We start from the raw sequence: 72,089 nt of genomic DNA on the forward strand, positions 1-72,089 counted from the left end.
TTGTCCCTACAGGTTTAAGAATTGCATTCCCTTGTTATTCACGACGAGGGATACATTCCGGAGATGGTCCTGAATTTATCAAATTTCGCGAATAATGATAAATAAATACATAAATAGGCTATTAAAACCATGAAATGTATCATAACACGTAAAATATTGGTTATGATAAACATAAAGTAAATAAATATTAAAGTATTAAATAATACCGTAGTTTATAAACGAACTTGCCTTCAATTATGATGCCACGCATCATCACTTTTTCTCATAACTTTCCCTCTCATCGCTTTCCCTCTCATCACGTTATTGCATCACTTCCTATCGATTGAGTAGTCGTATAGAGTTCCAGATGCGATTCTCGGAGAGCCAAAGATCGCGGATAGCCAAGTTCGTGGACAATGAGGGAACAACTGTAACGGCAGAGTGGACAGCTGGTATTGCTTATGCCAGCTTCTGGCCATGAATTGACGTGGTGTCCCCTTTATACAATTTAAGTTGTGCCCCCTTCATACAATTGAAGTGGTGCCACCTTTCCAAAAAGTCGCAGCGGCTCACCTCAACCGCCACGCATGCTGCCCTGCTCTGCCCCAGTCTCTTTATTAAAGTGGAGCCCCATAAATTAAAGTGATTCCATCCAAAATGGAAGTACCTGAGGCATTGCCCTCTAAATTGAAGTGATACCACCTTGTAAATGAGGAATGTGGTTCCCACCGTTATCGGAACAAGAAAATGGGAATGAAGCTACTGGACTACTAAAGCAGGGCTTGTTCCAAAAGTAGAGCCTGTGTGGCCTCGTTCATTACGTCAGGCTAATTGTTGTTTCGATTTAAAGCTTTCGTGACTGCAGGGATTCATCTTCTTGGTTCTTTCGGTAAAGTCACGTAGAAGGGAAATAATAAAATAATAAAAATAAAACATGACAAAATAATTCTCACGAATTATTTTATTCATTCAGACGCTGTCTTTCCGACAGACCTGTTTTTCACCTGAGGACGGCTGCATGCGTTGTGGCCGAAACTTCGTGAGAATTATGTTATTATGTTTTATTTGTATTATTTAATTATTTCCCTTCTACATGACTTTACCGAAAGATCCAAGAAGACTAATTGTCGTTGTTGCAAAAGGCAATATCTTGCTGCAGTATTTTTTTTAAACAAATATGCTTCCAAAAATGTGTTGCTGCGACAGTGGTGCTGTGCTTAGCACACGGGGTTTTGAAATCGAGAGGTGGCAGGTTCAGTGCCTTCTCGACAATCGAGTAAGCAATCGCAGCGTTACACCCGCAACTGCCAGTGACAATCGCAGGGTAGGGGCCCCCTTGAAACATTTGGAACTGTTATTAACACTGGGATATACACGTCCTGTCTAGGAACGGTAGTCTTCAACTACCTGCAGATATTCAGGCTACGGATGTTTCATAATGCATGAACGTGTATTTGGTGGTGCTTGTCCAGTAACTTTCTCCGTTTATGGACGGCGACGCTCCAAAAAGAATGCACAGACGCGGGTTAGTGTTATTTTGTGGGTCTCTATTATTTTGTGCGGTCTGCTGACTCGGCTGAAATGATCAAATCCGCTAAGCACAAGAGCCATATTCACACCAAGGAGTTATTTCAATGCTCCAAATCTCTTGCATGACATGAAGCTGCAAATCGTGACGTTACATGTCTTTATACTAGAGGAAATTCGTATTTTTTGCAGAGAATTTTTTTTTTTATAAAAGAGAGGGTTGCTATTTCAGTTGCAGTTTATTTAGTTACAGTTGATTTTGAAGTTCCCTGTGATCTAATAAACTCTTAAGTCGGGTTTGATCAATAAAAACCACACACCATTTCGTGGCAGACATAACAGAGAAAAATACATTAATGCTACAAATGAATATATTTTTTTTAAAGGTAAGAAATGTTTTATTTCAAATATCAAATGTATTTTTTTAAAGATAAGAGCTAAAGAATAAAAAAAGTGCAAGATTATTCGTAAAAAGGGCCAGTGGTAAAACACACCGTTTGGCAAGCAACACTACATTTAAATCTCTGATGAAAAAAAGTAGAAAATATAAAGGCGCCATCACCAACAACGACGTTGCACCGAGCAAAACACAGCATAGAGGAGAGCAGACAAGGCACAGAAAGCCAAAAGAGGTCACGTACAGTTAAACAATGTCCAACTCATCGTCCAGTTATTTATCGCCCCAATGTTTCGTAATAAACCTGCAACGATTCCTTTCCCTTGCGATCCACTCCATTGTCACGATTCAAGAATGCATCACAATGTATATTCTTAGGTTTTTTCGGTAAAGTCACGTAGGTAAAAAATTATAATTAATAAAAGTAAAATAAAAATAAAATAAAAATCACGACGTTTCGGAGGCAACACAAGCTTCTGCCTTCAGGTTCCACCTGAAGACCACCTGAAGACGGAAGCTTGTGTTGCCGTCTTCAGGTAGAACCTGAAGACGGAAGCTTGTGTTGCCTCCGAAACGTCGTGATGGAAGCTTGTGTTGCCTCCGAAACGTCGTGATTTTTATTTAACTTTTATAAATTTAAATTTTTTACCTACGTGACTTTACCGAAAAAACCTAAGAATATGAATCCTTGCAGTCACGAAAGCTTCAAATCTAGCATCACAATGTACTTTTCCAACGTGGTCAATGTCGTGCGTGGTCTTTAGTGGAGGCAAGGGGTCACGTGAACCCTTTACGTTGGCTTTAATTCGTCCTCTGCCCAAAGGCCAGTATTTTGTCTCTATGTATATCCGCCCGCCCCCCCCCATTCCTTCCTTCCTTCCTTCCGACAAATCGCCAAGCGAGATCGTTATTTCCCTGCCTCTTAACCCCTTTCCCAACATCCTTCCTTCCAGAGCGTGCTTCCTCGAGCTTCAACCTCTGAGCATGTGCCCAAGGGCGGAGCCGCGGTAGCGAAATGTTAACGACCTCGCCTGGTGTACAGGAGATCGTGGTTTCGATCCCGACACTGACGTCTGCTGTATATTTGGAGTTTGCGTGTTCTCCACGTGGTCGCGTGGATTTTTTTCTTCGGGTCCTCTGGTTTTCCCCTCTGCATTTAGAATCAACGTGCGTTGAGAGTATTTGGCTGCTATACTTTCCCACGCCACAAGCCCACCTCGTTGAGCCATCATTTGTGGCTTCGGGAAAATTGCTATATAGCACAGTGGGCCTTACCTGGTAAAATGAAAAGTTTAGTTTAAAAATAAAGTTTAGTTTTAATTAGACATCTTTTTCCCTTTCATAAACTGTCCTACATTTCAACATATCACTGCTAGGTCACGCGTTATCCATTGCCGGGAGACTGAAGCCACCACGCCCGGCCGCCTTTGTCTCCCTATCGGAGATGTTCGAACTCAGGTCTCGTTGCGCAGGGTGCCAAGCACTCCTCCACGGCAGCGTATACAAATCGATTTCGATACACACGATTTCGATACACACTATTCAATTAATAATATGCATATCACGAGGCAGACGGATCAATATTCACCAATGAATCGATGTAATTTGTTACACCTCCTACTAAGCAGCATAGACGCGGCATACAAAGTATCACCCGTGGACGTGCCGAGGGAAATGCATGATCAGGCAGCGCACGTCCACTTAACGCGCACGCAAAGGCAAAGACCCCCCTATATCCTCAACACTGTTGGGGCAAGTGCTGTTAGCGAGCACCTATGAAGGCCGGCACGGCACACGAGGGGGTGGGTGGCCAGCACCACGCCCGACCGCCTTTGTCTCCCCAGCAGAGATGTTTGCACGCCGCACCGGGAACTCGTTCGAGGCTGAGTCGACCCAGGACCGGTTCCAATAATCGTCACTGGCGTTTACCGTGAGCGGGAATCGAACTCGGTGTGGCCGTGTTCATAGCACAGCGGTGCTAACCACTACACCACCGCTCCCCCGGTGCTGTAGCGTAACGCACGCGCCTGCGAGACAAGTCACACTGCACGCTGGCAGCCACTGCTTTGGCGCAGCCTGGTACTTGTGATTGCAGGTAATTTGAGAATTATTGAGCCGAGCCTTTCTCCCATTACCCCTCGCGGCTGCAAAAAAAAAATCAATGGCTCGCTCGCCGGATATTGACTAACTCGCGGCGTGTGGGCGCGATGCCACCACGGAGGGTACTTATTCTTCCCCTGCTTGAATAAATAAATGAATGCGCCCTCACCAAGCGATCAGCGAAGGCACCCCCCCCCCCAACTTGCAATCATCGCGGTGAGCTCCGCACCCATGGTTGGGGCCTCGTCATCATTGCGATCGAGAAGCGGTGAGAGTTGGGCAGTTTGACGTGGTTAATGGTGGTGGTGGTGGCCAAGCGCTGTTTTATTTGCTCCAAAAACTCGCAACGCACGGGATTGGAGGTTCGCAACATTTATTTACCCGCGGAAGACTCGAGGCTTTTTTTTTTCGGCCGGCTCCGACGTTTCGCAGGAGGAGGTGATGTTGACACGTGTTTTCTCATTTGAGCAATGAGCAGGTAACATGTTTTACAAATTATTTTGATAAATACAAATTTGCCAATTTCATTACAGATCACTTTAACGTGGAGGTGGGGGCAATTTTTTTTCACTTTTAAATACCCCTTGTTGGGACACACATTAAAAGACAAATATCCCCCGTATACCCTTAACAGACTGTCGGGGCAAGTGCTGTTAGCGAGCACCTATGAAGGTCAGTACAGCACACGTGGGGGTGAGTGGCCAAACACCACACCCGGCCGCCTTTGTCTCCCAAGTGGCGATGCTTACACACTGCACCAGGTACTCATTTGAGACTGAGTCGAACCTCGGGGAGGCCCAGGACCGCTTCAGATAATCGTCACTGGTGTCGGCCGTGAACGGGAATCGAACTCTGGTTCGCCGGGTGCGTAGCACAGCGCGCTAAACCGCTACACCACACACATCAAGCACAACCTCGCCTCTCGCTGCTGTCACCTGCAAGAGGGCGCTTGACATTGACAAACTTAGTGCTGGTTAAATTTCGATTTAAAGCTTCTTTCGTGACTGCAGGGATTCATCTTCTTGGTTCTTTCGGTAAAGTCACGTAGAAGGGAAGTAATAAAATTAAAAAAATTAAACATAATAAAAATAATTCTCCCGACGTTTCGGCCACAACGCAAGCAGCCGTCCTCAGGTGAAAACCAGGTCTGTCGAGGCGACAGCGTCTTCAGACGTCGTGAGAATTATTTTTATTATGTTTTATTTTTATTATTTTATTACTCCCCTTCTACGTGACTTTACCGAAAGAACCAAGAAGATGAAACTTAGTGCTGCCAGGTCGAAAATATTCGCATCACGTGCCGCACGAGTTCGGCTAATGTGCTTGCAGCGGTGGCTACACGCGTTTGTGGGTGGTGCGTCAAAGTGGTCGGCCTTCATGTGGCTCCAGGCCCTATGCATTGAAGTCGTGGGCTGTATCCGGGCTGCAGGCCAGCAAAGTCCTCACCTCTGGTGTGAAGGTTAATGTGTGCGGTTTGGAGTGTGTTTATAAACCAAGAACAATTGTTCATGCTGCAAAAGGGGTGATTTTGTAAAATGAGTTTTGGATTCATTACAACGTGAATGAATAAGACAATATTGAGGTGTGAATTGACAGAAGGTATGAATTACAAAACCTGCACAACTGTGGGTCACTTTGGTCGCCGGTGCGTGTTCAGGTGGCACTTCGAATTCCACCTGAAGAAACCCACCAGCACGTGGAGCAAAACGTCGGACATCGTGCCAAGCTGAAGAGTACAACGGCGAAACACGATCAGCTTGCTGATTTCGTCAAGGAGTGTAAACCATCAGGCAAGCTACAGTCATCCCCGCAGCGACGGTTTCGGCTAACCATCGATCAAAGATGGTCACCGCAGCGCCCACTTTCAGATACGCTTCTGCGTCCGTCTGGAACGCTCTTCCCTGCCAGACTAACAAGCCGCTGGAGCCATGTACTTTTAAATCTAGGTTGAAAACTAATTTCTTCAGAACTGCTTCTAGCGTTGAGTTCTGGTGCGGGCGATCAGCAAAACGTGGAACCGACGTAATTGTTTCCCCACAAATACCACCGCTTAGCTAAATCTGCCATCGCCTTGTCTCTCTCGCATAGGGCAGAGCCTGAGGCGCAACTTTCATAGCCAGCTGGACCTTTCAGCTGCCAACACAAGTTTGTTCGACGCGTAAGGCGTGCTCACAATTACAAAAAAAAGAGTTTTCAAGTCGAGGATTTAACGGCGCTCTGTTAAAAGTAATTGTGAGTTGTGGAAAGGGCGAGATATCGATCGCGTAACGCGAGCCTCGACCCTGTCACAACAAGTAACGATTTCAAAAATGGAACGACATCCTCCCGGGACTTTTGTTACCTGGAAGGACGCAGAAAACTGCGGCGTAAGGCGGAGCAGCGATGATGGGATTGTCTATAAATTATTCGGCTAATATTGCTACATTATAGCTGGTTACCCAGTTGGTTTTTCACGGGACCTCGGGGGCACCTGTTAATGTGCTGTCCCGTAATCCACTCGGGTCTAAAACTGCGCAGGTCACAAAGTGATGCACTGCAGAAGACGAAAAACAAGGACGCAGGCTCGATTTTTTTTTGTTATCTCTGAAATAAAAGGATGGAGATGGATAGCAAGGGTCGATGAATTTGGTCCTTTTTTACAAAGTATATATATATTTTTTATTTACGAGTTTATTTTTTTATTTTTTGCAAGGGCCCATATAACCTTACTCCAGCGCATTGGCTGCGTGTACTGTCGTGTGCTAGGCGTTGGGCGCTGGCGCAAAGAATGAAGTTCCCCTTCCTCTTCATAGGCCAGCGCCTGGGCTCTTCTGGCCTGTGAACCCCAGAAGCAGTGACACCCCCTTGGACCAGAGGTCGCAAACGGGTTTTGATTCCTCACCCGTACCCGTACCCGGCCGCACCAGGGTCGAAAATGGGTACCCGTACCCGTACCCGGACAATTACGTCGGTTCCACGTTTTGCTGATCGCCCGCACCAGAACAGGTACGGGTACCCGTTCCCTACCCGTACCCTACCCGAAATGAGTGACAAACGGTTACTCACCAGTGACTCACGGCCTACCCGTACCCGTACCCGGCCACACCAGGGTCGCAAACGGCTACCCGTTACCCGGGTAGCCGGGTATCGGGTAGGGTACGGGTATCGGGTACCCGGTTGCGACCTCTGCCTTGGACACTTCATAGCGGGAGCCTTGGTTTGGCTCAGCGAGTCGCAGGAATTTACACTGAACCCAGTGACGCAGCGCGTTTGGTGTGAGCTCGGCTGCACAGAATTAAACTAAACTATGAACTATTATTTTTTTTCCAGGTAAGGCCCACTGAGCTGTGTGGCTCTTTTTCAGAAGCTACCTGGCCACAAATGATAGCTCAAGGAAGTGGCTTATCGTGGGGACATTTCTAGCAGCCCAATACTGGAAACGCATGTTGAGTCGAAATGTGGAGGGAAAACCCGGAGAAAATCCACGCGACCACGGGAAGAACATGCGAACTCCAAATATACCGGCGCCAGAGTTGGAATCGAACCCACGACCTCCTGTACACCAGGCGAGATAGTTAGGAGATTTTACGAGAAATTCAAATGGATCCCCTGTCCATTTCTCCCTCCCTTCCCAGCCCCCCGTATCGATGTCACCTCTGGCTTGTGGGAGCCCCGGTCCAGTAACACTGCCTGCAAACTCAACAACACTGCCACTGCTGCAGGCACTGGCTGTTGTGAGGAAGGAAGTTGGCAGGAGGGAGGGAGAGGGAGAGAGAGATAATGCCAAGTTGCCCACCCACGACAGTGTGAACCATTCCTGACCACAAGCGTGATTCCTCCTCTCTGTGTCATATTATTCCTCTGATACATCGCTGCTGCTGCTGCGGCGGCGTCGTGGCTGCCACACCGAGAGACACCTGCTAGGGAGAAATGGCTCACTTAGCAGGAGCTTGCACTCGACAACATCAGCAAAAAAACAGCACTCGAGCAAAAACACTTTGTAAAGTCAATTTGCGAGACTAACTGGGCCCGTGCCTTGGAGAATACGAGAGTGAGAACTACAAATGAAATGAGAGGCTCTCTGGCGCTGGGAGGCAGGGCGGATAAGAGTAAAAAAAAAATACAAAGTTGCCTTCGATACAGGGCCATTGCCTTGCACAGCTGGGCTGTGTTATTCTGATGCCACGGACCGCAATCTCCTTTCGCATACGCGGTGGGTCTTCTCCGCACACTTCTGTATTTCCTGCCACATGAAGCGAAGCACCCGTCAACGGAATTGGCCGAAACATTCCCATTGGTAAAAGTTCAGTGCTGGCAGTTTCTTGCTCAACGACGCCCATCGAGAGAGAGTATTTCGCCAGCTCTTCCACACTAACCAGCTTTTCATGGCATGAAGCGCGAGTAGCCACACATTGACCCCACCGAGTGCGACCTGCCGATTGACTGGATGCGGTGCGCAGAAGGGGATTCAAGATGACCACGGACCCTCTTGAAAAGCATTCCCTGAGACGCGGCGAGGCTTTTCCCGGATAAATAAGTTATTAAATATACTCCTATCTGTCTCCACACAGCACCCTGGCCACATGTCCATAATTGAATAGAAAGTATGAATAGAAATTCCAATCCGCCCCGGTGCTCGAGTCTGCACCAAGCAGCTCTGCGCATGGGGATGGAACACGCTGACAGGGTCTGTTAACAAAACATCCATCTCTGCCTTTTACCAGAGGGATGAATCGCTCACGGATAACCACACCGTATGACTTGGGCTGTCAAAGGACGCTTGTGGCAAGTGTGTTTTTATTTAATTTTATTCTACATTTATTCCCTGCGTTTTATGGGAAACGTTCTGTACACCTTTTTTTTTCACTGTGCGTGTTTTATTGTTGGGTAAAATGTTTGAATGCGTTCTTTTTCATTAATCGCAAACGCATCGGTAAGCTCCGTTTTACATTGAAATTGTGAGTATCACTCTTTTGCAATGCAGTGGTACAGCCACATGTCTGCGCGGATTCTTTTTTCAAAGGGCACACAAATTGTGTGCATACTGTAAAAAAAATAAAAAACATTTTCTTACTTGAAGGAAAAACTTTCAAATATAATAGCGTTTGATTGGAATGGAATATTTATTTTTTTAGCGTAAGAGAGATGCATTGCTATTCCGTGTGAGAAGCATCATGGTTTAAAAAAAAAACATTTACAAATTGAGCGTTTGCTCTTCGGATGTGACAAGTTTCGAAGCGTGTATTAAATTGCACATTTTTTAATTGCTGTATTTGCACGTTCGAGGTCTCCTCGACCTCGAGTCTCTACTACAGGGAACAGTGGCTGGGATATCCTTCCCTCAGCCATCAGTGCTTCCGACTCCTGCCCCCCCCCCCCCTTCAAATCCAGCCTCAGCACCTTCCACATTTCCTCTCAACGTGACCGACTGGCCCTTTATCTCCATAAAATAACGCCTCCCGTTTCCGCACCGTGTCACGAGATGCAGCCGCATCTTTACGGTGCGACCCAAAAGCAAATTGTAAAATTAACTTTTCTAAAATTTCGTATCAATTTGTATAAAACAACAACAACTGCCAAAATCTCCTAGCTCGAGCGATTCCCATCTCCTAGCGCGCTCGAGCGCGAGCTCGTCACCGAGACGGGAGGCAAGAAAATTAAAACGCTCGCCAACTTCACAGCTACACGGAGACCTACCGAGCGATCCCTTCACCAGATCTGCTTCCTCGCCGCGCAATCCCTTTATCGGCGGCGGCGGCGGTGGCGGCGGCTAGCAAAGCCGGACCCTGAAACCCCCGGCAGTAATTATCGCCGGCAAGAAGGAGGCGAGTGCAACGAGAGACACCTCACTTTTGCCGAGCGCCTCCCGCCCGACACTTCAATTAGCATGCGCGCCCCGGAGAGGTGGCAACGTACTCGGCCGTTCGCTGAAGGTGACCCCCTCGGGGGTGGGAGGGGGGGGGTAGCGGGGTGGGTTGCTGTACGATATCCATCGGCTTGCGCTGCTCGTTATTAACCCTCACACCCTGCCGGCGCGCTCTGTGCTGGTGCCGGCAGGGTGTCGGTGGCGGCGGTTGGAGAGGGAAGGCAACACAAATAAATGGGTGATGTTGTGAAGTATTCTTAGGTTTTTTTTCGGTAAAGTCACGTAGGTAAAACATAAAAATCAATAAAAGCAAAATAAAATAAAAATCACGACGTTTCGGAGGCAACACAAGCCTCCGTCGTGATTTTTATTTTATTTTGTTTTTATTGATTTTGATGTTTTTACCTACGTGACTTTACCGAAAAAAAACCTAAGAATATGAATCCTTGCAGTCACGAAAGCTTCAAATCTAGATGTTGTGAAGCTCCGCAGGGTTGCCCATGAGCCGAGGGGGATGGTCGGTACCACCATCTGGGGTGGTAAATGCTCCCAGTAGCCACCATGAGTAGTGGCTACCATGGACAGCAGTCAGCATGAGATGAGCATTTTCCAACATGGGCAGTGTCCACCATGGACCGTATCCACCGTTTACAGAAATCTTAGCGGACAGACTGTCCCTTTTATAGACACACGACACTTATATTTTCATATCCTATAGATGTTTCATATCACATTTCTTTCCCAAAACGATATTCTTGGTAAACGTGCCCTTTTTAATGACCCTGTTCTCGTGAAAAATAAGTTTAATAAAAAAAAACTACCGCGGTGACTTTGCTATCATAGATATTTGTAATCTCGACGTAAAATACTTTAAGAAAATCATTTATAGAACTTGCCACCGTCAGTGGTACCGATAAGCCAAATTTAGGCTAATGCGAGAACACCTCTCAGACGGCAAGAGATTGTTTATTTATTCAGAAGTTACCTTCTCTTGTGTTTATAGGAGGTGTGTCTTTAAGATTACTCCCCGACGTGCTTTCAAGTCGTACCGTGTGTTGCTTGGCATGATGTCCGATGTTTCCGTTAACGTGCCAAGGAGCTTCTTCAATAAAGTGGATTGAAGGAAGAAGCTCCCAGCACGCGGAGCGAAACGTCGGACATGCGTGCCCAACAGCACGCGGCGCGACCCGAGAACGCGTCGTAGAGCCGGTACGAATGCGACCGCGAGAACCTAAGGCGGCACCTTGAATATCTCTCGCCGCACAGGGTAACCGGGGTGAGTGGGCGGGCTGGGATGAAACAGAACCGTGCGTGAAAAACATACGAAACGCACGAGGCTATCGCTAACGTATTTATTGTTTACTTTGCACGGAATGGGGCCGAGGACGTAGAACGAGCCGTTTGTCTTCATTGTATCCTTGAGTCGCCGCTTAATCGTGCAAGCACTGCACGTACAAGGGGCTGAATGAGCGTGGAATTCCATATTTTCAATCCCTGTTTTTGTCTTCTTCTCGCAATTGTGGTTAATCCGCACAGCGTATCAGCTGCCTTCTGGATAACCAAGAGTCAGACTGCATACTGCTTAAGAATTTAAGCTTGTTCATTGATTGGTGACCCTTTCTCATTCACCATACTAATTTTTACGTAACGTCAAAGCTTCGATTTAAAAATGTATAATTGTGTAAAGGGATTAGCCATATCAACAATGCTCGTCCTGTGCAAACTTTCCACGGCCATAGGCGTGTGTAATTTCCTCTTCACTGGCTCAGAGTTGTAAACAGAGGAGATAAGCACCTGCCCATGCTATTTTCAGAGACTTAGCAATTTGTTATTGTTATGATTTGTGACATAGATTGATATATATTTGTAAAGTGATCATATTTGTAAATCTATATTACAATGGTATTAAGTTGAACAAAGCTTGCTTTATAACCAACCATGAAACATATTCCCGGTTCACAACTGTTATTATTCACTCCTATAACCCTAAAGCTAACTCAAAACCCCGAATTTCTAATCCTATGTCATTATACAACCGGTAATCATAACCCCAAAACATAAAACACTAACTTTAACCGCGAACCTTGAAACTCTCCCCATAAAACCAACAAAAAACATTTCTAACCATAAACGTTTAAATCCTAGCCCCTAACCTGTTCACTGGAATATTTAATGTAGAAACTGTTTATTTTACTTGCGTGCAAAGGGAAATAATGAAGAGAATGGACGGTGATCTATAAGTAATGCATGATTATTATGAATATAATTTACGTTTTAACTGTCATTTCATGAACTGTAAAAAAAAAAAAAATTCCCAGACAAATCTCGACGACAGATTTCCAAACAAACCTTGACTTTTTAATTTCCTCCGCTATTATTTTTCCCGATATAAATAAAATAGGCACTTATTTTATGAAGCGGCTGTACAAAGTGGCAGAGAGCGTTGTTGGGTTATACAGCCAAATTGAATTTGCAGCATAATTGTCAGGGCTGGCCGAGCAGATGGACAGATAAAGGCGCGTGGATGATGAAGGGGTTGTGAAATCCTGATATAATGGTCTCATAATCGCTTATTCACGGAGGCGCTGATAATTGAATGCGGCGAGCTTCAGAGGACGAGGCCGGATCGAGTGCGCTTTTAATTAGCTCGCAATCAATCGGACGTTGTGTTCCCGAGATGACTTAACGGGCGTCTGTATTGGAAAGGATCCCTGCCCGCGTGACGCTACCCCGGTGGGAGAGAGAGGCAGCCCCCAACGACCTGGCTCTCCGTTCCTGGTCTTGCACTGCAGCTGCTGCGTTTGACGGCTACCTGGACGAACACCTGTCCTGGCCCATCCCCCCCCCCTCAACCAGTATATATACGGGGTAGTATCTCTTGGAATCTCTCATTTACTTGATACAGCAAGCGTGCTGTGACGGTTCCACCTGAAGACGGAAGCTTGTGTTGCCTCCGAAACGTCGTGATTTTTATTTTATTTTTATTTTATTTTACTTTTATAAATTTAAATTTTTTACCTACGTGACTTTACCGAAAAAACCTAAGAATACGAACACCGTTGCCAATCATCGCCACGGCAGCATGTCGGGAATCTCATCGCAGATTTTTCAACGATGGGTGTGGATGGACTAGAGGGGGGAGGGGGGGCAGGGACGGGGGCACAAAGAGCATTTGTCCAGGGCCCAAAACTCCAGAGGGGGACGCACACGACAGCATTAAATGTGTTATTTGGCAATACAATATATGGCGGGTTATTCATGAATGTTGTTTTGCGGCGAACAACGTAGGCAATATTTACGTCAATAACTGACGAGTTATAAGGTTGTGTTAATGTCGTCCACTAATTGTCCCTTTTTGACGCAGACTCGCGTATCGCGGTAACTCCAAACTAGCTAGGTTATCACGAGTGCGCGTCTACTCCACATTCCGATTTAAAGCTTTCGTGACTGCAGGGATTCATCTTCTTGGTTCTTTCGGTAAAGTCACGTAGAAGGGAAGTAATAAAATAATAAAAATAAAACATAATAAAATAATTCTCACGACGTTTCGGCCACAACGCAAGCAGCCGTCCTCAGGTCGTGAGAATTATTTTATTATGTTTTATTTTTATTATTGTATCACTCCACATTCCTTCATATCCTGCTTCCACACCCAGAACCGCCCCTTTCCAGGCCTGCCTCTCAGTGTCCCAGGTCCATCCGCATTCCTACGACGTTGGGTCTTCCTCTCTCCTTGCCACGCTTTTCTCGGGTCGCATGAGTCGCCTTTTCTCTCATCTTTCTTTCGTCCGCGGTGGCTCCCACCCGCTCGCGGTGGCTTCTTCCTCGCGCCATCATTGCGGGCCCCGATCTGAGTCTCGTGATCCACGCGATCCATCTCCGTCGTCCTCATTTCTGCCGTGCGCAACCATCTGCTCCTCCTTGGCTTAATTTTTTTAGACTCCCAATTTTTTTATTTTAAAAAAACCTGCCACACCTGCGCTCCCTCCACGCTATTTGCTTTCACCAACACCTCGCGTGAACGTGGACCATCTGGCGCCTGAGGAATGGGAAAATAGTGATTCTAATAATAATTATTATCGCGAACTAAAATGGCAGTTACAAATGAAAAGTCACTTAATTGCTGAAGGGATTAACGGCAGGTACTACTCTGAGAAAAAAAAATATCTCTTTCTCTGAAACGTGTAAACTTGCCGTACGTTATCGCAAATCTTTAACATCGTAAATTGTGCAGTAATTTTCACTTCATTTACGTCTTAAATAATAATGTAATGAACGTGTAAAGTTGAGTAAATGTATACAGGCTTTTATGATCAACTTCAGTTGGGGATTCATTAAAAACAATTTCAGTGAATCCAATTATGTAGATAATGCTGAATAAAATTTAATGGATTAATTAAGCTACAATTGAAATGGCATTTCGTGTACAGTTTGCATGCACTTGCTAAATCAAGGCAGTTATAATATATATTTGGGGGACACATCCCCCCCACAATATTCAAATATGCTCAAAATGTCCCCCCCAATATATTGTTATAAAATAGATTTCTGTTTATATGATTGTGGTTATGGTTGTACTTTATTTATCCCTAATCTCTGCCATTACATACAAATGAAACAAGAAAAGGTAAAAAAGAAAAAAAACAGCAATGTAATACAATACACTATTAGACATTATTGTAAAAAATAAATAAAAAGTTCATCCCATGTGTTAGTGATTTTTTAAAATATTTTAGGCAGGAAATTCGTTTTCAAATATAGATTTTTTTTTCTGGGGGGGGGGGGGCCCAGAACCTCTCGAAGATTTGGTCCCCCCCAATGTTGACTCCATGGCTACGTCCTTGTGCTAAATATATATAGAGAGAGAAAGAGTGAGAGAGAAATTATAAAATATATGAGCACCCCTTGTTGAAAAATGAACAGTGCCTGTACTCTACATAGACCCACACCTGTCATAGGAATATGGAACTTCCACCACTGGTTCATAGCTGTAAATAGATCGGCACTGCCTCAATGTTAATTTTAGCAGGAAATTACTTTGACATTAAAAAGAAAAGTGTTTTTCATTATTTAGTGTGCAATCCGCCTAAAACAATTTATCCTTTTAAAAGTAGGGTTTACAAACAACATTCATCGTTTTGCTCCTCACACGTGACATGTGCTTTTGCTTCAACTGGTGGTTGAAGCAAAAGCACATTAAATCTGATGAACCTTGAAAAAAAGTGCTTGTTCCAAATATGCTCCAGTCGTTTTCTTTCACACACATATATTTATATACAAATATTAACTTGGTATTTGACAATGTTTAACATGCGGGGAATGCATTTTAATGTCGCCGAGTAAAATTAAATTATGGTAATCCCTTGCAGTGATACCACACGTAGATTTTTAAACGGCAAAATAAGCATTAGGGCTCACCACATCCCCGCTCTCATTATTACCAAACGGTTTACGACATTTGCATTTAATTGGCGACATTCGTCAAAATTTATGTGCAAAGTATCGTGCGTAAAAATGAACGTTAATTCTGTTGAAAAGGGGTAGGTTCCCCATTCAAAGGCTTTTGCTTCGGGTTACAAGGCTATGAATGAACATTTACCAAACATAATAAGTGTTCATAATCAACGTTTTTGGGTTTAGATCGCGTTATTTATAAATGTGTCGTAATCCTCCACCACCCGACACGGCCAATCAGTAAAAAAGTGTCACGTTGACAAAAGACAATTAGTTCACTGCTTTAGCCCACCGGTGTGTTGAAGCGTGAAACCACAACAATTTACAATTTGAGTACGACGTTTCGCTGGTAATTGCATCCAGCATCATCGGGCAATTCGCCAGAATGGTGAGGCTCTGCTGTGTCTCCCGTTCTTATATAGAGCAGCAGCAGCAGGGTGACGTCATCATTAAGTCATTACCACGACGAGTCGGGCATGTCTCAACCCATAGCAACGCAGGCTAACGAGCTGAAACATTGTGCAAAATGTCGAAATAGATGTTTTTGTACGTAGGCTTTCACAACCAATATTATGATTCGCAAATAGTTTCTTCTGGGTGAGATTCGTGTTTGCCGTATAATGTCAATTGTTAGCTTCAAACCTCCGCTGCCCGACAGAACATATCAAATCGAGTTGTCACGTGGCAAACATGCCGAGTGAGTTTGGTTTTTTTCTTTCAGAATAAGTAATATTTAAAAATACTATTTTTTAAAACACGCTTTAATGAAATGTACCGTACGAGTAATGGCAGAACTCCACGACTCCAGGAAGTGGCCCCGAGACTTGCCACAACGTAAGGGGGACCGTGGTGATTTACAGACAACGTGAGTTGAGCGTGGACAATTAGAGCCAAGCCGAAACATAACATATAAAAAAGATGGTTAAGAAATGTAAAAGATGGTTAAGAAATATATATAATATACATTTTTCCCCATCTTTTTTATATGTTATGTTTCGGCTTGGGTCTAATTGTCCACACTCAACTCACGTTGTCTGTAAATCACCACGGTGATAGAATATAGTATTGTCATCAGTATGACATAAGTATACCAAGTTTGCAGTCGATACCATATTGGGAAGTGGGTTACAATTGAGTTACAAGATTTGAGGATACGACAACAACAACAACAACAACAGACAGAGTGAGTTAAATAAAAGCAGTGACTAATCCCATATCTGCATTTTCCATAAATATGCTAAATTCCTCTGTTGATATGAAAATTCCTTTGTCAAGGCGCTCTTCCTCCCCTAACCCAGCTTAAATATACGCTGCCAAGCTTGGTGGTGTTCATTCAGACGCTGTCTTTCCGACAGACCTGTTCTTCACCTGAGGACGGCTGCTTGCGTTGTGGCCGAAACGTCGTGAGAATTGTATTCTTTTATTGTTTTGTTTTTATTATTTTATTATCTTCCTTCTACGTGACTTTACCAAAAGAACCAAGTAGATGAATCCCTGCAGTCACGAAAGCTTTAAATCGAAATTTTAATAAAAGCGTGTAATAATAAAAACCCGGAGGAATGCTGAAAAGCAAGCACAGAACTCCGTGGGAGCTGATGGCTTGGAAGTGCCTGATGATGCTGGTTGCAATCTTCGGCGAAATGTCTTACAAAATTGCCAACATTTTGCCTGCCTCAACGTTCTGGTTTTTGCTGAAAAATAAAATCAATCAGCATATTTTGCTGGCGTGACAGATTTATTTGATCGGCTGTGTCGGGTGGTGGGGGGTCATAGCTCAAATTTGGCATTCTACCTGCACGGTCAAAGTCAGAAGAAACTGATTATGAATCAAAATGCCAACATGTTCTCAGAATGAGAAGCTTTATTTATACTGGAGGCATCCAATGAGCAGGACAGCAATTTTTCACAGATGTCCCAGTAGGGGTGTGGTCAGACCGTTACAACAAACAATACAAAAACATTACAGGAGTGCAAATTGTAGGAAAGGTGAACAAAATAGACTTTAAAATATGCAAATACAACGGAACTATTTTTTTTTTTCGATTTAAAGCTTTCGTGACTGCAGGGATTCATCTTCTTGGTCCTTTCGGTAAAGAAGGGAAATAATAAAATAATAAAAATAAAACATAATAAAATAATTCTCACGACGTTTCGGCCACAACGCAAGCAGCCGTCCTCAGGTGAAGACCAGGTCTACGTGACTTTACCGAAAGAAAACAAGAAGACGGAACTATTTTTTTTAATCTCAGTATTTTATTACCATCGTCGTCAACAGCCGTGACCAATACACTGACGGATGAAGGCCTCCCCGAGCCACTGTCATCTGTGTGTCGACTCGCGTTTGGCGAGGACTTTCCGTAATCCAAATTCCTTAAGGCGCAGAGAATATCATTATTTGGAACCCTTGATGTCAGAGGGCTTCAAAACGTTACGCACCACGTCCGTGTACGTTCTGTGGTTTTGATATCGCACGGTGGCGAGATGTTCGCTCCCTCGCCTGATACGCAGGAGGTCGTGGGTTCAATCCCGAGCCTGACAATTCCTGTATATTTGGAGTGACCTCCTCTCCCCATGGTGGTTCCGTGGAATTTTCCCCTGGGTCCCTCCGGTTATGCCCTCCACGTTTAGAAATATGCGGTTAGATTATGTGGCCACAACTATAAATTCCCACGTAATGATGTGCTCTCACTATCGATGCACTATCCATGTGTGGCCAGGTCACCTCTGATGAAGAGCTAATAGCTCAATGGGCTTTACCTGGTAAATAAAGAGTTCTGGTCTTATTTTTACAAATTCCGCATTTAACTTTCTTTTTTTATAACAATAACGGGTGTATAATTGTAATATTTTATTCATAACATCAAAAATAAAAATGCGGGTTATGTGTAGCAGCCAAAAGCCTCTTTCAGAGGCGCTTCTTATCCCCTGCGTCACATCGGTGACCCCGTGACCTGTCACACAGGTATTTCTCCATCCATTGTGCGCTCGCAGACATGCAATTTTAAAACCCACCTCGTAAATTGACCCTAACCCCCACCCCCCACGCATAGCCCAACCTTTCATTAGCGTGTCCTAATAAATCCGCCCCCGATATTTAAAGAAAAATATCGCAGCTTCCTCCTCCTCCTCCTCCGTCGACGACTCCCGTTCTAATTCCGGGCACAGGAATCCAGCCAATTTAACAAATTACCTTTAGATAAAAGACAAAAATAATGACGGCGCTGTATCACTGTGTCCTGGATTGGGATTGAGCTGTGGAAAATTCAACGGTAAGAATTATTATTTGCCCATATATTTACTTTGGCTGTGCAAAGGCATACATATATACGTAAAGATACTGAAAAAATTGCCAGACCATTTAATGCAGCACAATAAAATTCGGAATAGTTATAAAAAGAGGTGCATATATGAAGCGATTAGGTTCCAGCTTTTTGAGTTTACTGGAAGATTAAAGTTTGCCCCGTCATCGTGAAGGTGAAACAGCAGTGCGTACACAGTGTGCTCTCCACTCTATAGCGATGCGAGACGCAATTTCCAGAAACACTGATACACACTGCGTATCGCTACCGCTCCGCTTTCGCGCACACGTACCAACACATTGCTTTTTCTAACCTCGTGACAGTCAATGAACAACAAAAAAACACCCAGAAATGTAATTCCACAAATTGATAAAAAAATATATTTTCAACAGGAATCGAATAAGAGACGAGAGAAGGGTGGGTGGTAAAGGTGGAGCCCTGCAATTGCTGTGCTCACTTACTGCTTCTGACTGAAGGGCCTCCAGTAGCTGCAGCTCTGGAGAACCCTTTCTAGGAGGAGGGTGTTTTTGGCCTAGTCTTCCACGCTGGCCTGACGTCTTGGGAAATAGGGCGCCGCGGTGGCGAGATGTTAACTACCTCGCCTGGTATACAGGAGATAGTGGGTTCCTGGGTTCGATCCCGACCTAAACGCCTACTGCATATTTGGAGTTTGCATGTTCTCCCCGTGGTGGCGTGGCTTTTTCTCCGGGTCCTCCGGTTTTCCCCTCCACATTTAGAACCGTGCATACAGAATATTTGGCTGCTATAAATGTCCACATGATACGCCACCCTGTTGAGCTATCATTTGTGGCCAGGTCGCTTCTGAAAAATAGAAATATAGCTCAGTGGGCCTTGCATGGTTCAAAGAAAAAAAGTTTGTTTTTAGTTTAGTTGTAGTTTCCTGGATGTGCTGAATCTCCGCTGATCTCCATACGCACTTTAATGACAACAACGACAACAACAATAAACCCAGAACATCACATGTACGCAGCACTCGGTAACCGAGAGCACAGCCTTCCCAGGTGCTCACTGCTTCCGCCGCGTGCTCTGACATCTTCAATCATGCTTAATGTCGCACCCTGATTTATTTTTCTCGTGTGTTTTCTTTTTGTAAATCAGAAAAAAGTAGTTTGCTAAACATTACATTTTTTTTCAGACCGACTCCTTTTCCTTAACACAAAATTTGTGGCTTCAGATGATTGTTTTTTGTTATTTGCTCATTAACCCCCCTCTCTCTCTCAAGGCGCTATACATTACTCTGATAGTAATTGCATTTGTTTAAAGTTGTGACAAACATCGCATCGTGTACACCTCCAGTTACGAACGCAAATTATTTGGTGTTGCTGCTTGCTGTGTTGGCAGGGGCGCACAAACACAACAAACAACACAAACCTCAACGCTTTTGTCAATAACACCGTGGCCGTGTGAATATATATATGTGTGATTGGCAATATTTCAAGTATTAACCCTTCTTCATAGCCCTTAACCAGCGCGTGCCAGAGAGATCGAGTTCATAAGGTTCGGGCACTGCACTTTACACCATGGGGCCTGATGGGAATAAAAATGTAATACATGTTTTATGATGGTCAATTATTCGGTAGGCATATTAATACTTTGCTAATAGTAGCGATTCAGTGCCAGACAATTCCTTCAATCATCAAAAAGTATTACTCCTGAATAAACTAATTTACACTAAAATAAGTCAATGTTAGCGGCGCAATGCATTGTGGGGACGTTTTGTGGAGACAAACTTCACTGAAGCACGAGGAGGTTTAAATATAATGAAATAATTTAGGTGAGTAAGAGCAATCTGCTTCAAGAAGAAAGTTTTCAATCAGTGCATTTTGCCTCCTATTACATGGATTGAAAATGTGAGCAACAAAAATTTAACAAATGCTGAGATGTAAGAAGGTTTCCTCGCTTGTTTGGGTAGTTGGGACTGTGCTCTGGCATGTGTAGAAATTATGATGTGTAGTAGTTAGTTCGGATGTGTAGTAGTTAGTTAGGATGTGTACTAGTTAGTTTGGATGTGTTGTAGTTAGTTAGGATGTGTAGTAGTTCGATCTCATGGACTCATTTCTTTGTTGTGATAACTTTTGCTGCTGTTGTTGTTTGTGCCCTTTCATTTTGGTGCCATGTATTAATTTGTTAATAATTTTTTGATTTTTCTTGATAGTAGTAGGGTTTTAATTTGCTTGGCAGTGGCTGTCTATGGCATTTGGTCCTTAGATATAATTAATGTACAGCGTTGTGGGATGCTGTTGGCATGAATGACCTTGCTATATAACATTTAATTATTATTCATTATTTTTTTGTTTTTTTAGCCAGACTAGCCAGAATTTGGTCAGAGCACAGCCCCGGCACTTTCACCCAGGCAACCTGAGAGCGCTGCCTTAGATAATCCTTGACTTATCGCTATAGCAACAAAAACACGTATATCTAAGAACACACACTACTTTATACACACACAATTAAGAAGAATAATTAAAATAACGTTTTCTTCTGCTTAAAATCGTATCAACAATTCTCATTATGTCTGGGATGCTATTCCAATTTCAAACCAGGACATTTAAATAGCATTGCTATTTAAAACACCAATACGCGTGCAAAGCAACGTAGAGAGGCGAATGTGTTGGAATTACACCGCGCACATGAAGAGCAACACACGTAACAAAAGTACATTATGGACATGATATTGACGGAAAAAATCAGAGGTGTGGACTCGAGTCATGTGACTTGGACTCGAGTCAGACTCGAGTCATGAATTTGATGACTTGCGACTCGACTTGGACTTGCATAACAATGACTTTGTCCCACCTATGAGATGTGGACTCGAGTCATGTGACTTGGACTCGAGTCAGACTCGAGTCATGAATTTGATGACTTGCGACTCGACTTGGACTTGCATAACAATGACTTTGTCCCACCTCTGGAAAAAATGTAAGTAGACTTGTGCAGGATACGTCCCGAACGAGCATAGGGGCCGGTTGCTGCGACTTATGAGAGGAATGGCGACCAACCTACGGAAAACATCCTAGCAGGAAGCCCAGCGTGGAGATGGAGAGACGAGATCGGCCCGTGTGCCAGGCAGATAGATTGTTGCATCAATAGACCGTGAGGGGTGGCCACGGTTTGAGGAAGCCTTTGTCCAGCAGTAGGGCACCACGGTGGCTAGGAGATTTTAACTCCCTCGCATGGTGTACAGGAAGCCGTGGGTTCGATTCCGACCCTGACGCCTCTGAATTTTGAGTTTGCATGTTCTCCCCGTGATTGCGTGGATTTTTTTCCAGGTCCTCGGGTTTTTCCTTCCACGTTTAGAATCAACGTGCGTTTAGAGTAGTTGGCTGCTATGTATTGCCACGTGATGAGCACACTTTGTTGAGCCATGATTTGTGGCCAAGTCGCTTCTGAAAAAGAGCTCTATAGCTCAGTGGGCCTTACCTGGTAAAATAAAAAAAAAACTGTTTTAAGTTTTTGAATAAATCATGGATGATGATGATGAATGGACTGGTTTTTTGTTGTTGTTGTTGTATAATTTCAACTTCACATAAACACAATGTCCATCCATACCACATGCAATGGAGGCAGTGCTTCTGGTGTCCTTTGCTTGTCACAGCCTCGCAGCGTGTGGACTCCCCGCAATGTGTGTGTGTGTGACACGCAGGCAGTTGGAGGTCCGCGTGGCGCGGCATTATGCATCGAATGCGCTGACCTTTATACCCTCCCGAGCGGCTACAGTGGAATGGAATCTCCGTGCGTTGTTGCCGCAGAGCAAATAGGAGGCAAAGTGCGTACGCCCTGCGTGAAGAGTGCGGCCTGTGACAGCGCCAGCAGCCACGTCTTTGATTGCTGTGTCCCTTAATTGTTCTGACAGGTACTTTCTATCCAGACAGAAACCCATATTCAATTGGCATGTAGCCGCCCTCTCCCACAACCGCCCCCACCCACCCACCCCCACCACTGACATGCAGTCCCATGGCCTAGCCATGTATCTGCATTTATATAGCACGCACCTCCGTGCCCTGACACGTGGCCCCCAGAAATCAGCCAATAGGCACTGCGCAAATAACTTTAGAAAATCCCCGCCGTGTTCGGGTCGCGTGTTCATTATTATGCAGAACCTGCAGGCTAATGGAAATTCGCAAGTGGAAACGAGACGCATTACTGTGGATATGCTTAGGTTTTTTTTCGGTAAAGTCACGTAGGTAAAAAATAAAAATTAAAATTAATGAAAGTGAAATAAAAAATAAAATGAAAATCACGACGTTTCGGAGGCAACACAAGCCTCCGTCTTCAGGTGGAACCGTCACAGCACGATAGCTGTATCAAGTAAGAGAAATTCCAAAAAACAGTCCTTGTATATATACTGGTTGAGGGTGGGAGGAGCCAAGGTAGGCCCTGGATATTATTATTGTGAGGCTGAAGCACGCTGTTAGGAATGAGCCTTTGTTGTGTAGACTGGTTGAAAAGAGTTAAGGTGAGGTTGATGTAAAGGTGCGTGTAAATGGGACTGAGCCTTTTGTTATGTAGAGGTGGTGAGGCTGAAACCTCTGCCAGGAATGAGTCTTTGTTGTGTAGACTGGTTGAACTGGGAGGTTCTAAGAGAATTACTGTGGAGTGTGAGCGGTAAAGGGGAGGGCCCTGCAAATGTACTCGCTCATGTCCGTGCTGGATGAAGGACCTCCAGTAGTGGTAGCTACCGATCAGTGGTTCGTCTTCTTCACCTGGAGTGGACGCTGCACCCTCTGGGGGTGCGAGATGCCCTTTCTGGGGGAAGCTTTCGTGACTGCAGGGATTCATCTTCTTGGTTCTTTCGGTAAAGTCACGTAGAAGGGAAATAATAAAATAATAAAAATAAAACATAATAAAATAATATAAAATGATAAAATAAAATAAAAATTCTGTTAATTATTTTATTATTTCCCTTCTACGTGACTTTGCCGAAAGAACCAAGAAAATTAAGCACGGTCACGTAAGTACAACTACTCTGTTTCACCAAACCCTCTGTATGTTTTAACATCGTATTTTTTTACGATTGAAAACCAAAGGGATGCAAGGCAGCAGTAAAGGTTAAGAACCACTGCTTTAGTGAGCAGCTCTAGAATATATTTTCTGCCTACTCTTCCATGCTGGTCAGATGCCTCGACAAAGATGGGAGTAGCGACAACTTTTCTCCACCACCACACACACACACGACCATGCCAATCGACTAAGCGTGAGTGTACCCATTAATACTGCGAGTGATCATCGTAATAATGTCAAAGGACAGGAAATAATCGTACAAAAGCGCGATTCCATCTGCTCAAAGCAGGGCGCGCCGTGACACAGCCATCCTAAAGGCACATCTGACGCAGAGGTGAGTTTCTTTACTCTTAGGTTTTTTCTTCGGTGAAGTCACGTAGGTAAAAAATTAATTACAATTAATAAAAGTAATAATAGAAATAAAATAATAAAAATCACGACGTTTCGGAGGCAACACAAGTCTCCGTCATCAGGTGGGACCGTCACAGCTAGATTTACTGTATCAAGTGAGGCTAAACATTTCAAGATACAAGTTCTTAAATACAAGCTAAGGAGGGGGAGGAGGGGGGGAGGAGCTTAACTGAGTGTGGTAGCCAATGAATGGAACGTATGGGGGGGGGGCTAAAAGAGAACAACAGGTCACATGCTAAAGGTGCACATGGTGCTAGAAGAGAACGACACTGCACATGTTGTTTTACCCAGCGTTGGTGGCCATCCAAATACAAAAAAGCAGAGTGCTATTAAACGCTGGGGATGTTAACACTCGGTAAAGTAGAATAGTACCTGTCAAATAAGATGGTCCAAAAATGTGTAGTTAAATGTTTTTTGCATGGTTAATAACATCTTTCCAATGATTACTCAGTTTGTACCCATCATCACGGTTGAAATTATGTCTGTGTTTGCTAAGCGGGTAACCTCATTCTGAGAGGCGCGTGCACCATCCCACAGCCCCCATACGCATTTAATCTCCCTTGCACCAATCAACACGATAATTAATATGGGGCAACCCATGGACGTTAAGCACGACGCTCAGTCTTCCTTTTGGGCGATGCCAAAATGATCAATCATCCGTCGCCGAGGCACAAATGAGTCTTAATTCACAAGCTGGCTGGACGCTGTCTTGGCGCGACTCTTGTGTGCCGACTCCGATGGGGCAGGCACAGGAGGTGAAGAGGATGAGAAGGGTCACGCCGAACACCTGCCCTTTCTGTTTTCATGTATATAAAAAAACACATATATAACAACAGCCGGGGCAGGCGTCATGCATAAACTATTCAGTTGTTTCTCCAGAGGCGCTGTGGTCAGTGCTACACGTTATTACTCCCGTTTGACCGCGTGTTAATATTTAACGCGTACCTGGCACCGTTAGTCGAGGTATACATGCTTTGATACCTATCTTTTCACGACCAGAACGGAACGTTCATGCTTTATTTATCACAGTTTTTGTTGCCACTGGCAAGGTTTAGTACGACAATACTCTGTTTTAGTTGACAACTGCCCCCACGCTGCTGGCTTCGCTGCAAAAGCAGCATACGTTGAGCATGGATGTATGCTTCTGGGTAAATATGGGAGAGACAAAAGCAACATAGTCAAATATGAAGACGTTGATACGAAAAATTGCGTGTACGTACGGTTGAACTTCTTTCGCACCGTACGTCACCAATCGTGCTCATCGGAGGTGAATCGTTGGATTGTTAATATTGATTATACTGGTAGGAACCTCCTGGTTACACCAGCCCACAGGGGATTATTGTGTCCGTCGTGCAGGGAGGGGCTGGATGGGGAGGGAGGGACTGGGTGCGGAGGGGAGGGTGGGGAGAGACTGGGTGGGGAGGGTGGGGCTGGGTGGGGAGGGGAAGGTGGGGAGGGACTGGGTGGGGAGAGTGGGAGGGGCTGGGTGGGGAGGGTGGGGCTAGGTGGGGGTGGGAGGGGTGGGGCTGGGTGGGGAGGGGCTGGTCACCCCGTGGTGCCCTTATAAAACTCAACGTTTAACCTACTCACGCCGGCTTGTGCCCGCTCTCACAGTCGGCCATATTTGCGGAATACACCACGCCGCCGTTGACCCTGACCATTGACCGAGCAACCCAACGTTCCTACCAGCTCCCTCCGCAGGAGGAATGTGTTTACGTTCACAACATAGACATGGTGCTGCCTCTGTAAGTCTCTGTTTTTTTGTCTTATGTGCCATGAAGAGTTGAGTGGTGGCACGGCGGTCATCGCACTACGCTACGTTGACCAGGTGGCCCAAATGCGATTCCCAACCGTGGATAACCTCAACCAATCGGCACTGACCAGCATGGTGAAGTATGGTCAACCGAAGCCTCACGACCAACGTGAATGTGTGGAGGCCTTCATCCAGCAGTGGATTGACAAAGGCCTGTAAATTATATATTGTTTTTCTGTTGGGTATGTCTTCACGAGTTCCCCGTCACGCCTAAGGCCACCAGAAACTCGACCATTCACACTCCTAGTTTTTTCGGTAAAGTCACGTAGGTAAAAATGAAATTAATGAAATAATAAAATCACGACGTTTCGGAGGCAACACCAGTCTCCGTCATCAGGTGGGACCGTCACAGCCAGATTTGCTGTATCAAGGCTTGATTTTATTATTTTATTTTTATTAATTTAAATTTCATTTTTTACCTACATGGTGACTTTACCGAAAAAACTAAGAGTATGAATCCTTGCAGTCACGAAAGCTTCAAATATAGAATCGACCATTCACCACAACGTCAAAATGTGAGCGTTTAAACATCTCTTGCATTAACTCGCTGGTCCTGGACCTGTCAATTAATGGGTGGCGGGGAGGCAATGGATTTATACACACCAATTAGAAGCTTAAAATCCTTTCTACGTGGGCTTCTTGGATCACGGTTGCAATAACCCACAAATAATTGTCTACGATATCGTTCGTGAAATATTTAACATTAGCATTCAGAGACGCATGCACGCGCAAGACTGTGATGCACTCAGCGCTCGTTATGGAATTGTTTTAAAAGCAGCGTGCTTCAGCGAGGCATTCTTCTTTAATTAAGCCAAGGCGCATAGGGGCATGAAATCAAATCAGACTGTTGTATCAAATATCTACCTTGTCCATGATAGAAATTATATTGAGCTACGAAAGAGCCCGGGGAATACATAAGTCAGGCTGGCTACTTATTATCGACACAGATCAGACGCGTAACAAAGACAAAGATCCCCCGTGTAGCCTTTATCAGACTGTTGGAGCAAGTGCTGTTAGCGAGCACCGTTGACGGCCGGTACGGCACACGAGGGGGTAGGCGGCTGAGTCGACCTAGGGAAGGCCCATGACCGGTTGAAGTAATCATCCCTTGGGTGTTGGCCTTGAGTGGGAATCGAACTCAGATGGCCGGGTTCGAACCGCTACCCAACCGCTCCCCGTATATTAAAACAGGTCGTCACACACAGACACACAGACACGGGCAAGTGATCAGACACACACACGAGGCAGAGTCGCCTTCCTGCCGCACGGCATGGATGAGTGCACTCGAGTTTGCCCAAATCGATGCGCTGGCCAAGATGTTTTTTCCAAAGCAGACCCGACACTAGCGCAATGACCTTTATGTGTCTGCATTGGGTAAATGTGTACACATATACACACACATGGCATTGTTCTGGGTGGCTTAGAACACACTTCGAGCTTGTGCCCAAATAATAAGTTTTGGGGAAGTAAAAAAAGGTGCATTGATGGTTTAGTGTGTTTGTAGAAGTTTTCCGCTTTTTATATAATATTTTCCTGCACAGCTTAGTCTGGCATGTACTATGTGCTTATGCCTGCCGATAAGCACAGGCGAGCAGTATGCAACAATTGCCTATTTTTACCTAATGGCGAGTGTGTGTTTTAATTAATAATAAATATAAAATGCATTTAACAGTGTAACTGTGTGTTCCAATGATGGGCCATCATCTGATTCATTTGGTATCGTGACAAAAGCAGAATTGTACACATTTAAATACAGGAACTCAAACCACCCATTCAAAATCACAGTGTAATCCACAACAAGCGAGTCGGTGTGTTAACAATACGAATGATTTGCAGCTGAGATAGGTGCGCCTATGTCCCCGATCGTGCAGCATCTCGGAAACAAAGCAGCGTTCATCCTGGACGGTGCTTGCATGGGTCACCACCATGCGTTAACTTGTGTCATTGAACTACGGGGCTACGCTGTGGACTACGCTGTGGGCAGCAGATGGCAGTACAGAAAAAAAAACGGGTGTTGTATTTTACGATTTAAAGCTTTCGTGACTGCAGGGATTCATCTTCTTGGTTCTTTCGGTAAAGTCACGTAAAATGGAAAAAATAAAATAATAAAAATAAAACATAATAAAACAATTCTCACGACGTTTCGGCCACAACGCAAGCAGCCGTCCTCAGGTGAAGAACAGGTCTGTCGGGGAGACAGAGTTTGAATGTCTTCTGGACAGACCTGTTCTTCACCTGAGGACGGCTGCTTGCGTTGTGGCCGAAACGTCGTGAGAATTGTTTCATTACGTTTTATTTTTATTATTGTATTACTTCCATTCTACGTGACTTTACCGAAAGAACCAAGAAGATGTTGTATTTGACTTCTAAGCTGCTCCTACGTCCGTCGCGCCCTGTCTTCACGGACGCACAGTCAACAGCATGGCGATGACGCGTGGTTACGTAACCCCCCAGACCTGCCATGGGTGCGGGGAGACCCTCATCCAGCAGTGGAAGGACAGGAGGGCTGTCTGTACGTGGACACGAGACAGGCACGGGGCTCTTCCCCCTTGAGTAAATGGAGCGTGCCATTACTCCCACTAACGGGGGCAGGCACGCGGCTGCTGCAGCTCCCCTCCCTGGCAGGATTGAATAGAACGTGCCATTACTCGGGCTAAGCAAGGCAGGCACTGCGCACTCCTGCAGGGATTGAGTGGAAGAAGCCATCGCCTTGTTCTTCACCGAATGCCACTTGCGCAGCTACCGATCCGTGTGGGTTACTCTGCCGCTCCTCGAGCGTTTCACGTCAGGGGCTGGTTGTAACAAATATCTACCCTGTGCGTAATGGAAGGTGCATCAGAAGTCAGAGTGCTGAGCTGGCAACAATTCAAGCCTGATTATTTTTCAATGACAACGTGGGCCTCAATGTGCTTAGCATGGACGTGTGTGTGAGAGTGTGAGAGAGAGAGAGTTTTCTAAATGTGTGCACAAGTGCAACCACAATGATTTCAAATTGTATTTGTGGCTAAAATGCAATTGGCTTTCAAGGGCCCTTCCCGCCAGCAAAACAAAAGTCAAAGTTATTTCTTGGTCAAATCAGCATTGAAGCAATGTGCGTCTCCTGTTCGCAGCTCTGAGCTAGTGGTGGAAATTCCACATCACGAAAGTGGGGACAGTTTATTCAAGGGACATCCAGTGTTGAATTTTCACCACAAAGTGGTGCCTATTTTATAGATTACGGAGGGGTGATGAGCGGAGTCAGTCCCCCAAACAGAATTTTGAACTCGTAAGTTTCAGAATGTGAGCCGCTGCGTTTTCCTTGGGCGATAGCAATCGTCGCCCCCCGCCCCCTCCTGGCAGACGAATGCCCCAGGTCACTCTTGCAAACGACACTCATCCTGGTATCTTGAATTCTTACTTGTGTAGAGGTGTAATTGTGTAGATGTATGGGTACGGATGGGAAACAAACACAAGGGGCGTGGTTAGGGCTGTACACGAAGGAGGTGCTCGCACCGACGTCCGCACCTACATCCCCCACGGGCCCCTCCCGGGGGCCGAGTGCTATAAAAGGTGGTGAGCCGGAGGGCTCGAGGTCGAGTATCAGCTTTAACCAGCGAAGAGTGAAGACCAGCTAGAATAGGCCCCGGAGCTCCCCTGGCTCGCTGTCCTTGTCAGGACCGACCAGGGCAAGCCGGTGGCGTGGCCCCGAGAGCCCAGACTGACGTTCTTATAAGAGCCGGTCTGGAGACTCAGGGTGCCGGGATCCCAGCTTGACCAGGGCTGGGATAGGTAGCCTCCCCTAGCTCCGTAGTGGAGGACTCGGGCGTAGGTTAGCGGGGTTAGACGTTGTGTCTCCCTGATAGACGAGTGAAGGGGACGATACCCCTTCAAGTGCTGTGTGTACCCGTTACTGTGCACAAGTTGGTGTTAATAAATAAGTGTGCCTCCGACCCCGTCGTCAAAGCCTCCTGAATACTTACTACACCTGGTTAAAACAAATAACTTGAAACTACTGCACCACGTGGCCGATGGAGTAACAATAATATAAGGCGCTGAACTGTAGCCTGGTTGTGATATTTTGCGCCTGGTGGGATACGTGAGCATGTGAGACTGTTTCTTATTATATGTTCATGTGCATTTCTAAATTCTGGCCGTTTAATGGGCCACATTATATAGCAAGTAAACACGATATAGCGTAGCAACATCCATTAACTCTGGCTTTAGTATATATTTTTTTTAAATTGGAGTAATGGGTTGAAATTAAATGACAAATAAAATGAAAGGATGGTTCTGTACACAGTTAACTGACTCTAAACACACCACCCCCACGTGCACAACAATATATGCCGTTTAATTTCCAAAACAAATTAGCAATCGGAGTGGAGGAAAAGCGTTTGCCTTACTGTGGGTTTATGCTAAAATTATGTATTTGTTCGTGCTGGAGTGCACCAATTGCTCAGTGGAATGTGTTACCATGGCCGTTTGGATCTGTGTTTATATTGACCGACTCCACGATTGCATAAAAAAAAATAGGAATCGGTTTTACCCTTCCAGGCAATATAACAGGAGGTGTTAAGATGTGCAGACACCAAATATATACGTTTTGCAAGGGATCAAGTCTGCATTGGTCACACGAACTTGTGGTGAATATGTAAACGAACATGCTCTGATTCTATATTTGAAGCTTTCGTGACTGCAAGGATTCATATTCTTAGGTTTTTTCGGTAAAGTCACGTAGGTAAAACATTAAAATTAATAAAAGTAAAATAAAATTAAAATCACGACGTTTCGGAGGCAACACAAGCTTCCGTCTTCAGGTGGAACCGTCACAGCCACGACAGCTGTATCAAGTAAATGAGAGATTACAAGAGCTACCACTCCGTACTTGATACAGCTGTCGTGGCTGTGACGGTTCTACCTGAAGACGGAAGCTTGTGTTGCCTCCGAAACGTCGTGATTTTTATTTTATTTTACTTTTATTAATTTTAATGTTTTACCTACGTGAGTTTACCGAAAAAACCTAAGAATATGAACATGCTCTGATAACACACTTTATCTGTCATAAGGTATTCCAACGGTTTTAAGGTAATTTTGGGGTGCCGATTCCAAATCTGGCATCAGTTTTTGTCTATCACATCAGATTTTTGAGATATCAAATATTGAATTTTCAATAAAAACTGCAGAAGAAAAATATTAAATAAATGGGGATATCTACATTAAATGATATTATAAACACACTATCCTAAAAATACAGCACCATATTTTAACACTAAAGCAGTCACTGACTCGCAACAACTTGCAATCATAAGTGACAGAGTTAATTTCGGGTAAAATCAATGAAAATGGGGTATGCCGATAGCAGAGGTGTGGACTCGAGTCATGTGACTTGGACTCGAGTCAGACTCGAGTCATGAATTTGATGACTTGCGACTCGACTGGGACTTGCATAACAATGACTTTGTCCCACCTATGAGATGTGGACTCGAGTCATGTGACTTGGACTCGAGTCAGACTCGAGTCATGAATTTGATGACTTGCGACTCGACTTGGACTTGCATCTTGCATAACAATGACTTTGTCCCACCTCTGGCCGATAGCATAAAATGAGATGTGATAGAGCAAATCTGAGATCAGATTTGGAATCAGCACCCTGAAATTAGTCTAAAACAGCTGCAAAAGTCCAGGCCAGATTTTTTTTTTGATCAGTGTAATATATGCATTGTCTTTGATACTGATTGGCCTACACAAGTGCAATAAAATACTATTAATGGGCCACATATCGCAAGTAAACACGACTTTAAATCATAGCAGCATGCATTAACTTTGGCAGTAAAATACTCCTATTGCACCAGAATTGCACTGGTGCAATAATATTCATACATTCTGAATGAGTTAGAGTGTTGAATTTTCATTAATTTCATATTTGTGGATTGTGTTTACTTTCAATGTTTGTGCACTAAATTAATTATTCTTATAATATTAAATATTAATAGATAGATTTTTAACGAAGTTTTATCATTAAAACAAACTTTAATGTACGCAATATTATATCAAGAAAAGTTTTAACGAATATAAGCAAACATAATATCACATGATGGTACTTTTGGCAGGAAAATCACAAAAATGGCGTCACTACTTATTAGATCACGAGTGGATGGATCCAAAGCCAATATTTCTCAGAGCATCTGAAAAATGTGTACCTAGTTCCAGATGTTTCTGATTTTATTCCCTTAATATTAATCTGAAAAATCTGGAAAAACATCTAGGAACATGCATATCTAACATATTTCTGGGAAAAGTATTTAATGCTGCACCACGCATCAAAGATACGTTTAGCCTAACAGCCACAAGACCTCACATTAAATCGTAAATAACACGAACCAGTGATTTAACCGTCGGTGAGATTTTTTCTGTCCAAGAAATTAAATTACCTCTGTGGAAATGCAAAAAAACCTGACTCTTACGTGAATAGAACACGAAATCTGGGAAAAATCCACCAAATTCCAAAATGTACACAGGGACGAAAACTATTCACGATGAAGCGCACTTAATGAAACCGCGTATCGGGCGTATTTATCTCGTCGTCCGTCTGCGAATCTCGGGAGCTGCCTCGGAAGTTTTTTTTTTTGGTGCCCTTATTCATTCCGCACACGTGCACGTGGAACCATCTTGGGTTTCATGGCTAGAGCTCTGCATTTTATGAAATAGCTTTCATGCTTAACCGCCCCCTAATGCCCTCATTAGTCACCCTTCCTTAGCGCTGCTGCTGCTGCATCCTCGTCCACGCATAAAACTGGAAAGCGCTTGAAAAGAGTTTTGGAGGCATTTGAAGAACTCCCTCCAATCCCACCCCGCGTCCCAACCCCCCCCCCTCGCCCCCAATTACTTTCGATAAAAAAATAAACAAATGGCTGTAAACATCGCCCTTGATTAAACGATCCCCAGCTGCTTTCGCTTGTTCTAAAATTGAATAAAAGAAAAAAAAATTGTCCGCGACAATTCGGGACGTCAACCCGACTCGCCGTGCCCGGCCGGTGCTTTTGTCTCCAAGGTTGACCTTTGACATTGCGGCACAAGAGGCGTGCTACACACTGCGGGGCGACGTCGTGGGCAGTGATTCTACGCTCCCCACCACCAACCCGCACGGTGACTCCCAACACGATGACGTTGCGGGGTGGAGGCCCTCATTCAGCAGTAAATTATTCACAATACGGTAGCACGGTCGTTTTTGTGGTTGTGGTTGTTGTGATTGCAGTGGTTAGCGCACCACTGTTAAACCAGCCATCCGGGTTTGATTCCTGGCCACAGCTCAACACCATCGCCCATTGCTGCCCCCCCACCCTATTCACCCACCCAAATTAACCAACAATGTGGCAAAGTGTGGTGAAAGCAACCCAAACGACGGCCATCGTTTACGCACGTGTCTACCAAAGGCGCGGAGGGGTAGTTGGGGTGGGGGTTGCACTGTTAACGTGGTGGACGTGCGATCAAATCCCATCGCCCAGTCGTTCGTTTCCTCTAAACGCTGCGCCTTTGCGCTCAAACATTTAAGCGCAGGAGGCAGGGGTTCAATTTAATCGACGCACAATTGAAGGAAAATGAGTCGGGCCGGTATTTCTCCGAGTGCCCGTGGGCAGGCGGGGCCCGACGGCGGTAATTGAACGACGGTGTCCCGAGCAATTCTCGTTCGAGTCCATTTGCCCGCTCCGCACGCGTGCCCACTCGGGCGAGCGCGTGGCGCTGATCGTATCGCTTCACATTGTAGAATTCAAATTGAACCGTGGCAGATTGCGCCCTGTACACATTAAGGATTGCGAGCTGCCCGTCCCCCCCCTCTCCCATCCACGTTGCCCACCGCAGGATTACCGCGACGACGCGTGAGCACACCAGCGCGACGGGGAAGCTCGGCTTTTTACAAAGCCATTTTACACTCATCCTGTCCATTTCATTTCGCAGCGACACCTGCGCACAATATTCAGGACGGCTTTGCGCGACCTTTTCTTTTAATTGTTTTTTTGCAACGTAACAAGGGGTTGGGGGAGGGGAGGGGGTGTAAAACAACTCCGATAACTGAGGCTCGGCCTCAGTACTCCAGGGCCCATAGACGGGGAGGAGATTGGGCTCATGGCCGCACCACACACACTTTGGAACTACGAGCGGTAGCGTCGATGGTTATATAGGGAGGGGGAAGTAAGGGATAAGGGACAAAAGTAGCGGGAGCCTCCACGCGCCAAGTGGACTTGCCCTGCGCAGAAGTCCCGCGGCGGGTGGCGATCGTGGCGACCTTTAATTCCCCCTCTGCCCTGTGGGAGTCCGAAAATCCTTCGCGAGAACCACTCAGCAGCGCTTTGCCTGGCAGCACGGCTCCGACACGGCCAGGTCTCCCGTGAGCGTGGGGCCCACGCGAGGAAAGTTCATCAGTATAGATCAGAAGAAGCAACGGCAGTAGCAGCAACATGGAATGATTAGGTGGCCACGTGGTGCAATGGGGCTAATGCCAAGCAAGTCGCCGCTAAGCAAGCCTCCCTGAGGATCCAGGATTCAATTCAAACCTGGACAACCAGCTGTGCTTGAACCGGGTTCTCAAATTGAGCGAGTTCACCTCGGCCTTGTCGCCACTGATTGCACAGAAGTATCAACTGCATTAAATTTGGTTTGCCGTCCGTGCAGATTATCGCTGGCGATGAAGGCAAACATTCACGGCTTAATTAACAAACCTGCGACAAGTGATCTTCGCAGTCCATATCAAAGTGTGCCACGAGCGTGAATATAGAGCGCCCTGTTTCAGTGACTTTAGCAGTCGATCTGTGATGCCTTCTTCCAGGATGCCTCTCTGGCAAAGGGTCATCGACGTCTTGCAGTCAGAATCCACGATTGGCTAAGTACGGCGCGAAGGAAGTTCAACGTACACACAAAACGGAGGCGTTATCAGCGCGTGACGACAAGCGACGGCGCAATGTCGATATTATTCCCGAAGAAAGAAGAATTTATAACAAAAAAGTTATCTTAAAAAACAACGTGGAAGAAGGTCAACCGCTATATTCAGAAATGCCAGGAAGTTTTACGGGAAAATTGACCACAAGTGTCAGCTGCTACCGGATCCGTCTACTCGACAATTACAACTCTGATTTACTCTCGCAGCCGATGATTGGATTTCGAGTAGTATTGTCGGGGTGGGTAGTTTATCAGCTAAACTTGGAATTATCCTTCCATGGCAAGTCAGTGATCTTGCTGACAAAACCACCGTGATGGAGTTCCCTCCACCTGGCGAAAGTCTGTTGCTTTAATTGGTAAAACTTCGGTGACTCTTGTTTGCTCCCTCACCTTGCAGCTACACGTCAGCTGTGTTGCTGTCCTTGGGAACGTCACAGTGTCTGCAAAAAGAAAATGATCTGCGCTTAAGATACGGACAAGGGTAGTTGTCGCCACAAAACACTTCCCCCCCCCCCCCCCAGTCGCACATTTATATAAATGCACGATCAAATTCGTGGAGGCGGTTGAGCGTTTTAAACAAAACTTTAGTCACACGACTTGCCTGGGGTTTGTAGCGGAGACTGGATGGATTGTGACGATCCTTTGCGGACCCTTGGTTCATGCCGCGCACGGGAACGGCAAGCGTGGCTTGTGGCTGTGCATCGAGCGCAATTTTATTTTGTTTTTTTAAACCGTAAAGCTCCAAGGGTATTACATTTTCTTTTTGTTATTACGCGCTTTTATTTAACTCACTCTGTCTGTTGTTGTTTTTGTCGTTGTTGTTTATCCTCAAATCTTGTAACTCATTTTTAACCTACTTCTCAATGTGGTATCGACTGCAAACTTGGTATACTTATGTGATACTGATGACAATACCATATTCTATCATTAAAAATAAATAAATACATTTAAGACTATCGTATTAAACGTTTTCTATGAACTCACTCTGTCTATTGTTGTTGTCGTATCCTCAAATCTTGTAACTCAATTTTAACCCACTTCCCAATGTGGTATCGGCTGCAAACTTGGAATACTTATGTCATACTGATGACAATACTATATTCTATAATAATAATAAAACATATTTTAAAACATGATTTTTTACATGTTATTTTTCGGCTTGGGTCTAATTGTCCACGGTAAACTGACGTTGGCTGTAATTGACGACGGTCCCTTACGTTATGGCAAGCTTCGGGGGCACCTCCTGGAGTCGTCGAGTTCTTCCATTACAAGTACGGTACATTTCATCAAAGCGTATTTTTTTATTTTGTTTTAATATTACTTATTTAGCGCGAGCTTGGGCGTATCCACACTCTAACCCATCCCGCGTGACCTACCGGTCGTCCACTGATGGTAGATCTAGAGAATCCCCTCTAAGAGAGTGCACCTTTTGGCTCACTCTTCCCCAATGTCCAGGCGTCTGGGATGAGGTCGGGCGTTACCCACACTTTTACCCACCGCGCGCGACCTACCGGTCGTCCAGCGATATTGTAGTAACACATTTACACTGCAGGGTGAACAGGCCCCCTTTGGGAAGGGGTGGTGGGGGGTTAAAAAACTCGCCCATCATTTTTCAATTGCCGCGCTGGAAGAATGAACCCGGGCATCCTATGGATTGTAAGTCCAGCGAACTGAACCATTAAACCATGGCAGACATCCCCAGTGCACATGTGCACCACCATCTCGAGATGTCTGTCTGTCCGTCTGACGTACGTGCAGCTGGAGACGGGGGTGGGAGGGGGGTGCATTTAAAAATCAACAGTGTGCAGAACTCGGATGAGATGTGCCATAAATAATTCCCAGGATACCGCGAGTGTCGGGAGGGCGGTATAAAGAGGTGCGAGAGAGAGAGAAGAGCGCTCGAATCTGCTCAAGGGAGGGGACACGGGGGGAGGTGGGACGAGGGGGGAGTCTGCTTTAAGTAGCTAACGGATTAACTTGTTCCCTGCAAGGTGAAAAGGAGTGAGCCCAGTGCTAAAGTTTTACCAATTAACTGTTGTTCACATCTGACTGAATGATGGACATTTCATTGTTCAGGTGGTGTACGAATATCTCAACATGATCTGGGGGGGGGGGAGCACCGTTTAGCTTTTACATTTATTTATTCAAATTTTGTCAGTGAATTTCTTGACTTAGCTGCATTTGTTTTACACGTTGCGTGCGGTCCTTTGGTTACCAAAACGCAAAGTCATCGTCTCGAATGCCCCCCCCCCCACTTCGTTCAGCCTGCCGCCTCCACGTGCTGCATAGGAGGCGCCGCTAGTTCATAAAAACTCAGAGGCTCGTGCACAGAACGCGCGCAGGTGGCAAACCGCACCTGGCGAGAGCCACGGATGCTGCATACACAGAGGCTTTAAAACACCATACGCCTCTGACATTATACACTGGAGGGAGTGAGCCGATGGTGTACATGGCACTTCTCAGTGCAGCTGCGAGTGTCTGACCCGATCCCGCTAATAATTCTCTGGTTCCCTACTTTGACGTTGATGAATTTGTTCTGGCAGACGCACTGAACATGATGGATTTTTCGGCTTGTACCCTGGCATTAATCAATACGTCCTCGTTACCAACTGCACACGCAACCACCCCCAGCATCTCGCCACCAAAACCCTTGAGACTCGCTTGCTCCTCCCTGCAACCTCCCCCCCCCCTTTCTTGCCAAACTCCCCAAACAACGAGCCAACCTCACTGCTACGCAACTCTGGGCTTGCCTCGTTGCGGCGCATTCGAGCTGAATTCTGACGGGTGCCAAGCTCAGTTCAGACCTTCTGTGGTTCTCTTGCACAGTCCTGTGCAAGATACTTTTCGGTACACGCGCAATTGTGTAGGTGTGTGCAGGAGAGTGGAGAGTCATGGGGAGTGGTGGTGTAGTGTGTAGCGTACTGCGATATGAACCCAGCGACCTGAATTAAATACCCAGCCAAAGGCTAACATCAGCGGTGAATATTTCAACAAGTCTGGGGCCTAAACCTAGATGAGTGTCTGGTACTCTGTATAAACATCGGCACTCTGGCGACAAAGGTTGCCGACAATAGTTCTGGCCGCACCTCCCACTTGTGTGTCATGCCGATCTGGATAGGTGCTCGCCAACGGCACTGCCGAAAGAAATCCATCGGGCTTCTATCAATATTTTTTGGGTATCTTTGCCTTTTTGTGTGAGGAGTGGATAGTGATGGTGCAGTGGTTTGCATAATGAGGTGCAATCCCAGAAAAAAACTTTAGTTCAATTCCTGGCCACGAACAACACTGCGATTTGAACCGTCTTGTACTTCCTGTCGATTGGCTCAGCCTTAAATGTGTACCTGGTGAGGTGTGTGAGCGTTACTACAGGCAAATGGTAGGCTGGCATGGTGTAATATGGGGCTTGATCCATTGGCCTAAAAAAATGTTATTGATAACACCTAGGGTGGAAAATTCGAACAATGGCGTTCTTGAATATTTCTATATCTAGATCACAAATATGTATGATAGCAAGGTCACCATGGTAGCTGTATATGAGAGATGTTATTAGACAAGGGTACTGTAGCGTGTTTGATAGTGAATGTAATTTACGGGGGTGGGTGGGTACGAATGTGATACGAGACATCTACGGGAATGAGAATAAACAGGAAAAGTTTAACACGTAGGCTTTCGCAACCAAAATCGTCAGTAATTCTGTTTTTTTAAAAGTTTTTTACGCGATCTAACCCAAAAAATAAAACCTGTATTATAAATAGGAAAAGTGTTTACAAACTCAGGCAGCATTACACTAAGGTTCATCTGCCCACGGTCGACACTCTCTACGGTGGATTCGGGAAGCATTTGCCACCCCAGGTGGTACTGACCAACATCATTTAATAACGCGCGCTCACTACCAGCCCCGGCAACAGTTCCTCATGGATGCGGGGGGGGGGGGGGGGCAGCTGATCTGTTATGTGGGGGCCACCATACCAGTGATGTGTGGGGCCCGATGTCCACATCACCGCCTTCGCTAGGCAGGTGGGACGCGACTTCCGCCCATTCCGCTCCCACCTCCACCTCGTCGGTTGGCTCCCGCCGGGCCCCCGCCGACCGAGTGATGGGACCCCCCGGGGCTAGCGCCCTCTCCGAGGGACATCCTCGTGCTGCTGGCTAATAGCCACACGGAGTAAAACCACACACCCGTGCACACCGCAGCTATCGCTAACACGGGGGGGGTACAAACGCACTCGCACCTTATCTCTTAACGCGCGCACACGCTGCGGCTCCGCGCTCACTCTCGCCGCACGTTCCCCCACGCAGTCGCTCCACACCCATGCTCTGTACTAACTTTTATTCTCAGCGCAAACCGCGCACTCGCAGGGGGGAATATTTCGCGAGAAGTGCCTAGCCTACTGCTTCCCAAGTCCCCAGATACTCAAACGCCCTACCACGTACCTCGTAGCCACCCGTTTCTTCCCCTTACATGGAGCACTTTGGCGGGTGCTTCTGCGACCCATTGTCTGTCCGTCAGCACTCATTAATTTATTACTCACCCTTGTTAATCCAGAATGACGCCCGACTGGCGAATACACACCCTGCGAGTGTGTATTTGGTATAGGGGTCGGGGAAGGTCGTGGCGCTGCGATCCCCTGATCTCACGGTCTGCCCATCTTACCTAATATTCCACACCAGCCCCTCCCTATGTCGGGAATGACTCATTGCGGCTGACCCGGTGAACCTTTTGTGCCCACACACTATGAAGCCAACTCAGCGGCACCGCAATGAGACCTGTCCTGTGAGGGTCGGCCAATCTCCTGGCACCGGGAAACCGTGAGACTTTCCTCCTAGGGACCCTTCGGATGAAAACCCGTTGTGCCAGGAAATCCCCCGCCAGGACCCTACGTGTGTGCGCTGCGTGTGTGTGTGTGCTGTGTGTGTGCTGTGTGTGTGTGTGTGCTGTGTGTGTGTGCTGTGTGTGTGTGTGCTGTGTGTGTGTGCTGTGTGTGCTGTGTGTGTGTGTGTGCTGTGTGTGTGTGCTGTGTGTGTGTGTGTGTGCTGTGTGTGTGTGTGCTGTGTGTGTGTGCTGTGTGTGTGTGTGTGCTGTGTGTGTGTGTGCTGTGTGTGCTGTGTGTGTGTGTGTGCTGTGTGTGTGTGTGCTGTGTGTGTGTGCTGTGTGTGTGTGTGCTGTGTGTGTGTGCTGTGTGTGTGTGTGCTGTGTGTGTGTGTTGTGTGTGTGTGCTGTGTGTGTGTGTGCTGTGTGTGTGTGCTGTGTGTGTGTGTGTGCTGTGTGTGTGTGCTGTGTGTGTGTGCTGTGTGTGTGTGTGCTGTGTGTGTGCTGTGTGTGTGTGCTGTGTGCGTGTGTGTGTGCTGTGTGTGTGTGCTGTGTGTGTGTGCGCGCTGCGTGTGTGTGCTCAGTGTGGGGGCCAGGTGGGTGGGGGGGGTCGCGGCACTTGTAGAGTTGCTTCGAGGCCTTGGCACCACAGATGCGCAGCTAAGCGGAGTGAACTTGGATGGGGCGCCCTGCCTAGCACGCCGCTAGCGCCGGCCCTGCTTGCCTCGGCACACATCAAGGCTATTGATTACATCTGATTAAAGTCGACGCGCGCACCCGTGCTACTTTCATTGAATGAATCGTGCGCGCGAGAATTGGCCACTTATGAATTGTAGCACTTGCCACAACACATCGTGTAAGTCTCTATGGGGGGGGATGCTTGTCTCTGCATGAACGGTAGTGGAGCGGTTAGCGCGCCGTGCTGCGAATCTGATGACCCGAATTCGATTCCGGGCTCACGGCCAATACCTGCGACGATTATTTGAACCAGTCGATTCGGCCTCAAGTGAGTACTTGGTACGATGGGTAAACATCTCCACTCGGGAGACACAGGCGTGGTGCTGGCCACACACCCACCCATCCACCCGCTCGTGTGCCGTTCCAGCCTCGCTAAGAGCACTCACCCGGACAGTCTGTCCAGGCTATACGGGGTGAGCGAGGGGCGGTCTTTGTCTTTTGTGCTTGTGTGAGTCTACGCCGTGAAGCGCTCTCTCGCACGCTGCCCCAAGATTACAGAGGAGCGGCGGCGGGTGGCTCTTAACGCGAGATCATCACACGAAGGTGGATGGGGAGGGACAGAATTGGCAGATGAAAGAGAATTAACAACAGTCAGCCTTGGTCATGTGTTTGTTTTGACAACGAAAAGAATGGGCATTGACATTTCCGCAGATATTGGGTATATGTTTTTTTGTAATTATGCAAATGTGTTTCTATTAACCTGGAAAGCGCAACTAATGTACTCATAAGCGTCCCTTTTTTCTTTCCGACAGCGTCGTCCTCGATCATAAATGAGGGGTGACATTAAAGGGATCCGACTGGCATCGCTATCACCCCACTCGCCCCGTAGACTCCACGGCTCCGCAACTTCTCGCATCACGGTGGCTGTGAGATGTTAACTACCTCGCCTGGTGTGCAGGAGGTTGTGGGTTCGATCCCGACGCTGACGCCTGCTATATATTTGGAGTTTGCGTGTCTATTTCTTTCATCATCATCACGGTGGCTAGGAGATGTTAACTACCTCTCCTGGTGTGCAAGAGCTCGTGGGTTCGATCCCGACGCTGACGTCTGCTGTATATTTGGAGTTTGCGTGTCTATTTCTTTCATCATCATCACGGTGGCTAGGAGATGTTAACTACCTCCCCTGGTGTGCAGGAGCTCGTGGGTTCGATCCCGACGCTGACGTTTGCTGTATGTTTGGAGTTTGCGTGCCTCTGTCCCCATGGTGGCGTGGATTTCTCTCCCTCCACACTTAAAATCGACGTCACGCGTTTAGAGTATTTGCCTGTAATATATTTCCAAGCGATATGCCCACTGTGTTGATCTACGATTTGTGGCCAGGTCGCCTTGAAATATAGTCATATGGCTCAGTTGGCTTTACCTGGTGAAAGTGAAAAAAATAGTTCAGAGTGTTGCCGAACCAAAAGTGTATTCTCGCAAAAAATATGCCAGACCTAATGGTTCTACGTATGTTGAACTTTTTTCGCACCGTATGTAGCCAACCGTAATAACGGTTTTTTTTTGGGGGGGGGGAGGGGGGGGGAGGTTTGGTCGCGAAAACCTCCGTATTAAAACTGACTAGCGAACCGTGCTAATGAGAGGTGCAGGGGAGAGGACAACAAACTAAACACAAAAATCCACCTGTGTAGTGCAAAAACAACTGGCACGTATCCATTGAAGGTGGATACGTCACAATAGCGAAAGAGAGGATAACGAGATGTGAACGCGTCATCTGTGAGTGGTGAATTATTACGCAACTTAGCAAAAATTCGAATCAATCTACTTGAAATATTATTGGAACCTCATTTGCCAGTAAAAAAATATGATAATTGTTTTTTTTTTCCCTTCTATCTGGCAACAAAACTGACACCTTTTTTTTTTACAAGGAGTCATGTTTACATTGACCACAATACCTGTAGTTATAGGTTCTAAGGAAAGCTGTCTCGGGTGTGGACCAATCAACTTCAAGGACAGTGCACATTATCAGAGTTATGTTTCTTGTTTGCATTATGACTGCAGGTATTGTGGTCTATGTAAACATGACTCCTTGTCAAAAAAGGTGTCAGTTTTGTTGCCAGATAGAAGGGTAAAAAACCAATCATCCTACTTAAAATAATTGTAGTTTTCCCAGGACAGCTTCCTCATAGAGAGGAAATTCTGGGAAAACCACGTTGGGTGGCATTCCCGAATGGATATACCGTCTTCCACATATATATGACTGGGCTTTTTTTAGGTCTTCATAAAATTGAAAATCAAAACTATAAGGAAAAATTTAATTAGCAATTTCATTACTGTTTCATGTTAACATTTCGACCTTTGTTATAAATGTTGACTCTGATTACTTTTTGTACAATGTACAGTACAGCCTCTGAATATCTTTAATATAATTAGGCGTTTTAAGCGCGTAATATCAATGCTTATAAATCTTACATAATCTGACAGAACTATTTTAATACAACACAATTTTTATTCCAAACAGTCCCAATTGCAGCGATGCTCACCGAATCTCTCACAATTGACAAATCGGAGATCGTACAATTTCCATTCACGATCCGATGGATAACGTCCATAATCAATGATAATCTATAAATGTCTGCATCGTTACAAGCCCTGTATGCATCGTGCATGCATATACAGCGACCAAATATATGCAACTCTGCTGGAAAATTACAATGAAACCTTAATTTTTCAAAAAATATATGAATTATAAAAATATATATCTAGAAGAGGCCCAGCCGGTGTTGGTTATTTTCCCTCGACAACAGAGGAACCTGGAATTTCCAGGCAAAGTGCAAACGGAAAGGAATCAGCAAATGGCACAAACTGCTTAAAAACCATTTACTTAGATAAGAATTGGAAACAAAAAAGGGGAAATTCAAAACGTGATGGACAATAGCAAGGCTCGTTGTTGTACTGTACTATTTTCAATTACCTGCGGCCATTATTAGCGTGGCGAAGTGTAAAGGGCAGCCATTGATTTTAAACAAACAGGTTCATTCCACGATTTTATCTTGCGCATCATGAGCAGCAAATATAGAACGCTACATTAACCTAATTGAATATCGTACAGTATGGCCCCAGATGCAAATGTATCCGTTAAGCATTTGATTGGTCAAAATCGTCTTTCTGTCATATTGTGGGTGACGTAGGTTGTTTTAAATAGTGTGGTGTTTTTTTTTTAAGTGTACGGTATTTTCCCCACAATTGTGTTATCGGCGTTATGTCACATGACGAAGTATCCATTCAGATCTCTCTGAGCAATGCATCCCTCTATGTTAGAGAATTATTCGCAAAGTAGATGTCAAAGGGCTACCTCTGAGATCCATTCTAGTGACCTCAATTCTACACAGGAGAGGGCGGTACTTCTCACTCACTTTGCATATGAGAAGGATGTTTTGTCATATGCCAGCTAAACCAATGTGTTAATTTTCAGAGCTGTAATTCAGCCAAATTAAGTGCGGAAAAATATTAAAATTAAAATTTTTTTTCATGCATTCACTCATTCATCTCAAACGGTTGCCAGGATGAGAACCCAGGATCTCAGCGGTGCCAGCTCAAGGAGGCCGACTTCCTGGCCCACTCTACCACCTCCTGTGTATATGGTTAAAATATAGAAAGAAAATCAATTTGCTATTTTTTTTCATACGATGCTTAAAATATGGGATTAAATCATGGGAACCCAGAGCAAGAGGCCATTGCATGAGCTTACACTTCGAAACCTCGTTGTATAACAGTATTTGCTTGAGGCTTAAAGGTCTTTGTGTTATAGACTGCTAATATTTCAGAACACTCCTTTTGGCTCTTATTACGCTCACACGCCAAATGTCCATATGCCATACTTTTCGAGATAAAAAGGATTTGTGCGGTCTTAAAGAAATGGTAATTCCCCCCTCCCCCCCCCCCCCCCAATATTATTCCAATGTGTGCAATCAGAAAAAAATTGCGAGGAAGTGACAATTGGGGACTCATGCAGAGCAGTGTGTTGTCCTGTGTTCGAAAAAAAAACGGTCTGCAGAAGGAGATATCACAGACCTAGTTTTGAGATCCCTTTAAGTGAGCTCTAAACCAGACTGGTTTAACCATCTGGTCACTAAATTTCGATTTAAAGCTTTCGTGACTGTAGGGATTCATCTTCTTGGTTCTTTCGGTAAAGTCACGTGGAAGGGAAATAATAAAATAATAAAAAATAAAACATAATAAAATAATTCTCACGACGTTTCGGCCACAACGCAAGCAGCCGTCCTCAGGTGAAGAACAGGTCTGTCGGAAAAACAGCGTCTGAATGAACACCACCAGGCTTGGCAGCGTATATTTAAGCTAGGTTGGAGGGGGAAGAGCGCTTTGACAAAGGAATTTTCATATCAAGAGGAATTTAGCATATTTTTGGGAAATGCAGATATGGAATTAGTCACTACTTGTGGAATGCGTAGGAGGTGGGGGGGATTCAAAGTCATATTATGGTCACTGCCCAGATTCTCTGACTCCTGAACCAGGTGGAGTCAAAAAAAAAAACGATCCAGCATTGTATGTACGTTGAACTTCTTTCACACCCTACGTAACAAACCGTACTAATCGGAGGTGCTCACAGCCTGAATTTGAATCAAAGGTTCCAGCTACCCATCATATAAATATAACTAATTGACACGGTCGCATCCCGGTCACCAATGACTAAAAGAAGAGAAGAAAAACGTCGTATTACATTTGGTGGTTCACTTTACTTTACAAAATTCCAGCTCTGGGAATTAAAAATATTGATGAAAGTAAATACAAGCAGATGTCCGTCCTGTGTTTGTATGTATTAATAAGACAAGGTTGCATTCCATCAGCCCATGGGCTTACCACGCTAATGTTGTCAAACAGCATTTATTTAGGTGCATACATTTTGGATGGGTTTTGTTCTTCTGGGTCTCATGAGCAAAGCCGGATTTTTCAACTCTGCTGGATTGCCAGACGTGGCAAGATAATTACCTAGAGGAGGTCGTGGGTTCGATCCCGACCCCGATGCCTGTAAATTTGTAATTGTCATGTTTTCCCCGTGGTAGCGTTGGATTTTTCTTAGGGTCCTCCGGTTTTTCCCTCCACATTTATAAGCATGCGTTTACAATATTACGCTGCTATCCATTTCCCCGTAATAAGCCACTTCATTGAGCTATCATCTGTGGCCAGGTCACTTTTGAAAAGAGATAAATAGCTCAGTGGGCCGTACCTGGTGAAATAAAATTATAGTTTAGCTTTAGCTTAGATCAGGGGTGGGGAACCTTTTTTCTGCCAAGGGCCATTTGGATATTTATAACATCATTCGCGGGCCATACAAAATTATCAACTTAAAAATTTAGCCTGTTATATTTGGTCAAACATTTAATTAACTCACCGCTAATGTGATGGCTGGAACTGCTTCTCTTTGTCGAGGCGTGTGATGTTAGCTGGTATTGATGATGATGATGTTGCTACTCGCAACTGCTTTTCCAGGTTTGCTCCTAGATTTATTGAATTTCGAGTCCCGCCTGCGGTTCCTTTGGCAGGGCCACACCAAATGATTTCGCGGGCCTTATACGGCCCACGGGCCGGAGGTCCCCCACCCCTGGTTTAGATTATCATTTTTAGCAACACCACTCCATATTATAGAATATCGATTTGATTGCCAAGTGATGAACATTTCTCCACGGCAGGAGCAGGCGCCCCTCTATCACGAATAAGTTGGGCCCTTCATTATCGTAACATAAAGTCGATAGCACAGTTGTCATGAAATTGGGGGGAAAAGTCCAAAAGCACGAAACGGTACCAGGACAAAGACCAACCTGACACCAGATTCTACCACGGCGAACGTCAAAACGTTGTACCCAAGTAGCGGGCTCGGAAGTTCAAACACAACCAACCTACACCAGAAACTTGGAAAAAGTTTGTCACGCTTTGACTCATTTTCTTTGGGTCTTTCGGTAAAGTCACGTAGATAGGCTCAAAAAATAATAAAATAAACAAAAAAACTACGACGTTTCGATGGCAACGCAAGCGACCGTCATCAGGCAGAGACTTGACAAATAGTTCAAATGTTCACGGTTTTATCTCATCAACTTTCTGAGCTATCGACTGTCAAAGTTGTATACACCGATTCGGCGTCCATGATGCAATGTTGGCTCGAGAAAAAGTGAGAGCGGATCTTTAGTCAAGTGCATTAAAGCTGAAGGTTGTGGGTGGGGTGCGGGGGGGACTACGGCTCCTGCTGAAGGTTACAAAACCATCCGGGAGTTCAGTCGGTGAGCAGTGAATTCTGCATTGAATCCATCAATATACTCGTTGGCTGGCAACAACATCTACGGCAAAATAACACTGCACGTACCTGGGCTCGTGCTCGAGTTGATGACCGCCAGTGCAAAAACAAGGTGCTGGTTAAATTTTGATTTAAAGCTTTCGTGACGGCAGGAATTCATATTCTTGGTTCTTTCGGTAAAGTCACGTAGAACATTTTCTTGCTGTGGATTTCACACCTCATGTTGATTGCTTGTGTTGCAGTCGAAACGTCGTGAGAATTTTTATTGTTTTATATTTTTATTATTTTATGATTTCCCTTCTACGTGACTTTACCGAAAGAACCAACAATAAGGTGCTGGCTTTTCATGTGGATAAGCCGCTTTGTTGAGCTATCATTTGTGGTCAGGTCGCTTCTAAAAAAAAATAAGTTAGTACCTCAGTGGGCTTTGCCTGGTAGGATGAGGATGGTTTAGTATAATTTGTATGTTTTTTGGTAATTTGTTTGAATTTCCTGTACTTTCAACTCCTGACGAGTTTTTGGACGTCTGTGGAAACGAGCTTCAATGCTCCAGTAGAAATGCAATATTTTGATTCTGCCAGCAATGGATGTGGTCCACAGATGGCTTTGGTTCATTCGCTCACTCACTACATTGAGTTTGTCTGTCCATTGAATCCACCTCTGCAGAGCTTTGCGTGTTAATCCCTCGAATGCTTGGAGATTTCTCCAGATAATCCGATGCCCTCCCGCATGAAGCGAAACGTTCATGAATGGAATTGGCCCAACGTCCAAATGCAGAACTGGGTGAAGAAGCGTAATACGGGTGCCACGGTGGCTAGGAGATGTTAACTCCCTCGCCTGGTATACAGGAGGTTGTGGGTTCGATACCGACCCTGACGCTTGCTGTATATTTGGAGTTTGCATGTGGTCTCACGGATTTTTCTCAGGGTCCTTTGGATTTTCCCTCCACATTTAGAAACACGCGTTTAGAGTATTTTACTGATACAAATTTCCACTTGATAAGCCACTTCGTTGAGCTATCATTTGTGACCAGGTCGCTTCTTAAAAATAGCTGTATAGCTCAGTGGGTCTCAACTGGTAAAAAAAAATTGTTTGGTTTAAAAATACAATATTTAATAACCCTCCTGAATAAAATAGTCTTCAGACTCGGTGAGATTATCATGGATATATTATTATGAGTATGATTCATAATACATTGCAATTATAAAGTGCCTTTCACAAACAAAAAGTCTCAAGGCTTCTTGAATGAAAAGAAGAAATATATTAAAGATAGAACCGGGTGGCAGAAGAGGAATAAAAAAATATATAATGTTTTCTTTTTAAAGATTAGTTGCTTTTAATACATATTTTATACTGGATTTAAACATGTCAACGCTATCCAAGAGCCTGATCTCCACAGGTCGGGAGTTCGACAGCCAGGCCACCACCACAGTAATGGCCCATTCACCCAAAAGACGCAACCAAGAGCGAGGTATGTGCAAGAGGGCACCATCGGCAGATCTTCAATCACCGTGGTTTGTCCGAATCGTTATTAAAACATTGCGGTCACGTGGAGTGAGCATTCATTAAGCTTTTGTTCTGGACAACTGCAAATTGATTTTTTTAAACGAGAATTCCTTTTTAAAAAATCTCGTTAATTTTGTCGTTTATGATCATTACGTTGACGTTGTGGCTGACTTTGTCTGGCCACACTGCGCCATTGCAGTGCTGTGCTCGTGCCTGCCACTGGAGGCTTTGTGTTGATGATGTTTTCTTGTTCATGTTTTTGATTTTTGTTTGATGTTGTAAGATGTTTTCTTGTTCATGTTTTTGTTTTTTGTTTATTGCGGTTGCACCCGATTCAAGAGCCGAATGGCTCACAGGGCTATACCTAATAAATGAACTTTGAACTTTGATGATCAAACCCCAGGGAAGGAAACGTACGCAAGGGTGAGCGAAAGGACTGGAATAACGGTACCGTGGGTATGTTTTGATTATAGTGTGCTGATCTTTCAAGGTGTGTTGAAAAAGTTTGATACTGATATTCCTGCTGTTATGGAGTGACTCATGCAGCCAGCTATGGCTGCAAAGTTTGGTCATACATGTTATGTATTTCGTTTATTGTAAAATTTGAATCACAATTCCTATGATCACTGTTACATTGTTTTTATAGCTTTATTTTTGTGTTTTGGAAAAGTTTTGGTTTAGCCATGTTTGTTTGTTGTAGTACAGAGTTAGCCTGATAACTTTAATCTAAATTATCTCATGGTTGTTATTGTTTGACTTGCATCCCACTGGGATTTTTTGCACACAGCGTTGGAATACAGTGTTTTTTTCTGGAAGACATTGCTGTTTTTTTCTGGATTTTTCTGTTGCGTGTAGTCACTTTAAGATGTTTCTTGTTCATGTTTTTGTTTGTTGAAGTTGCACCCGAGTCAAGAGCCGCATGGCTCACAAGGCTATACCTAATAAATGACACTGAAAACTGATTTTTTTAACGTCTTTGAATGCATCCCCCCCCCCTTTCTTGTGCCACGTGGCAGATTTGTGCCAGAAAAGGCAGGATTTTTAAGAAAGGGACGCATCTTCACGCAAGTACCACATCGCCAACATCTTCATCATCAACAGTACTAGTAACGAAGAATAATCATGAATAATGATCACTCTATGAGAATTATATTTCACTGCCGTCATGTTCCACGGCGCCTCTAAGGCGAGAAGGTGGTACAGGTGTGGCCCTGCAATTGTTTCCTCACACAACTGCTGGCGGAAAAGCCCCTCTAGAGGGTATTTGGTCTACTCTTTCACGCTGGCCAGATGGACGTAATCCAAACACACCCGCAACATTCCGGAGTCATCGCCGGCTCTGTTTTCCACCTTTCTAACTTCACAACCGACACAGCGACCACAAACTCAATCGGGCATACACATACAACTATAGCCCCCCCCACATAGCCTCACAGACTGCTGGGGCAAGTACTGTCCACAGGCACCAAGGCCGGCACAGCACGTAAGGTGGCGGTCGTGTATCCGCAGCACTGTTCTTCTTGGTTCTTTCGGTAAAGTCACGTAGAATGGAAATAATAAAATAATAAAAATAAAACATCAAATTATTCTCACGACGTTTCGGCCACAACGCAAGCAGCCGTCCTCAGGTGGAGAACAGGTCTGTCGAGAAGACTATCGAGAAGACAGACCTGTTCTCCACCTGAGGACGGCTGCTTGCGTTGTGGCCGAAACGTCGTGAGAATTATTTTATTATGTTTTATTTTTATTATTTTATTATTTCCATTCTACGTGACTTTACCGAAAGAACCAAGAAGATGAATCCCTGCAGTCACGAAAGCTTTAAATCGCAGCACTGTTGTTCACACACGGCGCCAGGTATTTATTTAAGGCTGAGTTGACCTAGGCGAGGTCCACAACCGACTCAGTAGACACCTCTTGCCACTGATGTTTGCCGCAGTCGAAATTTTACGTTGAGATTGTAACGCGGTGCGTGAGCCACCTAATCGGCACTCTCACATGCACAGGAGGCGGTGGATGTTTCTGTGTGGCTGGCTTCCACCAGCTCGGTCACTTGCGAATTATTTTTTAATTGGGCAGATTGGATCGTGCTGCTGGCACGCTTGACCTACTCCGCTTTGGACACAACATCAACGGGATCTCAAACATCCAGTGTGAAGCAACCGGCATCTATAGGAGCTATACTATAGCAGCAGTATTAACCAGGGTGGCCACTGGGCAAATGCGTTTAACCTTCTCAGCCACACGGCACCGGTCGGACGAAACGGTCGTGCCAAACAAAGCCCATCTATCAATGCTTTGCCTTTCAAGTTCATCATCAGTCGTGGTGAGTACGCTGCCGGATGAAGGCCTCCCCATGCCACTGTGACCACTTCTGCGATGCCACAACCCACCAAACACCAGCATAAACGTCTTTCCGCTTACATTTTTGCCTACTCTTTGTTTTCTGAACACTAATTTGCGAGAAAAAAAAAACGCAATTCAATGCTGCGTCGGTACAAGGGCATGAACGGGGAGGTGAACTTGTACGACTTATCGCTCGGCACGTTGTGTGTGCACGTGATTTTCTGTTCAATTTCGTGTTTTTGTGTGTGTGTGAGAGTGTAGGCGGTCTGGCCTCTCTCCACAGAAGTGTTTGCCAGTTTTCCCAGGGCCTTGGGCGACTCAATTTGTTAATGGGGTTGGCTCGTGCAATTGCTCACTCGTGCAAAGAGCATTCAAATTTTCTGAAATGAGACTCGCCGATGACGGTCATCATTTAAATGCGCACACCAAAACGTTCAGTAAGTTTGTGCAAGAGAGGGGGTGGGAGGATAAGCAGGCGGTACACGTTGACATGTACTACAAGAAGAATGTGTCATAGTAGCGTGAGTTGGTATGGATAGGGAACATTTCCGAAGGGAATGGAGGGTTAGTACTATTCTCAAAGGTAAGGAAGGTTATGTTGGGATGATTTGGGCACGTGTTATGAAGAGACTTAGAAGACGCAACTTGAGGGGCGACGCCATATGGCGTACAGCACAAAGACAATGCACTATTAGGTGTAATACTGTTTGGTCTAACACTCTTTGAGGCTAGGCTCTAAAGAAAGCTGTCTCAGGTGTGGACCAATACCTTTCAAAGTCAATGCATCATCATTTACTACCAGAGCATGTGTTTTGTTTGCATGTTTACCAGAAGTATGTGGTTAATGCAGACATGATTCCTCGCAAAAGTTTTAGTTTGGTAATTTAACATTTTAACATCTATTTTAATGCCAGAAAGTTTACAACCTATTCTTATATGTATCACTTATATCACAACTTTGCTTATATAAGGTGTTCCTATATCTGCCTTTCACTGCACGTGACATGAATCAAATGCCCACGAATACAGAAACTCTCTCCTGTCCAGCACAAATGAATATGCAAAGACAAATTCTGTACCGTCTACTCCGGATCACTCACCGCAAACTTGGGGTCACTAAAAAAAGTGTTTTATAATTGGAAAAATACGGTACCATGATGGAAATCCACCTTCCAGACGATAATTCTGAATGCACTGCTTGTAAAATGAGAAGCGATGTCTGCTGGAAGATAATTAGAAACGACTGGTCGAGTGTTCTCTCCTCTGGGCTCTAATGTGTCGCGACGCAGATCCGTCTTCCAGAAGGCGATTCCGAAAGACTGTATAAAAATCGGCGTCCTCCGGATTGAAAGACACGGTGCCGAATTGTTGTTGTTTTAAAACTCCGTGGAAAAAGTAGTGCGTCTTATAATCCGGACGGTGCGATGTGACATCCAGCCAAAGTTCGAACACTTTTCAAAAACGTGCAAAATCTACCTGACCGGGCAAAAACACTCGGCAGCCGTCGCTATAATGTACGGGAGTCCCGCTTTTCTTTTTTTAAACTGGCGTATACGCATGCTAATTAAACATAGCAGCGCCATCTGCTTTGAACGTTAAAGATCCCAGGGCACTCGTTACAAGAGAAGACGACTGCGTCCCGGCCAAATGAGTCTGACGCGCCGTAAAGTTTAAAACTCGCTGTTTCTCTCTCCGTTTCGGGCGTTCGTCAGTTATCCTTGGCCAAAGTGCCCATGCTGCCTAGCGCCATTCCCTCGTGTGCCAATTAAACGAGCGCACTGCCGTGCACTAAAGGCAAAGAGGCTCGCGTCGTCGTAGTAATTTATATAACACAACAAGATACCTGGTCCTGGTACATCATTACATGACTAATCTTTCAATTTTCTTGAATTTTAGTTGTGTTTTTTTTTACTTGACGGTGACCCGAACACAAAAAAGCGTATTTCTTGAGAGTTGAGTACATCTTCTTTGAGCAAAATCAGCGTTGTTGCTTGTTGAATTTTAATGCCACGCACAAACTCCAGTGCTCCTATTGCTTTTGCGACTTGAAATCCAAAGGAAATTGAACGACGTAGCCTTATTGCTTTTCATTTTTACAATTATTGTAGCAACAATTTTGATATGTACGGCATTTCAAGTGCAGCTGCTTCTGGTACAAACAAAAATGGGCCAATGTACCACGGTGAAGTATGGTAAAAATTTCCCTCACAAAGTACATAGCGTGTTGTGGATTTAGAAAAAGGCTATACATGTGTGGTATGTCATCTCATCTCATACTATAATGTAGCGCGCGTGAGTTTGCCTGTTCCCGTTTGGAATTTTTTTAAAGCAAAATTTTGAGCGCATTATATTTTTCGATTTAAAGCTTTCGTGACTGCAGGGATTCATCTTTTTGGTTCTTTCGGTAAAGTCACGTAGAAGGGAAATAATAAAATAATAAAAATAAAACATAATAAATTATTATGTTTTATGTTTAATAAATAATTATGTTTTCTTTTTATTATTTTATTATTTCCCTTCTACGTGACTTGACCGAAAGAACCAAGAAGACGCATAATATTTGTGAAACATTAATATTCGATTATGGATTGATTTGATGTATTTATAAATGTCAATTTAATTTTTCATTACAAATTTCGGAAGTCGAATTTGTGACACTCATTTTCGACGTGTATATAAAGCCACCAATTTATCAATTTACGGGACAGAAACCTCAGGATGCTGAACTTAATTTGAGCAGTGCAACGTATCGTCTTGGTTCTTTCGGTAAAGTCACGTAGAATGGAGATAATAAAATAATAAAAATAAAACATAATAAAATAATTCTCACGACGTTTCGGCCACAACGCAAGCAGCCGTCCTCAGGTGAAGAATAGGTCTGTCGAGAAGACAGAGTCTGAATGAAACAACCCCAGGCTTGGAGCGTCTATTTAAGCTGGGTTGGAGGGGGAAGAGCGCCTTGACAAAGGAATTTGCATATCAAGAGGAATTTAGCATATTTATTGGAAATGCAGATATGGGATTAGTACTACTTGTGAAATGCGTAGGAGGTGGGCAGGGGGTTTAAAGTCATATTATGCCCGTGCATCATGCAGGATTAGCAGCATCAAAGGGAGGGGATAGAAATTCAGTGCAACGTAGTAAGATCGTCAGTGACGGTTTTGTTCAAAAGGTCGAGTCACTTAAGCAGAGGAGGGAGGAAGACAATACAATAGATAATACATTAGAACACTTATAAAAACTAAAAATTTATTTGTGTCAATTGCAGTCAAAATGTCACTTTACGATTAGCACTCTTAGCCTATCAATGTATAATAGCACTAGGGGGAACTGTTTTCTAACATGTGATAGCATTAGGAATGGATAATACTTTGTGTTTTAAATAAAGTAATTCCTTCATGTTATTGTCTATTCATTTCTTCTTGAGAGTAGTTTAGAATTTTAAATCCTTTATATTAAGTTCGCTTGCTTGCTTACAACCGTGCAAATTTTTCGTTCGTTTTTTAACCCACTTCCCGTGATCCAATCGAGCTGACATTTTCCACACAGACTCGTTGTGCGTGACAATTAATGTTCGTGAAAATTTTTTTCCTAAATTTTACACTTTTTAGGACAAAAATATTATATTTAATTACCAATTGCTTAATGGTGCAATGCAATCATCTGACCCATAGGTGGCAGCCATCTCAAGCCAGAGGACGAGAGGACTCTAGCCGCCACGCATATAAAGGATTTATAGTGAAAAACTTTGTTTTTACGGGTTATACTTGTTACCAATTCTAACACACGAAGCCTAAACCGTACGTTCGTCCTCATGGGTTCGAATCGAAGCCCGAATGCTCCCAAGCCCTCTGCACGACCTATGAGATGGGAACCCGCAGGGCGCGGCATTGTGTCCTACAGTGCCAGATTATCCCAGTAGTAGCTACTACATATGTAGCTACTACTACCTATGTAGCAGCTGCTACTACATATGTAGCTACTACTACCTATGTAGCAGCTGCTACTACATATGTAGCTACTACTACATATGTAGCTACTACTACATATGTAGCTACTACTACATATGTAGCTACTACTACATATGTAGCTACGGGCCCCGCACTTTCAAGGGCCCCACGCTAAACGCTTTCAAGCTAACAACGACACATTTATATATTTATGCGATCTAACCCCCCCCACCCAAAAAAACCCCTCTCTATAATATTGGTCGCGAAATCCTACGTGTTAAACTGACTTACAATTCCGGTTCAGTGATTTTGCACTTGCTCTATTACTATAGTACTATACCGCCTTCAACTTTTATGAACGATTGGGTGTTTTAGGTTAGCGATTTGTCGTCTTGTCTGGCTGTATAGAAAGTAAAACAAATACAATTACTTTACTATGCAAGTTAAAAACTTGTGTTTTAATATTAACGTTCATTTTATTTAGGGCCCCTTTATAACATATGCTACAAGCCCGCACTAGCTTAGTCCGGCACTGGTGTCGTAGACAACAATTCAGAGCAGTGTTCTTCACTCATTTTCAGAGGGGGGCGGCCACTTTCACCGATGAGACACCATCGGCGTGAGGGCTGCCACGCATTTGAAACCATTGGGGGGTTGACAGCGCCATGATGATGATGGGGGGGGGGGGTGTCACCATTCGTGTATTATCGCGGGTCACACACCAGGGTGCCGCTAGGGGGGACACGCGGGGCCTTGCGATGAAGAACACCGATCCAGACACCAAAAAAAACAAATACGTGGATGGGGGTTCACCTGCTCGGAAGTGGAGGCTTGAAGATGGACATCCTGGATGGCTTCGGGATGTTGCCAATAAGGCCAAGAGGAGAGGCAGAGGAAGGAAAGTGCCGCGTGACGGCATTGAAAATGAAGAATAGCAGCTCAAGATCGGACAGCATCGAGTGAGTTTCAGCCAAACACCGGCCGATGGGCAGAGGGCAAAAGAAAGCAGATGTAACCAGTTCACAAAAATACACGAATACAAAGACCCCCCCCCCCCCACCTCGTATAGCTTTAAACAGTGCTGTTAGCGAGCACCTACGAATTGTTAACAAGAGGGGGTGGGTGGCCAGCACCACGCCCGGCCGCCTTTGTCTCCCCCAGTGGTGATGTTTTACACACCACACCAGGTACCCATTTGAGCTTTAGGGGAGGCTCAGATAATCGTCAGTGGTGTTGACCGTGAGCGGGAATCGAACTCTGGTCGCCGGGTTCGTAGTGCACCACCGCTCCCCGCAAATAAATGACACACATCCCACACGACGGATGCTTCCCCTCCACCAAGAGGGCAAGACTGGAGTTCAACAACTGCAGCGTCTCACCTCTCGGAATCGGTTGCTGTGATTATCGGCAGGTCCCAGATGTGAGTCCCCCCCCTTCACCAGGTTGAATTGTATTGACCCGGCGATGCAGATAAAGCTATCTTGGTGCTGTGTCCATGGTTTTTGCTTTTCAATAGCCAATAGATTGCATGCCTCAACCCCCCACCCCAACCCCTTGCCATGTGGACCCCGTAGTGAGCACGGTCCCGGATCGATTGTGGAATTGTTAACAGATGTTTTGATTTCGTAATGAATTGTATTGTTCTAATCAACGATTTCATTACCGGCAGAAGTGATTGCGCTGTTGGGGCTCAGGAGGTCAGCAGCAGAGTTGCTTGTTAATTTTGTCGTGTAATGATTTTGTTTTTTTGTTAATCAGAAATGCAGATATCGCAAATTTCAATTATCGTGCCGATAGCTAATTTAGGCGTGTTCAAAAGTGCACGGAAACGTTTTCAACAATGAAAGTAAGGACGCCGCTGCTTTGGGAAAATGCTAAACAAAATAAAATAACAAAAACTTGCTTTGTGTAAACACAATTATATATTTTTTTGTTAATGAAAAGCCATTTTTATTTTTTTTATTGAAGAGCTTCCCGTATGGACTGCCTCAGATGCAGAAGCGTGCGCTATTGATTGTCGATCTAACGCAGGTTTTATGGTAAATGAAATGCTGTACTGTTCAAGTCTATGCGCTATATAAGCGTACAGGTGTATTGTTCCACAGGTGTATGTGTGGTGATTGTGAAATAAGTACACACGTGCCCGGCCCTGCTTAAAGGCAACTTTATTGTTTCCAAACACCGCCACCACTCGCAGGGCACGGACACGGGCAGTCCCATTCCTCTCCGTTCGTTCGCAACGGAGTCGACGCTTTCCAAGTGGCCTTCTCAATGGGTTCGTTGCAACTCCTGGTGAAATCGAGGATGCCCGACTTACGGAGAAATGCCACAAACTTTTTGTTTTTAAACGGCGATCCCGCGAGCCGGTGCAGGACGAGGCTTTGCGGGACATCCGTGAAACGGCTGGACATCTTTGTAAGAGAGAGAGAGAGAAACAAAGAGAGCGGTTCTAGCTCATCGGATTCCTGCTGTATTTAAATGAATACTCCGATTGTTGGATACCCCGGCGTATCATTTCCCCGCCTCGTCTCTCGCTCATTGGTAATCACCACAATCGTAGACTGTTTTCACTTCTTCCCACCCAGCCCCACCCCACACATCCACTCGCTCTACCGCCATCCCGACACTCGTGACATCCTTTGGAATGATTTAAGGGGCACGTCTCATCCGAGTCCTGCACGCTGTTGCTTTTAAATGCGCGCTCTGCAGCTGTACCGGACACCAGACGACCGGACGGACATCGTGCGATAGACGCAGATGCACTGGGGATGACTGCCGTGGTTGAGTTCGCTGGACCTGCAATCCACAGGATGCCCCAGCGGTTCGTTCTTCCAGTGTGGGAGTTTGAAATAATAATAGGCGGTGTTAATACCTCCCCCACCACCCCTCCCTGTACGAGCGTGCTCTAATTATATCACTCGGCACAAAGGAGAAAAGTTATCGTGATAAAGCACGCACGCACCTCTGTTTACATGATCGCATTTCAGGGGCTTGCATCACAATGCCTCTTGGGTAACCAATTAACGCCCTGCCGTGTGAGTGGTGTAATTTTTCTGACACTCTGGATTTTTGCCGATTTCCATAGTTGGTTCACTTCGCTTTTGTTATTTCGAGTGGGTCAACACGCACCGTTGCGGTGACCTACTTTGGAGCGCTCTCCGCAATTACCATCGGATCAGCCTGTTCCCTGCTGCTTGTTTTGCCAGAGTTTGGCATCTCTGACATCAACTGCCAACTCTTCCTCTGGGCACAACGCGAGCCCACAGTCAACATACAGTGCATGGGAGATGATACATTTTGCTTCTCAGAGCCACGTTTTTTGTTTTTTTGTGAGCGATTGAGAGGACCTGCCTGGCTGGCCCACTCTACCACCACAAATACGAATATTCCACCTCGTAAGAATTAACTTTGAACTTCCCTTATTGATAATTGTTGTAATTCAGATGTCCCACAACATTTTCATGTAATTTCACAAAATCAAATGCTACGTTTGGACAAGAAGCTCATCCAGCGCATAGAACGAATTGCAGACATCGTGCTGAGAATACAAATTGGGAAAATGTGCTTTCCATCGTGATGCCCGAAGTGCATTGAACAATATTGCATCCGTAATAGATCTAAAGACCATTCCTCTTCAGATATGTTTTTATCAGCTCACGTTATTTTAATGTCTTCGTATTTGACATGTTACTTATAAGGCTGAACTCCTATATTTTAACGTTACTCATCTTCTACCGAGCATTTAGTTGTTTTGGGATTTGTTTAACATTCATATTGGACGCCGCGGGTATTTTATTTTTCTCTGTGTCCCGTAAACATTTAATTTCGACGTGAAGTCTGGTCAAACAGACCCTCTTCATCCAGCAGTGGATTGACAATGGGCCGCGAATCACTATTAAGCGTCGATGTGTGTTGGTGTCCAGCTTGCTTAAGCGCATGTGTGTCACTGCAGCCTTACAAATAATAATGCTGCGCAAGACGCACGCGGCTCCCTCACCGCCTTCCACCTGGGTCGCCTCCTGTCCTGGTTTCCCCCAAGGAATATCCCTCCTGTGTGAGGTCGTTTATCCTGGAAAATCAAAATCTTCCCCCAGAGCATTAAAAGTCCCGTTTTGTTATTGTTGTTGTCAGTTCCATGCAATAATACGACACGGCGTGTACCGTACTTACCACCTCTTCCCGCTATTGTGAGATATTCTATCGTCCGCCGCGTGTTCCCGTTGCTTTGTGTTGTACCGCAGAGGTGGCAACGCTGCCATCAGCGTGTTTCCAAGTCGCCCCCGGTCACACACACACCGCGATCAACATCAACCAGAGGCTTGGCCACATCACCCCCGGAGTGTGCCGGCACTCTCTGTCCTTTCTCTTCCTCTGTTTTTGTTTTCTCCACTTCCATCTGATGGGGCCTTTTCCCCCGTTGGCTGTGGATTTTTCACTTCCACCAAGATATTCGGTGCCTCGCCGAGTCTCTCGGGCCAATTGAATTCCCACCTTAAGACGTCGCTGTGTGTGTGTGTGTGTTTTTTTAAAATGCCTTTTCACTTCCTTCATGGCATGCGTAATTTTATTAGTGTTTTTTTTTACATTTTTTTATGTTTTAAGCTCTGTACAGAACGTTGTAAACTCCGCGTGAAAGGTGCTTTAAAAGTGTAAATCGTGATTACAACTTGCTTCATCTCGAAACCCACCGAACACGGCAATCCTTCGTATCCTAGTTAAACAAAACAATATATATATACGGTTGCTTTATTGGAAATGCTAATTAATTGAAAAGCCAGTACATTCTAATCCTGGTCCATGGCACGCTGCACCAGGGAAGCACTTTGGGAAGGGGGGCCTTAGGGGGAGGGGGCGGGGGAGCGGGGGGGGGGGGGCGGGGGGGAGGGGGGCGGGGGGGAAGTGGACCACCCCGGCAGCTCGCAAGGGTTGATGGCGAGCCGCGGAGAAACGAAAACTTAATTAACGAGCGGTGTGAAAAGGCGCCTGCGTTAGTTGCTCCCTGTGCACCTGCCTGCCGCCGTTCTGCCATCTGCGAGTGCGAGTAAAGGAGGTTGGGGCTGGGGGGTGGCGTGGGAAGGTTGAGACGACAGCGCGCCGCCCGTGAACGAGGAGGAGCACTGCACGCCACGCTGCGGTTCGTTCCGTTGAAGAAACGCCTCGATTATCCACTGCTCATTGAAAACCTTTACCACGGGTCCTGTGACCCAACGACAGCATCACCAACACCACCGCCGCCTAGGTGTGAATCTTACTGGTAGGAACCTCTTGGTTACACCAGCCCACAGGGGATTATTGTGTCCGTCGTGCAGGGAGGGGCTGGGTGGGGAGGGAGGGTGGGGAGGGGCTGGGTGGGGAGTGTGGGGCTGGGTGGGGAGGGGAGGATGGGGAGGGGCTAGGTGGGGAGGGAGGGTGGGGAGGGGCTGGGTGGGGGGTGGGAGGGGTGGGGCTGGATGAGGAGGGGCTGGTCACCCCTTGGTGCCCTTATAAAGCTCAACGTTTAACCTACTCACGCCGGCTTGTGCCCGCCCTCACAGGCGGGCATATTTGCGGAATACACCACGCCACCGTTGACCCTGGCCATTGACCGAGCAACCCAACGTTCCTACCAGCTCCCTCCGCAGGACAATGTGTTTATTGTTTCCCTACGCTAGAGTTGTCCAACGATACTTGTCGGGCTGGCCACGCAATGCGCGTGGCGTGTGCAGGTTACGTGTGCCATCACGTGACATGGTGTCGATTGGCGGCGTCGTGATGCCACGAGCAGCAGCTGCCCTGTACATTCGTGTCATCCAGCACAGAGGCGAGGGTTGTCGGATCACGCAGCTGTTGTGAAACTGCCTTCCCGTGGTTCGTCCAGGTGCTATACTCTGGTTCGCCAAGAGAAGGCGGTACAGCAAGTGGACTAATCACCATCTGTTTCCATCTGTACAGGGATTTAGTGTTGCTTCCGCGCACGTGTAAGTTTTCTCCGTGTGCTCCAGTTTCCTTCCTCACACATATATATATAAACACGCATCAGTTGGCTGACAACATTTAAAAATTAAAAATGTTATATTCGTATCCAACCGTGCACATCGGAGGTGTGGGGGAAGGACAACAAACGGTACAACCCTCCTGAAAAAGGTCCCGTGACTCATTGCGGCTTTCCGGGATGAATAAGTAAAGAAATGTAAATAATGTCCGTGTATATGACCAATGGTTTGTACCTCTGGTCTCCAGCTCTCTCACCTCTCTTGTTTATCTCACCATTCTTTCTCTGGTCTACAGGCCTGTCGTCTATGTTTCTTGTTTATCTTTCTGTCATCTCAACTAATCTTTATTCCCGTCTTAGAGAGCCATATCTTGACGGTTCATAGCTTCGCAGGCCACTTCAAGGGGCATTGCAGGTCACATCTGGCCTGCAAGCCAGCAGTTGAATTCATAATGTTGGACGCTTGTAAACATCACGTTTACAGGCATTGTCATTGTCTTCTGTGCAATTAAATTGTTTGCATTTTTTATACTTGTGACGGACCTAACGATTATGAGTTAAACATTTTGATTTAAAGCTTTCGTGACTGCAGGGATTCATATTATTGGTTCTTTCGGTAAAGTCACGTAGAAGGGAAATAATAGACATATTTTATTATAATAAAATAAGAGAAAAATCTGTATTATTTTATTATTATTTTATTATTTCCCTTCTACGTGACTTTACCGAAAGAACAAAGAATATGAGTGCAACATTATCATTGGAAACGGCGCCTGTCTGTTCTTTACTGCCGTGAGCCTGCGGTAGAAATTCCACATTCCTATCATTTAACAATAAGTTGCTGGATAAAGGCCTCTCCAAGCCACCGGTGTCTCTCACGATTCTGCGATAATGTAGTAATCCACCCAGCATCTGCACACGAGCAGATTAATTTCGCTAGGGATGTCACGTATTGATAGGGCAACTAATCCATAATACAGATTTTTTGTGGGGGGGGGGGGTTAAATTACGTAAATATATTAAAGTGTCGTTAAACCCGGCTCAAGTGACGTCATCACATCTACCCCTCTAATTAAGGAACGAAACAGGAGGATTTCTCCACAACTCTGGCTGTCGCCTGATGAAGCTAGTTGTAATTACTGGCGAAACGTCGTACTCAGATTGTAAATATTGTGGCTTTGCTCTCCAACACGCCGGTGTGCTGTACAAGTGACGAATTGGCACGTTCTGTTTACGTGACAACCCTTACTAGTTCGCTGTGTCGGGTGGTGGCGGATTTAACGACACATTTATATATTTACGCGATCTAACACAAAATAACTTATATTATGGATGGTATTGGTCGCGAAAGCCTACGTGTTAAACAAGGCAAAAAATGTTGACTTCCCACAAAGTGCTATTATTTTATCGGCCTCTGGAGTAATGATGGGCCAATTTGACCCCCACCCCCCGAGCAGGATGTTGAACTCACAACCTTCCGATTGCGAGCAACGGGCCGCAACCAGTGCCACCAGATGAATCTTCGACATCTTCAGGACCATCATCCTCGGTCAATCCATCCACTTCTGGACGAAGACCTCCCCAAGCCGTCACCATCTCACGATTCTGTGGTGCAGGACCTGACTCCGTCACTCGAGCTCCTCGGCGGGCATGAACTCAAGACCGCGTTCCATTCCCTACCTTGGCCGCCACTCCGTCAACTCACCACCTTAACAAACTATACTTACACCCCGCATCTCGTACACTGCAACACCTCTCTCCCCCCCATCCCCCCGTTGCTCACCCTGCACACCACCGTGGCCCACATGGCCACACCACAAGGGCTGGGGGTTGGTATCTGAGCGCGACTTTATTCCGTGGCGTACGCTTCCCGCAGTGAAAACAGAACCCCAGCCCGGCTGTGGCAAGGAGCGGAATATGAGACGCTTTCCGTTGCGAGTTGTGGTGGAGGTAGGAGGCTGGAACTGCTTTGTGGGCTTCGTGCGTTTTGAAATTGTATTTGTATCGCTGTTGCCAGGCAAAGGTCCAACATCTCAAGCGGGCAGCATACATAAAGGGCTCTTGAAGGTGTGATAGATAAGGGTCACTACGACTCGTGAATTGTGCAGGATTATGAGCACCTTGGGGGAAGAGGCGATTGGAGTGAAGAATCGCAAAGAGAAGTGGTGTGGCCTGCAGTGTGGTGGGTGGGTTATTCGAGTGTATGAGATGGTAGGTTATTGAGTGAGTGGGTGAGCTGGTGGGTGAGTCGGTGAGTGAGTAATTGTGTGAGAGAGTGAGTGGGTGAGTGTGTTGTTGTGACCTGCAGTGTGGTGGGTGGGTTATTCGAGTGTATGAGATGGTAGGTGATTGAGTGAGTGGGTGAGCTGGTGGATGAGTCGGTGGGTGAGTAATTGCGTGAGAGAGTGAGTGGGTGAGTGTGTTGTTGTGACCTGCAGTGTGGTGGGTGGGTTATTCGAGTGTATGAGATGGTAGGTGATTGAGTGAGTGGGTGAGCTGGTGGGTGAGTCGGTGGGTGAGTAATTGTGTGAGAGAGTGAGTGGGTGAGTGTGTTGTTGTGACCTACAGTGTGGGTGGGTGGGAGGGTGATTGAGTGTGTGAGTAGGTAGGTGATTGAGTGAATGGGCGAGTTGGTGGGTGGGTGAGTCGGTGGGTGAGTGAGTGTGTGAAAGAGTGAGTGGGTGAGTGTGTTGTTGTGACCTGCAGTGTGGTGGGTGGGAATGTGATTGAGTGTGTGAGTAGGTGGGTGGGTGATTTGAGTGTGTGAGACGGTAGTTAATTGAGTGAGTAGGTGAGCTGGTGGGTGAATTGGTGGGTGGGTGGGTGAGTGAGTGTGTGAGAGAGTGAGTGGGTGAATGTGTTGTTGTGACCTGCAGTGTGGTGGTGGTGGTTGAATACAGTGTGGTGGATGAGACGACCGGCGTCTGGTAGAGAGCGAGTCATGGCCACGGGTGGAGTGATCGACACGTGAAGTTCACGGCAAGAGTGTTAACCATGGCAGTAGGCTGCAGCAGAGTGATAAGGACAAATCCTCCATTGTGAGTCCCACAGGGAACAGAGGGACATCGATGCAAATGGATTTGGCAGAATTTGAAGACGGAGACTCGTGTGGCCCCGAGGAGACATCATTGATGAGCGCTGAGTGACGGTTGAGGAATAGAGACTGGTGGTTGACACGTGGCATTGATGCCGTGACACACGAGTGACTCGCCGATGGCTCGCCGCGATTACGCGGGCGGTTTAACATCGCCGGCGAACGTTTGCGATTGACGCCGATAACGATGATGAATTATTTACGCGGAGTAATTGTCGGCACCCTCAATTAGACGGTGCGAATTCATGCCAAGAAAACTTTAAAATCGTTAACCCTTCAGAACGGCGTTCGCCACAGTTCCGCCTCTTGATTGATCGGCGAAACAGATTAATTGGAAATCTTTATTCATAATGCACAGCGAGCGTAAAACATCTCGTTCGCGTCGCGCTGTAGGGGCGTAAATCACCACGGTGCGTTTTGGTTGTTGTTGTTGTTGCTGCTGCAGGCGACACGTGAAAGCGAAATGCGCCGCAGAAGATGATAGCGCCCCCCCCCCCCCCCGTGAATAAGACGATGAGCCCGTTCCGTCGTGAACATCTCCCCCCCCCCCCACTTGGCTCTCTCGACAAGGGGCGCGGTGACTCAGTGGAAGCGAGCGGGTCCCCGTGGGCTCCTGGTACGAGGGGCTATTAGTGGGATTATTAGTTGGATTATTAGTGGGATGATTAGTGGGATTAGTTTTGGGATTATTAGTGGGATTATTAGTGGGATTATTAGTGGGATTATTAGTGGGATTATTAGTGGGATGATTAGTGGGATTAGTTTTGGGATTATTAGTGGGATTATTAGTGGGATTATTAGTGGGATTATTAGTTGGATTATTAGTGGGATGATTAGTGGAATTAGTATTGGGATTATTAGTGGGATTATTAGTGGGATTATTAGTGGGAGTATTAGTGAGAGTATTAGTAGGATTAATAGTGTGATTTTTAGTGGTATTATTACTTGGATTATTAGTGGGATTACTTATTAGTAGGATTATTAGTGGAATCCCGCACAAAGTTCACACCGTGGACGCGAGCGGGTCCCCCACGGCTGTTGACTGCGATGGATTATTAGTGGGATCCCGGACAAAGTCCGCGCGATAATTATATTAAAATCCACACCACACGCAGCTTGGATACTCACTCAGTGCTGAGCACTACGACTTCCGTTCGTGCGCTCACATGATCGGCATTAGTCACTGCGCAGGGAGACAAACACTTGTTTAAAAAAACACGATTTTCGTCCAACATTTTGTGGTTGTCTCGTCGTAGTGGTGTCTAACAATGCTGGGGGGAGGGGTGGGGGGTGTGGGTTGGGGGGTGACCCACGACACCGGCCGTGGCTGCGCAGCCTCTAACCTCTGAACCTTGACCCCTCGTGCCTGAACGACGACGGACACGGCTCCTGACGCCAAACGCGACGACGAGGAGGTCACCCAACGGGACGGGCCGCGTGCCGCAGGAGCGAGTGCACCGCCGCTGTCAGCGAGCGGACGCTTCTCTTTGCCCCGCTCGGGACTCGCGGCCGGGGAGTTTTTTTTTTTGTATTCGACATAAATAATGCATAGCGTGATGAATATTTTAATATAGAGCGCATAATTTGCTCCTCCGAAATATATATAAAAAAATATGTCGTGCGACTCACCGCGCGTCGCGTATCTCTGCATCACGATGTATTAACTTTATGAACAAAAGTCCAGCGCATGGAGGAGGGTATGCATTTTGCATGCAAATTGCCCCGTCTATTTTGTACTTCTGTATAATAATAATCATCTGCGTGGGTGTGCATCGTCCGGCTAGGTCACTCCGTGGAAGGGCGAGCGGCTCGCAATCGGAAAGCTGCCGGTTTTACGATCCAGATTTGGGGGGTTGACGCAGACCACCATCGCTATTTGTGGTCGATCAAATGAGTACCACTTCGTGGGGGACGTCGAGCGTGGTTTGTTACTATGTTGAGACTTGTCCCTGCCATGTGGGATTTAAGTCACCGGCTCAGGGATGTCAACATAAGAATGAGCACAGCCTCAATGCTCCGTTAAGCAGGAACTAATTTCAGCATTGGCTTTCATGTATACAAAATATAGAAATGTATGTTAAACTCAAAAGTACGTTTGTTTTTATAGACGGACAAAAAAAAGATTACGGAGATTTGAAATGTCATTTATGTTCGTACATGTGAATAAAATACGAAATGAAATTATACGTTGCGATGTGGCCCGTAAATCAAAGACAGGCTTCCTTCTGCAGTGTCAGAACCACTAAACCATTATTCCGTTCGTAAGTATTTACCAACATCAAAATGTCATCGTGACCTAAGCAGTTGTTGGCCACACCTCTCGCCAGTGCAATCTACCACCCTCCTCCACTCCCCCCCCTGTCAGATGCCGCGGCTGCTCAACAATAGACACGCCGCCTCCAAGATCTGCCCAAACACTATCCCACCATCTGGTCTTAGGTCTTCTCTTCCCCCGGCCACTGGGCTCGTGGAGACCACTCCCATTGGCTGTCTTGGCAAACCGTTCGTCACCCTTCTTGGTTCTTTCGGTAAAGTCACGTAGAAGGGAAATAATAAAATAATAAAAATAAAACATAATAAAATAATTCTCACGACGTTTCGGCCACAACGCAAGCAGCCGTCCTCAGGTAAAGAACAGGTCTGTCGGAAAGACAGCGTCTGAATGGGAGGGGTTTTCCGACAGACCTGTTCTTCACCTGAGGACGGCTGCTTGCGTTGTGGCCGCAACGTCGTGAGAATTATTTTATTATGTTTTATTTTTATTATTTTATTATTTCCCTTCTACGTGACTTTACCGAAAGAACCAAGAAGATCAATCCCTGCAGTCACGAAAGCTTCAAATCGAAGCGTTCGTCACTCATCCGGTGGTACGTGTCCCACCCAGCGCTGCAGTTTTTTCATCATTGTCATCATCATCATATCTACAAGACTCACCTGCATGAACTCTTGTAGATCCGTGCTTTGCTTATCGGGTCTCGCCACGACATCGGTCGCATATACCTGTGCTAAAATGCACACAGATATCAATAATAATGCTCTTTATTTAGCAGTTAAAGCCTCAGCTATAGTGTGCGTATGGAAGGATATAATACAACACAATTTGCATTTAAAGAGCATCTAAATCAGGCTGCATTTAAATGTAATGTACAAGAAGAAAGATGCGCGTTATGAGATCGTGCAAAATATGAGAGTGTGTGTTTTTTTAAGCAGAAGGGAGAGATTATGGACAGCAGGGTTATGATATAGGTGGAAATATTCACTCACAGCGCGTGAGAAGAGGGATGTTTCTAGCCTGGATTGGGACAGAGATATCGAGTCAGCTATGTGAATGGACAGAGGGAGTCCACATTCTAGGGGTGTCAGCAAAGAAGGAGTGACCTCCCATGTAGCGAAGATTAACACTGAGTATTGACATTCGCCAGGTTGTGGAGCGGAGAGGCTACATGAAAGAAAATAGCAGTGAGATGAGAGGGGAGAGCTAATCTTGTAGTTTTAGAACTGTTTATTTATAATTGCCCTGTGAGCTCAGAAACAGAAAAAAAAACTGTAAATTTTAACACACAACGTTTGCAACAGGTCGCATAAAAATATAAATACAATACAGCAATGAAAAAAGCCAACAAATTTTAAAAATGTACAATATATGACTTCATTATTAATTAAATATTTAACTGAACTGAATATTAAGATTAGAGAAACATATTGTTAAATAGTGCATCTCGAGCGAGGAATAAGATTCGATCAAATATTGCAAAACGAGGAATAGAAACGCCTTTGGTAAAATAGCTTTCCTGATGCAAGGCTAAATTGGGAGCCAGTGGAAAGATCAGTATTGTATTTGAGTCATGTGGCCTCATTTACAGGTGTGGGCAAGGAGTGTTGCTGTGACATTATGGGTCATTTGGAGTTTATCAGCGAGGCTTTTGAGAAGGCATTGCAGCAGAGATTCGCGGTAGTCAAGATGACATGTAAGATTATTGCCAAAAGAGGAAATAGACCCACGAAACATTGCGTCTGTGTAATTGCTGACGATTTACTGCTACGTATGGAAAAATGTGGGCTACTTCTGTTTTTTCTTCTTATTCTGGTTGTGTAGAAATCATGGACATCCAGAAAGGTCACAGTACAGGTGTCCGCATGGACCCAGAGCATGGCTGTGGGTTTGCACTCATCTGGTGGAGTGTACTGCTCGTGTGAAAAAGCACAATTATGAGCAACCTCCTAAACCCCCCGCCCACCTCCTACGCATTTCACAAGTAGCACTAGCCGCATTCCTGCATTTCCCATAAATATGCTAAATTCCTATTCTTTTGTCAAGGCGCTCTTCCTCCTCCCTCCCAGCTTAAATAGACGCTCCAAGCCTAGGACGTGTCATTCAGACTCTGTCTTATCGACAGACATGTTCTCCACTCGAGGACGGCTGCTTGCGTTGTGGCCGAAACGTCGTGAGAATTATTTCATTATGTTTTATTATTTTATTACTTCCCTTCTACGTGACTTTACCGAAAGAACCAAGAAGATAGGAGCAACCTTTTAAGTGGCAGCCCGCATGACACCGGTCATGTTTACTTTGTGCAAATTAAATCGCCTTACGCTGGCCAGCTTGAATTTAATAAGCCCCAGCCGATAATTAGTTAGCAGTGTAAATATGCATTATTGCATTTATAGTGGGCCTTTGAGACTCACAATCAATTGAGTGTGAATAAAGCTGACAGTGGTAAGATCATTCCATTACGGGGCACGCGCGTAATTGTTTGACAAGCAGCGCATTTTGACGGGCCGCTATTTGTAATTAATTCATCTGCAGAAAAATAAAACACAAAAAAACAACGTAGCTCACCTTCAACGTGTCGCAGCAGAAGGCGGCCTCCTTTCTTCGGGATGGCAGGGGGGTGGGTGTGCAGGGGATGAGTGCTTCGGAGGTGCCAGATGTGCAGTGAGGTTCCATGAAAATCCGCACTGTGATGCAGTTTGGAGCTGGCGTGCACCCGGGGTTGTGGTCGCTCGCCCACGAAGCATCGGTGGCTGGGTCAATGACTGCGGGTGTCCGGTGAAGAGCAGCACTTTTCAAGACTCCCATTCCTCCTGAGTTGTTACCCAGCCCACGCGTAGGAGTACAAGCACAGCAGCCGATCTTCTTGGTTCTTTCGGTAAAGTCACGTAGAATGACCTATTCAGACTCTGTCTTCTCGACAGACCTGTTCTCCACCTGAGGACGGCTGCTTGCGTTGTGGCCGAAACGTCGTGAGAATTCATTTTATTATGTTTTATTTGTATTATTTTATTATTTCTATTCTACGTGACTTTACCGAAAGAACCAAGAAGATGAATCCCTGCAGTCACGAAAGCTTTAAATATAAACAGCAGCTGATGTCTGCACTGACCACCACATCTCCCCGCGTCTCGTAACAACCTGTTTCGAACGGCGGACGTCCATTCACGCTCCATCTAGGCTCAAAGCCTGCTTAGCTTCCGAATGTCTGGTGAGGTTGGGTGCTTTTCAGGTGACATATACCTACGTGACTTTACCGACAAAACCAAAGAGTATGAATCCTTGCAGTCACGAAATCTTCAAATCTAGAAGAATCAAGTCTGCATTAGCCACACGCACGTATGGTGAACATACAAACATTGCATGCCGATGTTTGCCACAAGTACGTGTGGTCAATACGTACTCGATTCCTTGCAAAAGGTTTCTATTTGGTGCTTGAACATCTTAACACCACGTGTTTGATTACCACAGAGGGTGAAACCTCTTCTTACGTTTGTCACTGGCGCCACGAGAGTTTGAAAATTACACAAAAGTGCGTGAGAGTTATTGGTAGGGGGATAAATAGAACGAAGATCGCTGTCAAAGCGGCGACGCGTCACGTGGGTGAGGCGAAGTTAAACAATGATTGATGCGTGAAAAATAAATAAATAGAAAGAAACAATTTTTGTTAAACGCCTGAACGTCGTCCAACGTAAAGATCCGCGCAGCTTTGTTCGTGCTGTTAAAAATGCAATGCGAAGCAAAATATATATTTCGATTTAAAGCTTTCGTGACTGCAGAAATGCATCTTCTTGGTTCTTTCGGTAAAGTCACGTAGAATAATAATAATAATAATTATAATTATTTTATTATTTCCATTCTACGTGACTTCACCGAAAGAACCAAGAAAATATACATTTTTGCGCGAGAAAAATAAAATGCGTTTAAATGAACGCGTGCGGTGGCGGTGAACATCCTCATTATAATGTTTCGAAAGGGATTCGTCACGCGCAGAGGGTATACACTCACATGTGAGTGCGCGTCAATGTTTACAAGCACTTCCTCGCCGGCTTCCTTGACTCGTCTGCTTAATTGCTTATCTGTCGCTTGTATATTTATTTCTGACTTACATATTATAGATTTATTGCCGATGACGTGACCTGTATAAGAATAGCGATGGATTTCATAAAAATGATAAATTTAGAGGCACGCGGGACAATAAGCAAACACAAAGATGCCCCGTGTAGCCTTAACAGGCTGTTGAGGCAAGTGCTGTTTGCGAGCACCTATGAAGGCCGGAACAGTACACGAGGGGGTGGAGTCCCCCCCCCCCCCACTGCTCATCTTTTCACACTGCACCAGGTGCTCATTTAAGGCTGAGTCTACCTAGAGGAGGCTCAAGACCGGTTCAGGAATTCGACACTTGTTATTCGTTGTTATTGGTCAGTGCGATTCTCAAAGAAAGTCGATAACGAAAGTAACATTTGCCTAGGATTTGCCAATAATCAGACACGCGCAACGCGTGAAGACAATTCGTGTGTTTAGCAAAGTAGATCGATACACGTGCAGAGGCAGGCAGCCTCTGGCGGTCTTGGACTCTGTGTCTTTGAGGCCCAAATCCTCGTCATCGTGGGAAGCAGACGCGTGGATAATTACTGCTGTATGGCTGACGGAAATCAAGCGGCAGTGTAACTATCAGTGCATCGTGCAGGAGCGCTTGCATGTGTAGTGTTGTAAAGGACGGACTTCTAAACTTCTTTATGGCAAACACTGTTTATTATCTTAATACACAGTCCCTATCACACTAAGGGGTATATGGTCCCCTCACCCGTTACCCTGAGGAGGTACAGCCTCCGGACCTTGCAGGCTTCCTCTGGCTGGACCTAGGGGATCTCTCCCCGACCACTGGTTACATTGAGCCCTAGCCCTGATAAGGGCTGGAGGGCTTGGTCCAGGGTCCTAGATGTCTTCGGCCGACTTGGGTCTTCGTGTAGCAGAACTGGCCAAGAGTTCTCAGCGCTCTGGCTTTTATACCTGTCCGTGGCCGGGTTGTCCAATCCCCGGCCACCTTGTGGGACCCTCCGATTGGTCCTTCCCAATCTGGCGTTTGAATCCTACCTCACCCCATTTGACCCTGACCATTTGATTGAGCGGGAAAACCTTGTTAACGATCCGCTCTCTCACAGTTTGCGAACAGCGAGTAGTTAACACCACTACACATGCAGCGGATCAGGGCCATTGAATGCCCGGGTCGTTTCGCTCTGTAACGGACACCAGAAGCACGGAGAGACGCACGCTTGGGATGGCACTGCAGAGATGCGACAGAGAGGCGCATGCATGTTATAGGACAAAATGAAAGTTACTGCCATTACGTTGGCTGCTAAGAAAGGTGAGTGGGGGGGGCAGACTAGAAGCATCATCGATGGTGGGTGGTCGAGACTGATGGCCGTCGAGTGAGGTCGATTTGTCGAGGGATGGCGATGGCTTGAGACGGCCTTCATCCAACAGTGGCTGTATTGTAGGTGTTTCTGATTATAACGACGCACGCACACACGCACGCACACACACACACACGCACACACGCACACACACACACACGCACACACACACACACGCACACACACACACACGCACACACGCACACACACGCACACGCACACACCAGATTGGCAGGAAATCCCGCGGGTGTAACACGGCTTCAATCTGACCGCTTCGCTTTTGATTTGGCCGTCCTGAAACGGGAACGTGAAGCGGACACGGCCGGGCAGATGTATCTCACTCGTGCCGCTGGAGATCTCCGACACGCCGGACGTCTTTGCCGAGTAACACGCGCGGTGCAAGTCGAAAGAAAAAAAATTAACCCGTAAAAACAAAGTTTTTCACTATAAATCCTTTATATGCGTGGCATCGGTTTTATTTTATTATTCATTTCTGTTTTTCTTGAGTAAGAGTTTCATTTTTTATCACATTGGTATTTTAAATTAAATATGAAAAGTTTTTTTCCTAAAAAGTGGAAATTTTTTGAAAAAAATTTTTTGAAAAAAAATTTTCACGAAAATAAATTGTCACGCACAACGAGTCTGTGTGCAAAATGTCAGCTCGATTGGATCACGGGAAGTGGGTTAAAAAACGACCGAAAGATTTGCACGGTCGAAAGCGCGCAAGCAAGCAAGCAAGTGAACTTAATATAAAGGATTTAAAAATAGACACCCATCGGAGAGCTGCACAGTCAACAACAACAACAATTGGACTCCAAAGTCCGTCAACTCATCTGCACCCCCCCCGCCCCCCCAAATAGTCCCCCTGCCAAAGCAGTCCGTTCACGTTCGTACGAAACGTGGAGGCGTAATTGGTGAGGGAACTCTATGAAGTTGCGAGAGAGAGAAAACTAAAGCTGCCCCACCCCACCTCCTGCC

The sequence above is a fragment of the Lampetra fluviatilis genome, chromosome 42 (assembly GCF_964198595.1).
Source record: "Lampetra fluviatilis chromosome 42, kcLamFluv1.1, whole genome shotgun sequence".
In the NCBI taxonomy this organism is placed as follows: Eukaryota; Metazoa; Chordata; class Hyperoartia; order Petromyzontiformes; family Petromyzontidae; genus Lampetra; species Lampetra fluviatilis.